Below are 63,460 nucleotides of genomic sequence, written 5' to 3'. Positions count from 1 at the left end.
TAGATGAATGACTTGTATGGTGTTAATAATTATCAAAACCACTCGGGGATTAGTTGCACTTTCACATATGACATTGCATAAAAACCCATGGAAGGACATAGTTTCATTGATATTCCGGCACAAATAGCATTTCTTGGAATACAAGAGCAATTTCTATTAATTTTAATCAAGAAAAACATCAGATAAAACACAGCGAACATACTAGACTTGATAATTGGACCATAAGTAGTGTGTACAAACTAGGCATGCAAATTGGATAAGGAAAATATAGCACGTCCATCTCTATTGCCATCAGTAAGACACTAAAAGCAACCCCTAGCAGTAGGTATACAAATACATATGAAACATATGATGCCGAAGTGTCATTGCACAACCACATGAACACCCCACACAAGACGTTACCGTCTCTCTCCCATGGATGCTCTCAAGGGAGACGATTCCGGAGGTCTGCTCTTTCTCATTGTGCATGTCGAGAAGCGGGATGTGAATGATCTAGAGGCAGTGCAAGCTCTAGAATGTAACAGGCAATTATGTGTGGTGTGTATTTGTCTAGGACCCTAACAATCTTAATATAGACTTTAGACGATGATCACTAAGTTTCCTCCATTCCAACTTTTATCATGCTAAAAAGGATAAACGTCCATAGGTCCTAGCATGGCTCGACTCGTTCACGAAACATGACACACATGTTTGCATGAGGCAAGCCAAACGTCAGAGGTGGAGCGTGTGTATGTGCCCCCTTCTCAAGTTTCTAGTGATGTATAGAAGATGAAACCTTATATATTGGTCTAACCCACCCTCCACTAAGGGTGTGGGACTAAAGTTTCACACCTCATGTCACCCATGAATGGGCCAATTGGGTCTCTATGATTTTTTTAGAGATTATATGATTTATTTAATGGGCCTAGCCCATATACCCAGGATTCGTTGTTAATGCAATTTATGTTTAGCTTTTGAAAATGGACATGGTAACAATGGTAAGGTTTTATTTCCGAAGAAAAAGGAATGCGATTAATTTGATTTTGTTTTTAGCAAGAAACAGAAACCGCTTGAGCTATCAATGGATCGATAAAGAGCACAGCTGGCCGTGCACTGTTTACATGCTATACTTGGAACCAAGTTATTGTCGAGTCATATGGTACCAGAAACATCGTCGGTGTATTGTAGTCTACATACAACTGTGTCTGCACGGGGTCGGTATTGGTACCAGCTACTAATTTGGTTTTTTTTTTGTTTTTTTATGAAACACACAAACAAACTCATGTGTATTTCATGGATACAATAAACGAGAAGCATTTTGTGCTTTTAGGGGAGAAAATGAAAATAGAAACCACTTAACTGAGTGATTTCCTAGAGTGTCTGAAGTAATAGATCTAGAGGGAACACAACTGGCCATATGCCGTTTACATGCTACACTTGTGAAGAAGTTATTTTTCAGTCAAATGGTATCGGAGAACATCGCCGGTATGGTGTACCCTGATGTACATACAACTGTGTATGCATGTGATCGACTAGGACACGGGTAACAACTAATATCTTCATTTTTTACTTACATTTTATCTTCTAAAACACACAAACTCACGCGTATTTCTATCTAGATCCAAGAACCGAGAAATATGATTGCGCTTTTGGGGGAGAAAAATGAAAACCATTGACCGCGTGAATTACTAAATGGCCGAATAGATCTAGACGAATCATAACAACGCGCGTTTACATGCTATACTCGGAACAAAGTTATTTCGGTATAGGTACCAGCCCGTATGTTACTACATGTGTAGTGTTTTATCGTGATCACACGCGCGGTACACGGCACATAGCTGGCACACGAGTCTCGCCACGCTGCCGCGCCTCTGCTCGCCCCACGGGCCCATCCACAGCTTTTGACCGCGTGGCGACAGCGGCACAACCTCTCTCCCCCAGTCCTCCTCACCTTCCCACGGGCCTTTAAATACCCCCAACACCACGCCCGACGGCAAGCGCACACAGACGCAAAACCCAAGCGCAAAGAAAATCCCTACTTCCCTAGCTAGCCATGGAGAGCGTCGAGCACCACGACGAAGCCGCCACCGGCCTCTCCCTTTCCCCTCCCCCTACGTCGGCGCCGCTCTCCCCACTGATATCCCCCAACTCCGCGGCGGTGTCGGCGCTAGCGAACGCGTGTTGGGTGCCTACCAGGGAGCAGATCACGGTGCTGGAGGGGCTGTACCGGCAGGGGATGCGCACCCCCACCGCCGAGGAGATACACCAGGTGACGGCGAGGCTGCAAGAGCACGGCCCCATCGAGGGCAAGAACGTCTTCTACTGGTTCGAGAACCGGCTGCGCCAGAAGCAGAAGCAGCAGCAGCAGAGATCCGACTACTTCGCCAGGCAGCTCCGCCGTCCCCAGCCGCTGCCGACGCTCCGCAGGACCCCCGGCAAACCCTTCTCCCCGGTCCAGCTGCAGGCGCCGCCGGCGCCGAACCCTCCTGCATGCAACAGAGAAGGTACGTCCGCGCATAAACCCTCTCCATCTCTGCGCTCAGCCCGCCATTTAATTAAATCTGCTTTTGGCAATTGGCATGCATGTCTTGATTGATTAGCTCCCGGATGCGCCTGTGCGTTTCTTTGGTTGGCTTTACTTTGGGGTTTTGTTGGAAAGGGTATACATCTACGACTTTCCATTGCAATCCCCACGGCTTTCATGCGTCTGCTGGTCAAAGCTGGTCGTGTCATTGGATGGGATGGCATCCATCTGGGCAAATTACTAGCACGCATGAATGTTGACTCATCTATAGTCGTCATTTCAGAAAGTGACATGATGGTAGTTTGGTTCGTATGCATGCATGCACAAGGTTGCTTTGCTTGCTTGGCTGTATTCTTTTTGGTCACGATGTGCACGCACGGATGCAAGGTAGCATCATCTTTTCGCTTGTAGTAGCACATGCCGTTTATCGTTTTTGCCAGCACTATGTGTCAACCGGCTGATCTTTTGCAAAGATCAGCCGGGTAGCTAGCTGGCCGTAAGAGCTGTACCTCGATAGATGTTGGATCAAGCAGTAGCCATCGCCCCGCAACATCGCTCGTGTTGCGAGCCGTCGTCCTGGCAACATCGTCCGTGCCGGGAGCCGTGGCTGCAAAATGTCGCCGTTGTTGCCAAAGTTGTGGTCGCAACACCGATGATGTTGCAAAACCCGGAGGCTCGCGGCACCCAGCCTTGCTCAGAGCCATAACTTGCAACAGCGCCGTCTGTTGCGGTCGTCACACCCATGACTCTGCCGCTCCTTCACAGCTTCGGGGGTTGCCGCTCGCAACATTGTTGGATGGTCTTCTCTGGCAGCGGTGGTGTAGCGCCCCTGCACAAAAATTGCGGCGATGGTGCATGGCTCCAAGGAGATGCCATGTAACAACGGGAACAACCTTGAAGCATCAGTGCGGCAGCTGCTTGGAGAGGAATTAGACAGGCATGACCTGCCAAAGAAAATTCAATTTGGGCAAAAGGGCATGTGTCGGGAAGAAGACGATGACTCGAGGAGATAAGATTGCGTATGTGGATGATTTGTAGTACGCGTAGCGCTTGGCTAGGCAATCCGCAACACGCCCCGTATTGCGCTCGGCTGCCTGCAACACGATCTGACATTGCAAACACCTCTTCTTGGTCAGAAGGGTGTTGCACGCCGCACGATCAAACGTTGAAGAGTCAGTTGAGGAGAAGCCTTTTCCTTCTCATCTTGCCCACGAAGTGTCGCTGCGTAGAGTGTCAATGGAGCAGGGAAACCCTCGCAGTCATGGTCACACGATTTTACGTTGTAGGGCTAGGCTAGCATCCTGCTGCTGCTACCTTCTGTAGCTCTTTTAATCGTCTCTGCACTGTACATGCATACGCGCATGCCCCAGATTGGATGGAATTAACCGTCCTACACCCACGTGTCCAGACCTAGCGAGAAATTCTGCCCATATTGTAGGAAGACGGAAAATTTCTTGTGGGCCTGACAGTGGAACGAGGCGTGCCAGCCAATCCAGCAGCGAGTAGTTTGTGTTTGTACCATTTTTTATATATCAACTTGATCAAAATGACCATGATCGATTTATATTGCTCCTGTTTCTTTGAGTTTCAACGAAACCAACTTGATCTATTATCAAGAGAAATCTGTTTGGATATTCAGCGTAAGTTTATGAGCTTTCTGCTTCCCGATATTTTGCTGGACGTTGAGCAAAATATGGGAAACACACAAAAGATACTATCAATCCAAACATGCCCTCAAATTTTGGTTATACTGACATATTTTTTGTTGGATCCATATTTCTTTTTCTTGCAGCAATGTACATGCAGCAGCCATGCTACATGTCAGGGCCAGCAGCACAGGCCGCGGCTAATGCAACCTACTACTCACAGATGCAGACGCACATAATGTATCCGACTGCGGAGATGATGGCGCATGGCAATGTACAGGCACAGGCGCAGGCCGCCATGTACTACCAGGCAGCATCTCCGAACAACTCCAACACCCAACAAATGCGCGTACTCCAGTTCCCCCCGGCCGCCGGCAGCTATGGGGCGCATGATGCCTACTCCCACCGCCCCGTGCTTCTGAATCTGTTCCCACAGTACCCCACCTTTGCAAATCGCAAGAAGACCCGTTGCGTCGGGAGCGTTGGCTCCGCGAGGCCATCGACCTCAAGGTCGATCTCTTGGGAAATGGAGAGTCCCAAGATCCCCGACTGACACATTGTTGTCGATCTATGACTTCTTTGGTGAAGGCTACTGAAGGTGATGCATGATTGCTGATATGCTCGACAAGTACTTTGTTGAAATCATATAAGCTATCTCTCAGTCTCATGGACAAGCCATTGAGTAGATGTACCAGTTTTCTTTCATGGGATATTTAGTTGGAATGTTGGTTTACTTAGGTAATTAGGAGGAAAATGTGTATTGCTTCATAAACTTGAAGCATGCATCGGAAACCTTGTTAAATTTCATTGAGTTAGTCCAGTTAATTTTTTTTATTGCAAGGTGCATGTTCTATTTTGGTTTTAGCTTGTTTCATCATATCATTCATCTAACCATGGGCATGAAACAGTCGCCAATGTTCTCAATAGATTTCAGGTATCACCCCCTTTTCATAAGAATATAATTTTCCTTTTACTTTTAAAGGTCTATTTGAAATGATTGTAAGTTTTGAATGTCTACCGACGCTTTGTTCTCGCTTGAGATACAAATACATGTGGGTACACACAAACTATAACCGCTCCAAACATCCCCTTAGAGAAACTCGGAGGTGTATATGATTTTCTTTTCTTGTGAGAAAAAGAGGTATATTGTTCGATTAGTTGTTTAAGTCACGAAGTGTGAAGCACACACAAGTGTATCATGTGTAAACATTGTAGACGAGATAAGTATCATGGTCAAGCTCACACTACAATTTTGCTCGACATACCTAATGTTTTAGGCGTTACTGTCACATACCAAATTTCACAAATTTGACCCTCATTAGCTTTGCATTCTTTCTCTGGATTAATTCCAGAAAATGGTTAGCCCATTTTCCAAAAGGAAATTGAGCTTGAGCTTAACTTGTAAATCTTTTTCTAACTATATATTCTCTTCCAATATAAAAATTACAAGCCCAAGATTGTTGAGTAAGCATTTTTTTTCTTCAAAATAATCCCTTTTTAAACCCCTTTGTGAAGAGGCACCTTTTTAGACACAAATTTTCTGCCAACAAAATTACGGTAGTATCTTATGACCATCTATATTCCAACTATGCTAAAACATGAAATGCTCCAGTACAATTTTTTATTTCCAAAACTCCCAAAGTAAAAAAAATTGGTATCTAACCATTGAGTATTGACCCCAAACTTTTTGTGTAGTCTGTACACCTCATTCAAAAGCTACCCTATTAGTTTCAGCCCCAAGATTTTCCATTTGATACCCAAACTATTTTTTTCTTCAAATCTCAGCAGTAGAAAATTTGCACCATTTTAGTGAAGTGTCATTTCATCTGAAATCTTCGTAGATCCTACAAAACACCTAGGGACTCGGCCATACCAACTTGCAGCCCGAACATCGGGCCCTAGGCTCGAAACCATGTCTATGCTGATGATGGCGGTGGTAACCACACATGCCAGAGCGGCAATAGTGCAGAAACAACTTTCTGTTGCGTACTGCTCACGTTGTGGCACTTCGACCGCGTTGTTTCACGACTGTGCACTCGTGGACGCATCCTGCACCCCTCCCCTCACGACCCCCTCTTTCACTCACTGTCTCGGTCAGGCCATGAGCTCCGCCTCAGGCACGCATCGAGATAAAACTGCCACCACAATCTCCACAGTGGCAAACCACCGGCGCCACCTAAAAATATCTACCAAGCACTCCCATGGACACCATTACCTCTGGGAACACCGGAGATGTCTTCAATGATCCAACCTGAGCAGTCGGTCGCCATGACCACGAGCTTAGCTAGAAATAGAGCCCCTCCCTAGCCACTCAAAGCACCCGCGTCAGCGGGGATGGAGATGGGGTCCCCTCGACACCACCCCGACAAGGCGGCCTCGGTGTCATCGAGTACAAGATCAAGCTAGGTGTGTGAAAGGGTGCTCGAGGGCTCGGTCTCGATCACTTGCCTCCTCGGGTGCACAAGCCACCTGTTGTGGTTGTCCCACCTCTAAGGACAAGAGGAAGAACATGTCAGAAAAATCCCATGCCCCTCGTAGGATGGGCTCTGACATGTCCCATGCTGGAGTGAGTCATGTATGGTCTTGTCGCATCCCAGGTAATGGACGTGAGATGGGATGCTTCAAGGGGAAGCTAATCCCATGATGGCATACGTCAGGAGAGGACGACTCTGAGAACAACTCTTGATGTCCTCTGGGATCCCCGAGGCTCTAATAACCCACAATTGTAGGAGGTCTATTGTTGCCTTTTAGATAATTAAGTGTCAAACCCAATGAGGAGTTTTTTTTTTGAATGCCATTATGGCTTGTTTTATTAATTTAAATCACACTAACATCGTCAATTAACAACGATAAAATAAAGCTAGGGGGTCATCAACCCAAAAACACTTCTCTGAATTACACTCCTGGGCTAGCGTATGTGCGACACGGTTCGCTTCCCTTGGACAATATGTGAACTGAACGTTGCCGAACGAGCTTGCCTGTATACATATGTCCTCGAATATTGGCGCTGCAGTTGTCGCAGAAAACCCCCCATTCTGAAGAATATTAATAACTTCTGAACAATCTGATTGGATTGCCAATTTCTGACACCCAAGTTGGTTTGCAAGATGAATTCCGTCCAAAACTGCTTGTGCTTCAGTAGTTGCCGCATCTATCGCGAAGGGAATGATCTGGGAGCCTGCTGCTAGAAATCTTCCCTTATCATCTCTAATCACCACGCCCGTAGCTCCAGAGCCCAAGTCAATATCAAACTTTGCATCAACATTTACAGAGATAAATCCAGTAGTCGCCCTCTTCCAGATACTCGACTTTGGTTGGGACTCTTTACCTGATGCTTTAACAAAATTTGACACCAAAACTTGAATTGATAGCGCTGCATGTGACAAGGACTGCAAACTTTCTGCATGGATCGTCTGTCTTCTTCTCCACCAAATGTACCAAGCCGATGTCAAAATTGTTTCTTTTATGTACTTCACAGATGCATCAATTGGATTCTTAAACCTCCCTGCTAACAAATAATCCAGAACAGCACTACCAGACTGATCGACCTCGCAAGCTTCTTTGACCACTTCTATCAAACCGAGTTTGACCCAGATTTCCTTTGCTTCCGCACACTGAAATAGAACATGCTTAATATCCTCGCAATATTTTTTGCAGACCGGGCACAGGCAATTATTCATAATATGACGGTTGGCCAATACACCATAACAAGGAAGAATGCCATTTAAACATTTCCAGGCGAAAATTTTCACCTTTGCTGGCACTGCACATTTCCACATGTCTCTCCAAACATTGTTTAAACCTGATGATCCGGCCCCATCCGATCGTTCCATGGATACACCGAATGTCGATTCCCACTCCACATGATATGCGGATCGAACTGAAAAGAGGCCATTCTTGTTAAATTTCCATGCCACAAAATCGCCCATACCATGCTGACTCAATGGAATCGACAATATTTGTTGGACACCAACCTCCCAAAAGATACTACGAATCAGATCAACATCCCATCTCCCTGTGCAAGGATCAATCAGTTCATAGACATATTTTAGTAAGAAATGACCCTTAGGTGTTAATACCCTTCCAGAATTACTACATGGAAGCCATGCATCCTCCCAGATCTCAATCTGCTGCCCATCTCCAACACGCCATATCGCCCCCTTATTAAAAGTGTTGAGACCAGACAATATACTCTGCCACGTGAAGGAAGAACCAGGTTTAAGTTTTGCATTAAGAATCTTACCATCAGGGTAATACTTACTCCTCAGAACTCTTGCACACAAGCTAACTGGTGCCTCCAGTAATCTCCAAATTTGCTTCGCAAGCATCGCCAAATTAAAACAATGAGGGTCTCTAAACCCCATCCCTCCCCTAGATTTTGGGCCACAAAACTTCCACCAGGCAAACCAGTGCATCTTCTTATTACTGATGTCATCACCCCACCAACACTGCGCTATTGCATCCATGATTCCTTTGCATATTTTTTTCGGAACCCTGAATACAGACATTGCATATGTCGGAAGAGCTTGGGCTACAGCTTTAAGTAGAACCTCTTTGCCCCCCATAGATAAAGTTTTTTCTTTCCACCCTTGCACCAATTGACAAATCCTATCCACCAAGTATTGGAAATTATCACTCTTGTCTGCCCCCACCAACAATGGTAGACCCAGGTATTTTTCAGTCAAAGCCTCCACAAGAATATTAAGAGTTGTGCACACCTCAACTCTTTTTTCAATTGTTGTATTCAGACTAAAATATATACTACATTTGGCTTCACTTATCATTTGTCCAGACGCACTACAGTATGATTGCAGAACATCTCTTAAAGAATTTGCATTAACCCCATCCGCTTTCATCAAAATCAAAGAATCATCGGCAAATAGAAGATGTGAAACCGAGGGTGCATCTCGGCAAACCTTCACCCCTTCTAGCATTCCTCTCTCTTCTGCATCCGAAAGTAAGATAGATAAACCCTCTGCCACCAATAGGAATAGATATGGGCTAAGTGGGTCACCCTGTCGTAGGCCTCGAGATGGAATAAATCTTTCTGTTACCAGTGAATTAAACCTCACTGAATAAGTCACAGATTTAACGCATGCCATTATTAGATGTACCCATCTCACATCAAATCCCATCTTCAGCATGATACCTTGAAGAAAACACCATTCCACACGGTCATAAGCCTTGTGCATATCTAGCTTCACCGCGCAAAGACCATGATTCCCTTTTTTCTTCTTTATTCTATGAACACTCTCATAAGCCACCAAAACATTATCAGTTATTAATCGGCCCGGGACAAAAGCACTTTGGGCTTCTCCAATTACCTCTGGTAATGTAGCTTTCAATCTTTTAGCTAGCATTTTACTGACCACCTTGTACACAACGTTACATAAAGAAATTGGCCGAAATTGCGATATTTTCTCTAGATTATCCACCTTAGGAATTAACACTATTACCGTATCATTCCAACCTTCTGGTATAACAGAATTATTCACGGCCTCCAACACCTCCTTAACCCAATGAGGAGTTAAAGGTATTATTTGTATTCTCTAAGGTTCTATCAACCATAGATACAACCCTATGTACACCAAATGTTTGCTTTACCTAGAAATAAGAAGTGAAACTCTTTTGCAGTTATTCAGCCTGTGCAAAACCGAACTGGAACCATAAACCGAACCGAAAAAAACTAACCCGAACTGAAACTTCAGTTTTTTCAGGTTTTGGTGTCAGTTTCAGTTTCCAAATTTGGAAACCATTTGAACTTCGGTTTTTTCGATTTAAACCGAACGGTTTTTGGTTAAACCGATAAAACCAAAAGTAGCTTCGGTGTGCAGAAAATAAACCAACGCTATGAGTGAAGCCCTTCACCCGCCCTTCCCTTTATAGCTCTTCGCCCACCACTTCTTGTCTCCGCTCGCCGATGTGGGACTAAACCACACTTACTTCTCTCCTAGCGACTGCATCAGTGCTTGTTTTAGTGTTTGGGCCTCAAATATTCCAGCCCACGCTGGTGCTTGTTCAATTCTGTTGGGCCTATTGTTTGACCTGGGCACTTGGTGCGGTTGGTCGTTCCTTTGCTCTACTAAACAAAGGCTGTTCGTACTGCTTCTGTACCACCAAACCAACGCTACTTTTGTCTAAAATAAAAAAACCAAACTAACGCTACTTTTTTTGAACTAAAACCAACGCTACTTAGTAGTACTTAGTACTTGCCCTCAAAGAAAAAAAACTACGCAAGTGCACCACCGGCTGTACGTACATACATATGCCATGGACCAAATCATGTCTTCTGCCATCTAAATTCTAATAATCTAATCTACATACACAATTCTTAGTTCTCATACATCACAGAAACATCTAACCTACATACATAGACCGAATCATCTGACCAAAATATCATGTGTCATTCAAAAATTCGCGTAAACTTTGGTTATTTTGGTTATTACCGAAACCGTACCGAAAATAAATGGTTATTACCGAAACCGAACCGTATATATGTATAAAACCATATAAACCAAAGTATAAAACCGTATAAACCAAAAACCGTATAAACCAAACCGAATCAAACCGAAAAAACCGAATGCACACCCTGGACAGTTATAAAAGGGATAGTTGGCAAGAAAGTGACGAACTTGGAAATAATGGTTAGTTGATGTAATGCAAAGGAACAAAAAGTAAAAGATAGCGAGTGTGGAATAGCTGCGATAGGAGGTGAAGAATTGTCCCTAGGCAATTGGCTAGAATAATCATATATTGTAGTTTTATGTGAGAGAGGCCTATGCTAACTTACAACAAAATCCATGATAACATGTACGTATGATTGAAACCCCTATCAAGCGTCCACAAATAGTAAAGATTCATTAGGGTAAAAACCAACCATAGTTATGTCAACATACTACTAAGTACTAACCCTAAAGTGTGATCCACATACACACAAACTTGATCATATTTGGCACACCGTCTGGTCTCTGCATAGTTATCTCAACATACTACTAACCCTAATGTTTGACCCACATACCTGTGTGCTCATATGATGGGCACCAAAGGACAACAACACATCAACATACAACTCAAATCAGTCATAATATATCGCCAATGAATAACATGACAAAACGAATCTACTCGGACATAATAAAGTTGCAATAGGTCATTGGATACTAATTAATAGCATGAACCACCTTGTTTAAGCAGAGGATTACAAAGGTGTATGGGAGAGTGGACAAAACTATAGAGAGGGAGGAAGGCGATGGAGATGGTGTTGAAGTTGATGGAGGTGATGGACGATGACTGTGATTTTGGTTTCCCCAGCATCATTCCAGCGTTGCTGGAAGAGAGGGGGAGAGGGGCCCACCCTCCTTGTTCTTCCTTGGCCTCCTCAATAGGTGGTGATAGGTTTCCTCCTCTAGTACATTCTGTCCATGGCCCCAGAGGGCGAAAGCCCCTCCGGGATTTGATCTCTATTATGATTTTCTCTCCATTTCTACTACTTTCCTAAGTCGTTTCACCATTTCTTAAGCTAGATGAGTTTTTGTGCCAATTGGCGTGGAGACCAACTGTAGCCCAGAAGTTAAGGGAACCACATGGAACATAAAATGGAAGTCAGGTGAACTATTTGAAGATACCAACAGCAGCCATTTGGTGTAAATACCAATTGCAGCCAAGAAGAGAAGCGACCAACTGCTCGAAGTTAAGCGAATTATTTGGAGGTTTTTTCCCTCGGCTGCATGCAAATGATTATGGTTATAATGTGTTTGTATTTTCCTTGATGATGATCATTCCCATAGCTGATACTGTGAGAAGGTTCTACGCGATACTCAGAAGCTTTATTTATCGGTACATAAACCATTTTCTTGAGAAGGTGAATGTACTATGAGCATTTTTTAATACTTCGGCCTTTTCTCATCTCATAATTGCGAGGAAAAAACAAAAACGAAGAAATAAAGTAATTCATTGGCAAGTCAGAGCAAGCCAATGACCGCAATGATAGAAAGGGGAACCGCACCCCCCACAACAAATTACCTAAACCATCTAAATCGTGCACCCCCACCCAAAAGCACATGGGTAGAAGGAAGCCAAGTGAACTGACCAGATGATTCACAGGCCAGGGGAGAGCCCGGTCAAGGAGAACATGCAGCAGCATCGTACTAAGGCCAAGCGGAGATTCCAAAACACGCCATCCAGCCAGGCGCAACGTCCAAACGTCGAGTAGATAACAATGTGCAAAGTCTGGGCAGACAACCAAAACACGCCATCCGGGCAGACCGCAACATGTAATGGTCGGGCAGATAGCCAAAACACACCATTCGGGCAGACCACGACGTGCAAAGGCCAGGAAGACAGCCAAAACACGCCTTCCAAGCAGACCACAATGTGCCAAGGCTGGGCAGACAGATCAATCCAACCGCGGCAAACAAAGCTAGATGATACCTCAAACGAAGTAAAACAATACAAAATCTATAGGCGATCTTGCATGCAAGGCTGGATGTACACCATCTCGTCAGTGCCTTACCTCTGCGCAAGAAGATGGGACCAAATTCATTGATGGTGAGTAGCTAAGCCTTACGGGTGTTTCCAACGCATACGTTTTTTTTCATGATGTGCTCCACCAATCGACCGTCAAAAAGGCATAGGAATGACCAGTCATCCCAGGCTCAGTCGAGCATCACTCCATTGGGTGCCCGACGAGGCAAACCAGCACCCAACGCATGGGAACATCAAGAAATGAAACCAAAATGCCAAATGAACCTTTCAAGGAGTTCTTTTTGGGAATCATCTTCATTATATGATGCAAATTAAAAGCAAAGGGGCCAAACACCGAGACCTGCGGCAAACTTGGGTTCTTTTTCTCCATGAGTCTTGGGACTACCCGAGAGGTACTGATAAGACTATTAAAGAACGCGGCAACCACTAGGAACGCATCCACGAGACAAACACCATAGCTATCATTTAAAGAAGAGACAAATAAAATAAGCATGGGAGCGCTCCACAGGAGCTCCAAAAGCACCATGAATACAATCACACCGCAGGAAAAATGAAAGACATGACAAACCAAAGGCATCGGGTTTATGAACATCTACTTTATGATCATAAAAACAGGATTGGATTCCACCATCATTGAGATAGCGGAAGAACACAAAAGAAATGCATCAAGGCATCGAATGTTATAGTCAGCGGGTCCAAAATGACCTTTGATCCAAGACACCACATACTAAGATTACACAACGAACATTCCGGCAAACACCTCATGAAATGTCTAACATCTCCTCGTACTCGCAACACCTCTCTAAGCATAGCTAGGCAGAACACAAAGCTAAACATGTTTAGCATGATAGAGAATCATGAGGTAAATGAAGAAACATAACACTAGTAGATAACTCACAAGAGATAACTCTACCGAAGGTAAATCTTCTATATCTAAATAGCTAGCCCCCACTAACCTATTTCTCTCAACATGCAGGCATGCCACCTCATCACACAACATGCATGGGGAAAGGCCCGCTCCCACTAATCTATTTCTTTCAACATGCAAGAATGCCGCAATATCATGCAACATGTATGCGAAAAGACTCACCTCAACATGCAAACATACATGAGAATTTTCATTTCATTATGTTATTTATATTTAATAAATAATTTACAACTACACAATAACTAATATGTATTAGCAGTTTTAGCTCTTATACTATTACTCCAAATATGCATGTTTCATGTGGTGAATCTCACTAAAAAATGTTGCAAATTATTCCCGCAACAACGTGCAGGGCATCATCTAGTTACTAAAAGTAATGCGGTAAGAGAGAGAGAGAGAGAGAGAGAGAGAGAACTAGTGGTGCGCGATGGCGATAAGATATTTGGTTGGCGAGTTCAATCTTTGGTAGAAGAGCTACATCTAGTTGGAGGGACTTGTGATTGCACATAGGAGCAAACACCCTCCCTCCTATTCTCCTCAACATGAAGTCCCTTGAACTTTAGTTCATTTTACTCATTGTAGATCCTTCTCAGTAATCTCCAAACCTTCAGCAGACTTTGTCTTCGGTGACCATAATAACTCTTAGTCACTCAGACAGAAGCCTAATCGTGTAGAGAGTTAGTAGCTCTCAATAGAAATAGGCTCAAAGCAATCTCAACTTAGATCTATGTGATGCTCAACCACTCTCTATGTTTTGGGCTCTGGGTATTCTCTCAGTGGAGTCACTCAAATCTTTCAGAGAGGGGTGCTTAGACAAACTTATCCGAAATCAAACAGAACAGCGAAACCAGCAACGGTTGGTGGGGGTGGCTATTTATAGTCGGATCAATCCCGGGGGTGAAATGATCAGTCGGGGCCTAAGGCCCAGCCAATGGACAATCGACATGTTTTCAACAGTCGGATTTCAAATGCACACGATAATTTGCTTCAGGAATAAATAAAGTTGACTCCATTGCTAGAGCATTTATCTCGAAGCCTAGAGGAACTTCGTCTCTGGCCTGCGAGTAATAACCCATTGCACATAGATATTTCTCTTAGCTCATTGGGATATAATTCGGTTAAGCATCAACATAGACAGTCAAAACACTTGAACCCCTCTTAATAGTATTATAGCATGGTGGTCCTATGACTCAAATAAAAAATGAAACTACGAAAAAACTACTTCTTCGCTTCCTCTTCGTTCTTCTTTACCGCAGTCATTTTCTCTCGGACACCACATTTAGCAATTGCTTCAACTCAGCAATGTTTTTAGGGGTCAACGACACGCAATCTCATCGATAGCTTTAGCATTCTTCTTTGTTGTTACGCAGATAATCATCAGACGAGTTTATAGCAAACTCCTCAATACTGCAGGGACCATATCTCTCTGTGCACTAGCAAACACATTAATCTGTCACCATTTTGTCAAATAATATCCAAAACACTAAAGGGGCACTAAATTGCACCAACAATTTTCCTTCTATTTTTGTAGAACATGCAAACCCACACATATTCCATCCAGATCAAACAACGGAGGCTGGGAGAACACGAGACTCCTTTTAGTGAAATTCATAGGTCACTATTCTCGAGCGATCTAACAAACACTCACATTCCAATCGTATCTCCTTGCACCAACATTTTATTTTATAGCATATAACATTGCACAAAAATCTGTGGAAGGACATAGTTTCATCGATTTGCACGCAGAACTAGCATTTCTTGGAATATAAGAGAAATTTTCTATTAATTTTAATCCAGAAAAGCATTAGATAAAACATGGCGAACATACTAGATAGTTGGGCCATAAGTAGTGCTAGACAAACTGGGCATGCAAATCAGTGGATAAGGAAAATATAGCATATCCATCTCTATTGCCATGAGTAAGACACTAAAAGCAACACCTGGAAGTAGGGATACGAATACATATGAAACATATGATGAAGAAGCGCCATTGGACCACCACGTGACCCCCCCCCAAAAGACATTACCGTCTCTCGCCCATGGATGCTCTTGAGGTAGACGATTCCGGAGGTATGCTCTTTCTCATGGTGCATGTCGAGAAGCATGATGGGAATGATCTAGAGGCGGTGCAAACTCTGGAATGTAACGGGCTATTCTGTGTGGGTGTATTCGTCTAGGATAGGGGCGATCTTAATATAAACTTTAGATGACGATAACTTAGTTTCCTCCATTCTAACTTCTATCATGCTAAAAAAAGATAAACACGCATAGGTCCCAGCATGGCTCGACTCATTCACGAAACATGATGCCAATGCTTGCACGAGGCAAGCCGAGCGTCAGAGGTAGAGTGTGTGCATGTGCCCCTTTCTCGACTTCCTAGTGATGTATAGAAGATGAAACCTTTTATATTGGTCTAACTCACTCTCCACTAAGGGTGTGGGACTAAAGTTTCACACCTCGTGCCATGCATGAATGGGACAATTGGGTCTCGATGATTTATGCTAGAAATTATATGATTTTTTAATGGGCCTAGCCCATATAATTGCCAAATTTTCTACATCCTCAAGATGGAGTTCTATACTCCTTTTTTCTAATGTTACAGGGTCCTCATTATCAAAATCTCTCAATCATCCACCCAGGATTCGCTGTTAATGCAATTTATGTTAAGCTTTTGGAAATGGACATGGTAACAATGGTAAGGTTTTATTTCAAAACAAAAAGGAATGTGATTAATTTGATTTTGTTTTTGGCAAGAAACAGAAACCGGTTGAGCTGTCAATGGATCGATAAAGAGCGCAGCTGGTCGTGCACCGTTTACAGGCTATACTTGGAGCCAAGTTATTGTCGAGTCATATGGTACCAGAAACATTGTCGGTGTATTGTAGTCTACATACAACTATATCTGCATGGCGTCAGTATACCTACGAGCTACTAATTTGGGTTTTCTTCATTTTTTTTAATGAAACACACAAACAAACTCATGCGTATTTCATAGATACAAGAAATGAGAAACATTTTTGTGCTTTTAGGGGATAAAATAAAAACAGAAACCGCTTGACCTAGTGTAGACTGCCAGATTAATAGATCTAGAGAGAGCACAACTCGCCATATGACGTTTATGTTGGGGAACGTTGCAGGGAAAACAAAAAAACTTCTATGCAGATGCAAGATCTATCCATGGACATGCATAGCAACGAGAGGGGAGAGAATGTCTACGTACCCTCATGGACCATAAAGCGAAAGGTTTATTAACGCGGTTGATGTAGTTGAACTTCTTTGCGATCCAACCGATCAAGTACCGAACGTACGACACCCCCTCGTTCAGCACACGTTCAACTTGATGACGTCCTCACCTTCTTGATCTAGCAAGACGGGCGAAGTACTAGATGAGTTCCGACAGCACGACGGTATGGTGACGGTGATGGTGAAGTCGTTCCCGCAGGGCTTCGCCGAGCACTGCGAAGAAACTGGACGGAGGACTAAACTGTGCAGAGGGGTGCCGCACACGGCTAAGAGATTGTCGTGGTGTTGTGCGGCGCCCCCTCCCTCATATATATATAATGGGGGAGGAGAGGCAGCCAGGAGGCGCCCCAAGGGTGGCTGGCCGGCCCCCTTGGGCTTCTGCCATCTAGCCCCCCCCCCCCCCCCACCCCTTCCTTGTATGCCTGCGGGGGGGAGGCAGGAGGAGGTGGCACCCCCCACCCCTTCCCTTTCTCCTAGGTGGAGGGAAGGAAGGAGGGGCTAGCCCTCCCCCCTTTCCATCCATAAGGCCGGCGGCCAAGGGAAGGGGCGCGCCAGCCCCTTGTACACTCTTAAACCTTTCTGGTGTCCAAATAGCATCGTCCTATATATATATATATATATATATATATATATATATATATATATATATATATATATCAGTTTTACCTTCGGACCATTCCGGAGCACCTTGTTAGGTCTGTGATCTCATCTGGGACTCTGGACAACATTCAGTCCCCAAATCGCATAACTCATATAATACTATATCGTCAACGAACGTTAAGGGTGCGGACCCTATGGCTTCGAGAATGATGTAGACATGACCGAGACGCCTCTCCGATAAATAACCAATAGCGGAACCTGGATGCCATATTGGTTCCTACATATTCTATGAAGATCTTTATCGGTCAAACCTTATGACAACATATGTAATTCCCATCGTCTATCGGTATGTTACTGTTGGAAATATGCCCTAGAGGCAATAATAAAAGGTTATTATTATATTTCTTTGTTCATGATAATTGTCTATTATTCATGCTATAATTGTATTGTCCGGAAATCGTAATACATGTGTGAATACATAGACCACAACATGTCCCTAGTAAGCCTCTAGTTGACTAGCTCGTTGATCAACAGATAGTCATGGTTTCCTGACTATGGACATTGGATGTCATTGATAACGGGATCACATCATTAGGAGAATGATGTGATGGACAAGACCCAATCCTAAGCATAGCATAAAAGATCGTGTAGTTTCGTTTGCTAGAGCTTTTCCAATGTCAAGTATCTTTTCCTTAGACCATGAGATCGTGCAACTCCCGGATACCGTAGGAGTGCTTTGGGTGTGCCAAACGTCACAACGTAATTGGGTGACTATAAAGGTGCACTATGGGTATCTCCGAAAGTGTCTGTTGGGTTGGCACGGATCGAGACTGGGATTTGTCACTCCGTGTGACGGAGAGGTATCTCTGGGCCCACTCGGTAATGCATCATCATAATGAGCTCTATGTGACTAAGGCGTTAGTCACGGGATCATGCATTGCGGTACGAGTAAAGAGACTTGCCGGTAACGAGATTGAACAAGGTATTGGGATACCGACGATCGAATCTCGGGCAAGTAACATACCGATTGACAAAGGGAATTGTATACGGGATTGATTGAATCCTCGACATCGTGGTTCATCCGATGAGATCATCGTGGAACATGTGGGAGCCAACATGGGTATCCAGATCCCGCTGTTGGTTATTGACCGGAGAGGCGTCTCGGTCATGTCTGCATGTCTCCCGAACCCGTAGGGTCTACACACTTAAGGTTCGGTGACGCTAGGTTGTAGAGATATATGTATGCGGAAACCCGAAAGTTGTTCGGAGTCCCGGATGAGATCCCGGACGTCATGAGAGGTTCTGGAATGGTCCGTAGGTGAAGAATTATATATAGGAAGTCAAGTTTCGGCCACCGGGAAAGTTTCGGGGGTTACCGGTATTGTACCGGGACCACCGGAAGGGTCCCGGGGGTCCACCGGGTGGGGCCACCTATCCCGGAGGGCCCCGTGGGCTGAAAGTGGAAGGGAACCAGCCCTTAGTGGGCTAGGGCGCCCCCCTTGGGCCTCCCCCATGCGCCTAGGGTTGGGAACCCTAGGGGGAGCTTCCCCCTTGCCTTGGGGGGCAAGGCAACCCCTTCCCCCCTTTGGCCGCCGCCCCCCCTTGGAGATCCCATCTCCCTGGGTCGGCGCCCCCCCCAGGGGCCTATATAAAGGGGGGAGGGAGGGCAGCATGCTACAGCCTTGGGCGCCTCCCTCCTCCCCTGCAACACCTCTCTCTCTCTCTCTCTCTCGCAGAAGCTCGGCGAAGCCCTGCCGGAGAACCGCTACATCCACCACCACGCCGTCGTGCTGTTGGATCTCCATCAACCTCTCCTTCCCCCTTGCTGGATCAAGAAGGAGGAGACGTCGCTGCACCGTACGTGTGTTGAACGCGGAGGTGCCGTCCGTTCGGCACTCGGTCATCGGTGATTTGGATCACGGCGAGTACGACTCCGTCATCCACATTCATTGGAACGCTTCCGCTCGCGATCTACAAGGGTATGTAGATGCACTCATTTCCCCTCGTTGCTAGTATACTCCATAGATGCATCTTGGTGAGCGTAGGAAAATTTTAAAATTATGCTACGATTCCCAACAGTGGTATCAGAGCCAGGTCTATGCGTAGTTACTATGCACGAGTAGAACACAAAGCAGTTGTGGGCGTTGAGTTTGCCAATTCTTCTTGCCGCTACTAGTCTTTTCTTGTTTCGGCGGCATTGTAGGATGAAGCGGCCCGGACCGACCTTACACGTACACTTACGTGAGATAGGTTCCACCGACTGACATGCACTAGATGCATAAGGTGGCTAGCGGGTGTCTGTCTCTCCTATTTTAGTCGGAACGGATTCGATGAAAAGGGTCCTTATGAAGGGTAAATGGAAATTGGCAAATCACGTTGTGGTCATACGTAGGTAAGAAACGTTCTTGCTAGAAACCTACAAACCACGTAAAAAACTTGCAACAACAATTAGAGGACGTCTAACTTGTTTTTGCAGCAAGTGCTATGTGATGTGATATGGCCAGAAGATGTGATGAATGATATATGTGATGTATGAGATTGATCATATTCTTGTAATAAGAATCACGACTTGCATGTCGATGAGTATGACAACCGGCAGGAGCCATAGGAGTTGTCTTTATTATTTTGTATGACCTGCGTGTCATTGAATAACGCCATGTAAATTACTTTACTTTGTTGCTAAACGCGTTAGCCATAGAAGTAGAAGTAATCGTTGGCGTGACGACTTCATGAAGACACAATGATGGAGATCATGATGATGGAGATCATGGTGTCATGCCGGTGACGAAGATGATCATGGTGCCCCGAAGATGGAGATCAAAGGAGCATGATGATATTGGCCATATCATGTCACTATTTGATTGCATGTGATGTTTATCATGTTTTTGCATCTTATTTGCTTAGAACGACGGTAGCAAGTAGGATGATCCCTTATAATAATTTCAAGAAAGTGTTCACCCTAACTGTGCACCGTTGCGAAGGTTCGTTGTTTCGAAGCACCACGTGATGATCGGGTGTGATAGATTCTAACGTTCGAATACAACGGGTGTTGACGAGCCTAGCATGTACAGACATGGCCTCGGAACACACGCAATACACTTAGGTTGACTTGACGAGCCTAGCATGTGCAGACATGGCCTCAGAACACGGAGGACCGAAAGGTCGAGCATGAGTCGTATAGAAGATACGATCAACATGGAGATGTTCACCGATTTTGACTAGTCCGTCTCACGTGATGATCGGACACGGCCTAGTTAAACTCGGATCATGTTTCACTTAGATGACGAGAGGGATGTCTATCTGAGTGGGAGTTCATTAAATAATTTGATTAGATGAACTTAATTATCATGAACTTAGTCTTAAATCTTTACACTATGTCTTGTAGATCAAATGGCCAACGTTGTCCTCAATTTCAACGCGTTCCTAGAGAAAACCAATCTGAAAGATGATGGCAGCAACTATACGGACTGGGTCCGGAACCTGAGGCTCATCCTCATAGTAGCCAAGAAAGATTATGTCTTAGAAGCACCGCTAGGTGATGCACCAATCCCACAGAACCAAGACGTTATGAACGCTTGGCAGCAGCGTGCTGATGATTACTCCCTCGTTCAGTGCGGCATGCTTTACAGCCTAGAACCGGGTCTTCAAAAGCGTTTTGAGAAACATGGAGCATATGAGATGTTCGAGGAGCTAAAATTAGTTTTCCAAGCTCATGCCCGGGTCGAGAGATATGATGTCTCCGACAAGTTCTTCAGCTGTAAAATGGAGGAGAACAGTTCTGTTAGTGAGCACATACTCAGAATGTCTGGGTTGCACAACCGCTTGTCTCAGCTGGGAGTTAATCTCCCGGATGACGCGGTTATTGACAGAATCCTCCAGTCGCTTCCACCAAGCTACAAGAGCTTTGTGATGAACTACAATATGCAGGGGATGGAAAAGACCATTCCTGAGGTATATTCAATGCTGAAATCAGCGGAAGGGGAGATCAGAAAAGAACATCAAGTGTTGATGGTGAGTAAAACCACTAAGTTCAAGAAGGGCAAGGGTAAGAAGAACTTCAAGAAGGACGGCAAGGGAGTTGCCGCGCCCGGTAAACCAGTTACCGGGAAGAAGTCAAAGAATGGACCCAAGCCCGAGACTGAGTGCTTTTATTGCAAGGGAAGTGGTCACTGGAAGCGGAACTGCCCCAAATACTTAGCGGACAAGAAGAAGGCCGGCAACACCAAAGGTATATGTGATATACAAGTTATTGATGTGTACCTTACCAGTACTCGTAGTAGCTCCTGGGTATTTGATACCGGTGCGGTTGCTCATATTTGTAACTCAAAACAGGAACTACGGAATAAACGGAGACTGGCGAAGGACGAGGTGACGATGCGCGTCGGGAATGGTTCCAAGGTCGATGTGATCGCCGTCGGCACGCTACCTCTGCATCTGCCCACGGGATTAGTTTTAAACCTCAATAATTGTTATTTAGTGCCAGCTTTGAGCATGAACATTGTATCTGGATCTCGTTTAATTCGAGATGGCTACTCATTTAAATCCGAGAATAATGGTTGTTCTATTTATTTGAGAGATATGTTTTATGGTCATGCCCCGCTGGTCAATGGTTTATTTTTGATGAATCTCGAATGTGATGTTACACATGTTCATAGTGTGAATACCAAAAGATGTAAAGTTGATAACGATAGTCCCACATACTTGTGGCACTGCCGCCTTGGTCACATTGGTGTCAAGCGCATGAAGAAGCTCCATGCAGATGGACTTTTGGAGTCTCTTGATTACGAATCATTTGACACGTGCGAACCATGCCTCATGGGTAAGATGACCAAGACTCCGTTCTCCGGAACAATGGAGCGAGCAACCAACTTATTGGAAATCATACATACCGATGTGTGCGGTCCAATGAGTGTTGAGGCTCGCGGAGGATATCGTTATGTTCTCACTCTCACTGATGACTTAAGTAGATATGGGTATGTCTACCTAATGAAACACAAGTCTGAAACCTTTGAAAAGCTCAAGGAATTTCAGAGTGAAGTTGAGAATCAACGTGACAGGAAAATAAAATTCTTACGATCAGATCGTGGTGGAGAATATTTAAGTCACGAATTTGGTACACACTTAAGGAAATGTGGAATAGTTTCAAAACTCACGCCGCCTGGAACACCTCAGAGAAATGGTGTGTCTGAACGTCGTAATCGCACTCTATTGGATATGGTGCGATCTATGATGTCTCTTACCGATTTACCGCTCTCATTTTGGGGCTATGCTTTAGAGACTGCCGCATTCACTTTAAATAGGGCTCCGTCGAAATCCGTTGAGACGACACCGTATGGATTATGGTTTGGGAAGAAACCTAAGCTGTCGTTTCTAAAAGTTTGGGGATGCGATGCTTATGTCAAGAAACTTCAACCTAAAAAGCTCGAACCCAAATCGGAAAAATGCGTCTTCATAGGATACCCTAAGTAAACTATTGGGTATACCTTCTACCTCAGATCCGAAGGCAAGATCTTCGTTGCCAAGAACGGGTCCTTTCTAGAGAAGGAGTTTCTCTCGAAAGAATTGAGTGGGAGGAAAGTGGAACTTGATGAGGTGATAGTCACCCCTTCCGAACCGGAAAGTAGCGCAGCGCGGGAAAATGTTCCTGTGGTGCCTACACCGACTGGGGAGGAAGTTAATGATGATGATCATGAAGCTTCGGATCAAGTTACTGAACTTCGTAGGTCCACAAGGACACGTTCCGCACCAGAGTGGTACGGCAACCCTGTCCTGGAAATCATGTTGTTAGACAACGATGAACCTTCGAACTATGAAGAAGCGATGGCGGGCCCGGATTCCGACAAATGGCTAGAAGCCATGAAATCCGAGATAGAATCCATGTATGAAAACAAAGTATGGACTTTGACTGACTTGCCCGATGAGCGGCGAGCCATAGAAAACAAATGGATCTTTAAGAAGAAGATGGACGCAGATGGTAATGTGACCATCTACAAAGCTTGACTTGTCGCTAAGGGTTATCGACAAGTTCAAGGGGTTGACTACGATGAGACTTTCTCACCCGTAGCGAAGCTGAAGTCCGTCCGAATCATGTTAGCAATTGCCGCATACTATGATTATGAGATATGGCAGATGGACGTCAAAACGGCATTCCTTAACGGCTTCCTTAAGGAAGAGTTGTATATGATGCAGCCGGAAGGTTTTGTCGATCCTAAGAATGCTAACAAAGTATGCAAGCTCCAGCGCTCAATCTATGGGCTGGTGCAAGCATCTCGGAGTTGGAACATTCGCTTTGATGAGATGATCAAAGCGTTTGGGTTTACACAGACTTATGGAGAAGCCTGTGTTTACAAGAAAGTGAGTGGGAGCTCTGTAGCATTTCTCATATTATATGTGGATGACATACTATTGATGGGAAATGATATAGAATTCTTGGAAAGTATAAAGGCCTATTTGAATAAGTGTTTTTCAATGAAGGACCTTGGAGAAGCTGCTTATATATTAGGCATCAAGATCTATAGAGATAGATCAAGACGCCTCATTGGTCTTTCACAGAGTACATACCTTGACAAGATATTGAAGAAGTTCAGTATGGATCAGTCCAAGAAGGGGTTCTTGCCTGTATTGCAAGGTGTGCAATTGAGCAAGGCTCAATGCCCGACCACGACAGAAGATATAGAAAAGATGAGTGTCATCCCCTATGCCTCGGCCATAGGGTCTATTATGTATGCCATGCTGTGTACCAGACCTGATGTAAACCTTGCCGTAAGTTTGGTAGGAAGGTACCAAAGTAATCCCGGCATGGAACACTGGACAGCGGTCAAGAATATCCTGAAGTACCTGAAGAGGACTAAGGATATGTTTCTCGTTTATGGAGGTGACGAAGAGCTCGTCGTAAAGGGTTACGTCGACGCTAGCTTCGACACAGATCTGGATGACTCGAAGTCACAGACCGGATACGTGTATATTTTGAATGGAGGAGCAGTAAGCTGGTGTAGTTGCAAGCAAAGCGTCGTGGCGGGATCTACATGTGAAGCGAAGTACATGGCAGCCTCGGAGGCAGCACAGGAAGCAGTCTGGATGAAGGAGTTCATTACCGACCTAGGGGTGATTCCCAATGCATCGGGCCCGATGACTCTCTTCTGTGACAACACTGGAGCTATTGCCCTTGCGAAGGAGCCCAGGTTTCACAGGAAGACCAGGCATATCAAGCGTCGCTTCAACTCCATTCGTGAAAGTGTTCAAAATGGAGACATAGATATTTGTAAAGTACATACGGACCTGAATGTAGCAGATCCGTTGACTAAACCTCTCCCTAGGGCAAAACATGATCAACACCAGGACGCAATGGGTGTTCGATTCATCACAATGTAACTAGATTATTGACTCTAGTGCAAGTGGGAGACTGTTGGAAATATGCCCTAGAGGCAATAATAAAAGGTTATTATTATATTTCTTTGTTCATGATAATTGTCTATTATTCATGCTATAATTGTATTGTCCGGAAATCATAATACATGTGTGAATACATAGACCACAACGTGTCCCTAGTAAGCCTCTAGTTGACTAGCTCGTTGATCAACAGATAGTCATGGTTTCCTGACTATGGACATTGGATGTCGTTGATAATGGGATCACATCATTAGGAGAATGATGTGATGGACAAGACCCAATCCTAAGCATAGCATAAAAGATCGTGTAGTTTCGTTTGCTAGAGCTTTTCCAATGTCAAGTATCTTTTCCTTAGACCATGAGATCGTGTAACTCCCGGATACCGTAGGAGTGCTTTGGGTGTGCCAAACGTCACAACGTAACTGGGTGACTATAAAGGTGCACTACGGGTATCTCCGAAAGTGTCTGTTGGGTTGGCACGGATCGAGACTGGGATTTGTCACTCCGTGTGACGGAGAGGTATCTCTGGGCCCACTCGGTAATGCATCATCATAATGAGCTCTATGTGGCTAAGGCGTTAGTCACGGGATCATGCATTGCGGTACGAGTAAAGAGACTTGTCGGTAACGAGATTGAACAAGGTATTGGGATACCGACGATCGAATCTCGGGCAAGTAACATACCGATTGACAAAGGGAATTGTATACGGGATTGATTGAATCCTCGACATCGTGGTTCATCCGATGAGATCATCATGGAACATGTGGGAGCCAACATGGGTATCCAGATCCCGCTGTTGGTTATTGACCGGAGAGGCGTCTCGGTCATGTCTGCATGTCTCCCGAACCCGTAGGGTCTACACACTTAAGGTTCGGTGACGCTAGGGTTGTAGAGATATATGTATGCGGAAACCCGAAAGTTGTTCGGAGTCCCGGATGAGATCCCGGACGTCACGAGAGGTTCTGGAATGGTCCGGAGGTGAAGAATTATATATAGGAAGTCAAGTTTCGGCCACCGGGAAAGTTTCGGGGGTTACCGGTATTGTACCGGGACCACCGGAAGGGTCCCGGGGGTCCACCGGGTGGGGCCACCTATCCCGGAGGTCCCCGTGGGCTGAAAGTGGAAGGGAACCAGCCCTTAGTGGGCTGGGGCACCCCCCTTGGGCCTCCCCCCATGCGCCTAGGGTTGGGAACCCTAGGGGGGAGCTTCCCCCTTGCCTTGGGGGGGCAAGGCAACCCCTTCCCCCCTTTGGCCGCCGCCCCCCCTTGGAGATCCCATCTCCCTGGGCCGGCGCCCCCCCCCCCCCAGGGGCCTATATAAAAGGGGGGAGGGAGGGCAGCATGCTACAGCCTTGGGCGCCTCCCTCCTCCCCTGCAACACCTCTCTCTCTCTCGCAGAAGCTCGGCGAAGCCCTGCCGGAGAACCGCTACATCCACCACCACGCCGTCGTGCTGTTGGATCTCCATCAACCTCTCCTTCCCCCTTGCTGGATCAAGAAGGAGGAGACGTCGCTGCACCGTACGTGTGTTGAACGCGGAGGTGCCGTCCGTTCGGCACTCGGTCATCGGTGATTTGGATCACGGCGAGTACGACTCCGTCATCCACGTTCATTGGAACGCTTCCGCTCGCGATCTACAAGGGTATGTAGATGCACTCCTTTCCCCTCGTTGCTAGTATACTCCATAGATGCATCTTGGTGAGCGTAGGAAAATTTTAAAATTATGCTACGATTCCCAACAGTTACTTGCCTGAGATTCGGTCTTCGGTATCTTGATACCTAGTTCAATCTCATTACCGGCAAGTCTCTTTACTCGTTCCGTAATACATCATCTCGTAACTAACTCCTTAGTCACTTTGCTTGCAAGCTTCTTGTGATGTGTATTACCGAGAGGGCCCAGAGATACCTCTCCGATACACGGAGTGACAAATCCAAATCTCGATTCATGCTAACTAAACAGACACCTTCGGAGATACCTGTAGAGCATCTTGATGATCACCCAGTTACGTTGTGACATTTGATATAACACAAGGTATTCCTCCGATATCCGGGAGTTGCATGATCTCATGGTCGAAGGAACATGTATTTGACATTAAGAAAGTAGTAGCAATAAACTGAACGATCATATGCTAAACTAATGGATGGGTCTTGTCCATCACATCATTCTCCTAATGATGCGATCCTGTTATCGAATGACAACTCATGTCTATGGTTAGGAAATCTTAACTATCTTTGATCAATGAGCTGGTCTAGTAGAGGCTCACTAGGGACACGGTATTTGTTTATGTATCCATACATGTATTTAAGTTTTTGGTCAATACAATTCTAGCATGAATAATAAACCTTGTTCATTATTAAGGAAATATAATAGTAACCATTTTATTATTGCCACTAGGGCATATTTCCATCAGTCTCCCACTTGCACTAGAGTCAATAATCTAGTTCACATTGTTATGTGATTAACACCCATAGTTCACATCGCCATGTGACTGACACCCAAAGAGTTTACTAGAGTCAATAATCTAGTTCACATCGCCATGTGATTAACACCCAAAGATTTTACTAGAGTGTGATCATGTTTTACGTGTGAGAGAGGTTTTAGTCAATGGGTCCGCAACATTCAGATCTGTGTGTACTTTGCAAATGTCTATCTCTACAATGCTCTGCATAGAGCTACTCTAGCTAATTGTTCCCGCGTTCAATACGAATCCAGATTGAGACTCGGAGTCATCCGGATCAGTGTTAAAGTTTGCATCTACGTAACCTTTTATGACGAACCCTTTATCACCTCCATAACCGAGAAACATTTCCTTAGTCCTCCATAACCAAGAACGCTGCCGGTATGGTGTATCCTGGTGTACATACAACTGTGTATGCACGTGATCGACCAAGACACGGGTAACAACTAATATGTTCATTTTTCATTTACATTTGTTCTCCTGAAACACAAAACTCATGTGTATTTCTATCTAGATCCAACAACTGAGAAATATGATTGCGAGTTTGGGGGAGAAAAAATGAAAACCGTTGACCGCGTGAATTACTAAATGGCCGAATAGATCCAGAGGAAGCATAACTCGCCATGCGCGTTACATGCTATACTTGGTACAAAGTTATTTCCGGTATAGGTACCAGCCTGTATGTTACTACATGTCTAGTGTCTTATCATGATCACATGCGCGGACAATTTATTTTGTTCTTGACCAACAAGAATCTCGACCAGAATTATCGGAATGTGTCGTCGGCTTGTTGTTTTACATACATTAGGTCCCAGACATCGGGAGGCCCTGAATTACTTGGGCAATACTCGACGTGGGGGTGGGTGGGATAAAAAAATCAACCCGGTCAAGGGAGAATCTGAGGTTCCCCCATGTTTGCAAAAGCAGGTGTCCGAGCTCGGCTTAACATCCGATGCTCCCTCCTCTTCTAGTTGATTGATTTCACGCTCGTCCCTCAGACGGGAGCCTAGATCCGAGGCTTCCTCAAATCGGATTTCGTGGGCCGAACTCGTCAAAGGAGTGTGAAGCTCCAGATAGAGTTCCCGATCGAACCCCAACACCTCGAGGGGGAGTGCGGTTTGAGATCTATCAAGCCCTCAGGCGACCCGTCAGAGGGGATTGTCGACGCGCAGGTGGCTCCGAGGGGCCGAGCTCATCAAAGGAGTGTGAAGCCATCGTTACAAAGTGATCGAACATCGATCTCTCAATGAAAGCACCAGTGTCGGTGTCAAAACTGGCAGATCTCGGGTAGGGGGGCCGAGCTATGAGATCAGATCGATGGGTAACAGGCAACAGAAGACACAACGTTTACCCGGGTTCGGGCCCTTTTGAGAAGGTAAAACCCTACGTCTTGCTGTTGCTTATATTGTGGGTGTATCAAAGTTCAGAGTTGATATACCTAGAGACTATAAGTTGTGGACTAAACCCTAAGGCTAATGATGATGATGAATGCATGCCCTCCTACGCGCTAAACCCTCCAGTTTATATAGGCACCGAGGGTATCTACGGTTACACATGGTCGGTTGCTTCCTAAGGGTACATATCGGTAGCCGAAGTAATACTTGGAGTACACAACAAGTCTTCGGCAAAGTCCCCCTTGATTACACCAGAGTGCCAAGCTACCGGAGTCCTTCCTTTATGAGAACGGTGGGTCATAAGCTTGGCCCATGGACTATGGGTCAACTAAGTTGATACCCCTAGTCCAGGACACCATCACAAGGCTCTAAGGATCCTCTTGATGATGAAGTTGTTGGTCATATCTTGACTTCCTAAGCCGGCAATCTCATTTGTGATGAGAGCAAGCATAGAGTACATTTTGGCGACTCCTTCACCATCCTTCATATTGAACTTGTCAAGTTAACTTTGAAATACATCCAACTTGGTTCCTTAACGGACTCGATACCCTCGTGTATATCAACAAAAGTATCCCAAATTTCCTTTGCATTCTCGAGGTGGCTAATCTTGTTGAACTCCTTAGGGCACAAACCATTGAAGAGAATGTCACATCCTTGAGCGTTGTATTGTAACATCTTCAATTCTTTTGCGGTTGCTTCACGATCTGGTTCTTTATCATCCTCAAAGAATTCACCTTGCAAGCCAACACGAACAACAACCCAAACAGCGGGTTTATGACTAAGAATATGCATTTTTCATCTTATGTTTTCAACTAGCAAAGTTTGTACCATCGAAATATGGACCTTACAGTGATAGTTACCCTTACTAGACGACATACTCTCATAGATTGTGAAACCAATGCAATGGAGACCAAAGCTCTGATACCACTTGTAGGATCGAAGTTTGTCTAGAGTTGGGGTGATTAGACTACTTGACCAAATAAAAACTGATCCTTTTCCCAATTTTAGTTGTAAGCAAGTTTTAGCAATTCTACCAATTCAAGTACACCATACACATGCAAGTCTAAGAGTTGAGCAGCGGAAAGGGAAGACTTTGCATATGAACGTAAAGGAGGGATCGGAGAAATAAAACTCAATGAAGATACGATGATTCTTGATGTGGTTCAGATAGGTGGTGCTATCGTACATCCATGTTGATGGAGACTTCAACCCACGGGGGGTAATAGTTGCGCGAGTCCACGGAGGGCTCCACCCATGAAGTGTCCACAAAGAAGCAACCTTGTCTATCCCATAATGTCTTACGCCCACGAAGGACTAGCCTCACTAGGGTAGATCTTCATGAAGTAGGCGATCTCCTTGCCCTCACAAACTCCTTGGTTCAACTCCATAATCTCTTGGAGGCTCCCAAGTGACACCTAACCAATCTAGGAGACACCACTCTCCAAAAGGTAATAGATGGTGTTATTGATGGTGAACTCCTTGCTCTTGTGCTTCAAATGATGGTCTCCCCAACACTCAATCACTCTCAAACAGATTTGGCTTTGGTAGGAGAGGTGATTGAATGGAAAGCAACTTGAGAAAGGCTAGAAATCAAGGTTCAAATAGTAGGATTGGAATATCTTGATCTCAACACATGAGTAGGTGGTTCTCTCTCAGAAAATGAGTAGTGGAAGTAGTATTTCGTTCTGATGGCTCTCTTAGAGAGTAAATGGGGGTTGAAGGGTATATATAGCCTTCACCCAAAAATCCAACTATTACAAGCCTTTGTCCCAACTCAATGACACCAGACCAAAATCTCAATGAGACCAACTAGTGCAAAACATTCGAATGTTGGAAGTCTCGGTGAGACCGAAGCAGAATATCTCGAAGCGACCGAAGTGCAATGGCTAGGGCAAGACCTCGTTTCGGTAGTTCCGATCGTTTCATTTCGGTAATTCCGAAATGAAGCAACTTCATCACAGAAACTTGGTCACGCCATCTCGGTGAGACCGAGATCCGTATCGGTAGAACCGAAATGCTAGGTTTTGGCTTAGGCAGTGTGGGTGATCGATGAGTCCGGGATAGGAAATTTTGGTGGGACCGAGATGAGACTTTAGGGTTTTGGACAGATATGATGTGGAGAAGTGTTTAAGGATTTTTGGAGCAATCACTAAGCACTTGAGCAATTGAGTCATGATCAAAACCTCACCCCCTTTTAATAGTATTGGCTTTCCTATGGACTCAACATGATCTTGGATCACTTAACCAAAAATGAAGAGTTTTGGAGCTTTTCCGATTCTTGTCCTTAGCATTTTGAGGGATTCACAATTACTAGTCCTTGCCATGACAATCATTGATCTTCTCTGAAATCTATTATCAATGAGCATTAGATGAATGACTTATATGGTGTTATTAATTATCAAAACCACCCGGGGATTAGTTGCACTTTCACATATGACATTGCATAAAAACCCGTGGAAGGACATAGTTTCATTGATATTCCGGCACAAATAGCATTTCTTGGAATATAAGAGCAATTTCTATTAATTTTAATCAAGAAAAGCATCAGATAAAACACAGCGAACATACTAGACTTGATAATTGGACCGTTAGTAGTGTGTACAAACTGGGCATGCAAATTGGATAAGGAAAATATAGCACGTCCATCTATATTGCCATCAGTAAGACACTAGAAGCAACCCCTAGCAGTAGGGATACGAATACATATGAAACATATGATGAAGAAGTGTCATTGCACAACCACATGAACACCCCCCACAAGACGTTACCGTCTCTCTCCCATGGATGCTCTCGAGGGAGACGGTTCCGGAGGTCTGCTCTTTCTCATTGTGCATGTCGAGAAGCGGGATGTGAATGATCTAGAGGCAATGCAAGCTCTAGAATGTAACAGGCAATTATGTGTGGTGTGTATTTGTCTAGGACCCTGACAATCTTAATATAGACTTTAGACGATGATCACTAAGTTTCGTCCATTCCAACTTTTATCATGTTAAAAAGGATAAACGTCCATAGGTCCTGGCATGGCTAGACTCGTTCACGAAACATGACACACATGTTTGCATGAGGCAAGCCAAACGTCAGAGGTGGAGCGTGTGTATGTGCCCCCTTCTCAAGTTTCTAGTGATGTATAGAAGATGAAACCTTATATATTGGTCTAACCCACCCTCCACTAAGGGTGTGGGACTAAACACACCTCATGTCACCCATGAATGGGCCAATTGGGTCTCTATGATTTCATTTAGAGGTTATATGATTTATTTAATGGGCCTAGCCCATATACCCAGGATTCGTTGTTAATGCAGTTTATGTTTAGCTTTTGAAAATGGACATGGTAACAATGGTAAGGTTTTATTTCTGAAGAAAAAGGAATGCGATTAATTTGATTTTGTTTTTAGCAAGAAACAGAAACCGCTTGAGCTGTCAATGGATCGATAAAGAGCACAGCTGGCCGTGCACTGTTTAGATGCTATACTTGGAACCAAGTTATTGTCGAGTCATACGGTACCAGAAACATCGTCGGTGTATTGTAGTCTACATACAACTGTGTCTGCACGGGGTCGGTATAGGTACCAGCTACTAATTTGGGTTTTTTTTATTTATTTTTGTGAAACACACAAACAAACTCATGTGTATTTCACATATACAATAAACGAGAAGCATCATGTGTTTTTTGGGGAGAAAATGAAAACAGAAACTGCTTAACCGAGTGATTTCCTAGAGTGTCTGAACTAATAGATCTAGAGGGAACACAACTGGCCATACGACGTTTACATGCTACACTTGTGACGAAGTTATTTTTCAGTCAAATGGCATCGGAGAACACCGCCGGTATGGTGTACCCTGATGTACATACAACTGTGTATGCATGTGATCGACCAGAACATGGGTAACAACTAATATCTTTATTTTTTACTTACATTTTTTCTTCTGAAACACACAAACTCATGCGTATTTCTATCTAGATCCGAGAACCGAGAAATATGATTGCACTTTTGGGGAAGAAAAATGAAAACCATTGACCGCGTGAATTACTAAATGGCCGAATAGATCCAGAGGAAGCATAACAATGCGCGTTTATATGCTATACTTGGAATAAAGTTATTTCGGTATAGGTACCAGCCCGTATGTTAGTACATGCGTAGTGTTTTATCGTGATCACACGCGCGGTACACGGCAAATAGCTGGCACACGAGTCTCGCCACGCTGCCGCGCCTATGCTCGCCCCATGGGCCCAGCCACAGCTTTTGACCGTGTGGCGACAGCGGCACAACCTCTCCCCCTAGTCCTCCTCACCCTCCCACGGGCCTTTAAATACCCCCAACACCCCGCCCGACGGCAAGCGCACACAGACGCAAAACCCAAGCGCAAAGAAAACCCCTACTCCCTAGCTAGCCATGGAGAGCGTCGAGCACCACGATGAAGCCGCCACCGGCCTCTCCCTTTCCCCTCCCCCTACGTCGGCGCCGCTCTCCCCGCCGATATCCCCCAACTCGGCGGCGCTGGCGAACGCGCGCTGGGTCCCTACCAGGGAGCAGATCGCGGTGCTGGAGGGGCTGTACCGGCAGGGGATGCGCACCCCCACCGCCGAGGAGATACACCAGGTGACGGCGAGGCTGCAGGAGCACGGCCCCATCGAGGGCAAGAACGTCTTCTACTGGTTCCAGAACCGGCTGCGCCAGAAGCAGAAGCAGCAGCAGCAGCAGAGATCCGACTACTTCGCCAGGCAGCTCCGCCGTCCCCAGCCGCTGCCGATGCTCCGCAGGACCCCCGGCCACCCCTTCTCCCCGGTCCAGCTGCAGGCGCCGCCGGCGCCGAACACTCCTGCATGCAACAGAGAAGGTACGTCCGCGCATAAACCCTCTCCATTTCTGCGCCCAGCACGCCATTTAATTAAATCTGCTTTTGGCAATTGGCATGCACGTCTTGATTGATTAGCTTCCGAATGCGCCTGTGCGTTTCTTGGCTGGCTTTACGTTTGGGGTTTTGCCTTGTTGGAAAGGGTATGCATCTACGACTTTCCGTTTGCAGCCCCCGCGGCTTTCATGCGTCCGGTGGTCAAAGCTTTCTATAGCCGTCGTATCAGCGAGCGGCATGGCACGGTAGTTGTACCATATGTGGTCTGTTTTGCGCTGTTCCTCTTGCTCACGATGTGCGCGCATGCACATGTAAGAAAGAAAAAAAGAAACATCTGAAAAGAAAAAAATGTACACGTATCTTAATACAAGATCTCACGAATATAGCATCGACTGAGACTTGGATTTAGCAAGACTGTTTCCTTAACTCTTGATGATATCAGAGCAGTTGGCCGCCAGTAGCGAGCCAGAGAGTTGAGGAGTTTCCGGCCACTGAACACGCCTTAACTGTCTTGTTCCTAACTACTCCGAAGCGGTCAGACCTCTGAGAAATGCCTCGGGCTGCCATCCCATAATGTAGGAAAACGAAAGCAATTTTGTGGGCCCCAAAATGGCATGACACGTATCAGCCGATCCAGCAGCGAGTGGTGTGTGTTTACCATTTTTTAACTTGATTAAAATGAATTGAATTAATCTATATTGCTTCTGATTCGCCCGTTTCATTGTGTTTCATCGATGTCAACTTTGTTCGTTATCAACAGAAATCGAGGAGGTGTTGGATATGGCTATGTTTGCATTGAGCGTAATTCTATGTGATTCTGCTTCTGTTATTTTGGCTAACCTTGAGCAAACTACCGGAAAGCACACAAAGGATACCCTTAATCCAAAATATGCCCTAAAGTTATGGTTGTACTAATATGTTTTCCATTGGATCCATGTTTCTTTTTCTTGCAGGGATGTACATGCAGCAGCCATGTTACATGACAGGGCCAGCGGCACAAGCCTCGGTGAATGCAGCCTACTACTCGCAGATGCAGCCGTCGCTAATGCACCCAAATTTAGAGACGATGGCGCATGGCAACATCCAGGCACAGGCACAGGCACAAGCCGCCATGTACTTCCAGACAGCAGCTTCAAAGAACTCCAACACTCAACAACCGCGTCCATTCCAGTTCCCTTCGACCGACGGCAGCTACGAGGCTCCTGACGCCTACTCCCGTCGTCCCGTGCTTCTGAATCTGTTCCCGCAATACCCCACCTTTGCAAATCGCGAGAGGACCCTCCACACTGAGAGCGCCGGCTCCCCAAGGCCATCCACATCAAGGTCGTTCTCTTTGGAGGCTGAGAGCTCCGAGATCCCCAGCGGAGATGGCTCGAGATCGTTCTATGACTTCTTTGGTGAAGGCCACTGAACAAGCCACATGAATGTTGATATGCTCGACAACAACCTTGTCCAAATCATCTAGGGTATCTCTCGATCTCATGACCATGCGATTGAGTGGATGTACCAATTGCCCTTTTGGGGATATTTATTAGCATTGTTGGTTTAATTCGTCAACTAGGCAGAAAATGTATTTCTTCACAAACTTGAGGCGGGCATCAGAAACATGTTGTTAAATTTTATTGAATTAATCCAGTTGATTTTTTTATTGCAAGGTGCATGTTCCATTTTAGTTTTAACCTAGACATGGGCGTGAAACGGTTACAAGGTTCCCAAAAGATTATGGGTATCACCCCTTTTATTGGAATATCTGGTTCTTTGTTTTCTTTAATTGTCTTATTTGAAATGGATGTAATGTTTGTGTGGCTATCGATACTGTGTTCGCACTTGAGCTAAAAATACCCATGGGTACACACAAATTATAACCGACCCAAACAAACACTTAGAGTAACATAGGGTAGTATATCATTTTCTTTTCTTTTGAGAAAAAGAGGAGTATTGCCTTTTTTAGCTGAAAAGAGGAGTATCATCGAATTAGTTGTTTAAGTTCACGAAGTGTGGAACACGCAAATATATCTTATGTAAACTTTGTAGACTAAACAAGTATTGAGCTCTCGCGCTCCGGTTGTGCCTAATATACCAAAGGTTTTAGATTGTTAGTAATATAAGACCAGTGACAGTTCCTTATGGAGATGAAAACAGAGCAAAAACTTACCGTCCTTTAAAAAAATGTGGAAATGTAGATAAGTTATGGAAACAGAACAAAATTTTATGGAATGGAAGGGGAAAATTTATCATGGAAACGAAAATAGAAACGAAAAAACATTTTCTGGTGGAATGCTAGCAGCAACGAAATTTCCATATTTGTACATGAAGATTTTTTTTGTTTGTATAGCTCACTCCACCCCCAATCTATAAAAACTTTTGGCTCAACTCAATCATGTCACCAAGTAAGATAATCCTTCTCCTACTCGCATAATCTTTATGGTAAATATACCTTACGTTGCAAAATTTGGAAACTTATGCACAATACTATACCTTAATATACAAAATGATAATATCTCTAGTCAAATTAGCAATTGAATTTCATGGATTTGTTGTATTTTTCTTGATAGTTCAGGAAGTTTTCGAGTTCCTGTTAACTTTCACTTTGTCTTTGAGTTTGTCCTATATTGGTATTGTATTCTTTTTTCAAGTATCTACTTCCTTACTCGTTTCTGATATTTCTGATCCACTTTTATTTCTACTAAAAAATACGTAAAAGATATGGAATACTCATTTTCAACCGTTTTTGTTCCATTTTCACCCCTACTTTCAAAGGGCTCTTACCACCGAGACTCCTAGTGTTGTAGATGAAGCATATAACAACATAGGCCTCTTGAAGAGGAGTCTTCCATGCGAGTATGTAATGATGAAATACGCCTACGGTGTGGTAACAATGGTTTCAGCAGACTACAATGACAACATCAGGGACCGCTTACCGTTTGTGCATAAATCGGTAACTGCAAACATTTTTCATGCTCTATATAGCTTGGCATCTCTCTTAGCGTATTTTTGCAAAAACTTATGTTTAACCTTTATAGTGCTCTAACTTTTAGATGTACAATCTGATTGTCCTTGGATTGAGTATAATTTTTGCATGCTTCTCGGTAGGTATGCTCACCTTGAGCTAAACCATGGGGAAGCACAAACAAAATACCCCCAACCAAACATAGCCTAAAGGTTTTTAACACTAACATGTTTTACATTGGATCCATGTTCCTTGTTCTTGGAGTGATTTAGAGGCACCAGCCATGCTACATGCATAGGTCGCGGCGAACCAATGGTGATGTATCACCACAACCACCAGCTACCACATACTTGACTACACCTCTGTTCAACGTAAGCACTCAACAACCATGCCCTCTCCATTCCCCTCCTGCCATCGTTAGATACGGGGTGCCTAATGCTTGCTCCTGCTGCCCCTTGACCCTAAATATGTCCCCACAACACCCTACCTTGGCGCAACGCAAGAATACGCGCCACGTCAAGAGCGCTAGTTCAACGTTGTCGTCCACCTAGTGGTTGTTCCCTTTGGAGTAGGAGATCAAGCTCAGTTAATCATAATGGCTATGCATCACTACTATTTTGTACTTCTTCCTCGAAGCCAACAGAAGATTATGTATGATTGCTGATTTGCTCAACTTGTCAAACTTTACCGAATCATTTAGGATATCACCCAATCTCATGACCATGGCATAATGAGTGGATGTATCTATTGCATTATTGGAATATTTTTAGTTTGATGGTCATTTACCCATTTAATTGGAAGGTGGAACGTACCTCTTTTATCAACTTGTACCATGTATCACAAACTAGTTGTTAAATTTCATTTGAGTAATTGAGTTATAAAAAATAATTGCAAGGAGCATGGCCTATCTAAGATTTTGCTTGTTTCATCCTTTGATTCATTGACCTAGATTGTTCGGCTTGCGTAAACATATGCGTGGAACACTGGCCAAGGTTTGCATATCACCATTTTTTAGAGGAATGTATATTTTCTCTTTTTGAAACGGTTGTAATTTTTCTGTGTCCTTTAGTATTTAGCTCTCACTTGAGAAATTTTTCGATGGCCACAAAAGATTTAGAACCAATCCAAGCAACTCAATTGTGAAATTAAGAGTATTGCCTTTGATTTTCTTTTGAGAAATGGAGGACTATTTCTGGACAGTGGTTTAAGTCCACAAAGTGTGAAACACACAAATGTATCATGTGTAAACATTGTAGAGTAGACATGTAGTGAGCTAAAGATCGCACTTCGATTGGGCCTGAAAATCTAACGGTTTTAGATCGTTGATAACATAAGAACACTAACACTTCCAGGGTGCTCTTAGCATTGCTACATGAACCACAAGGACACAGAACCGCCAAGGCTATTGATTTCTGACCCCTACCTCTGACATCGACGTCCTATCTAAGCTCACATCCACCTTTGCATCGGTGTCTCATGAGGTCACATCTGCTATGTTTTCCATAGGCACATGTCTTGAACACTTTACCAAGTGCCAAAATACCTCATTGGCGGTTCACGCTTCACATGGCATGTGCATGACTACTCACCCTTCGGCCTGGCTCTAAACGTGCATGTGCATCTCGGCCCTCAATGGTGCATGCTACCATGCTTCCGATGACCCAGAAGTATAGGGGATCACAACAGTCTTCGAGAGTAGTATTTCACCCAAATATATTGATTCGATACAAGGGAAACCGAAGAATATTTATAAGACTTACCAGTTGACTTATCGATTCAACCACACCCGAGAATCACTTCCTTGCACCATTTTTGTTTTCAACCGGGCCTTTTCCCTTTTCCATTAATTTCTTAACGGAAATACAAAGTCTATTACCATAACCTAAAGCAGCGACTACACCATGATTAGGAGAATAAGCTAGAGGGGAGAAAGTGAGCTGGGGCACTAGCAGGAAACCTGCCACTTGGAGCTCGCATTCGAAACTCCGATTCCAGGGCTAAAACCAACTAACACCAATACTACAAAATTGTACAGCCAAACCTACTTCACAGGAGACAATTCCTCAAGCGACAAAGAGAAAAACAAGCCAACTACTTGGCTGATATGAAAATTTATTAGTAGCACAGTAACATCATAACATTGATAGCAATAGTAGCAGAGTAACAACAGTAGTAACATTAGTAGCAACAGCAGCAGTAGCAACTCAAGCATATGCAATAGTATCAAAGAGTAGGAATGCTTTGCTAGAATCATAGTTTAAAAAACCGAACCGGACATCGAACCGGAAAGGTTGTCGGTTCAGGTTTTTACCGATCGGACCGCCGGTTCACCGGTTCGATTGTCGGTGTTTTTAAGCAATAAAATAATATATGTTGAGTAATATATGCGCTAATATAGTGTGAAACAATGGTCAAATATATTTATTTCCATGTAGTGGACAACAAAGTAGGACATCCGAGTTGGTTATTGGGCCGTGGGCAGGTCCCGCGTACTGCTCACACGACATGGGATTGAATCCCACTTTCCCAATTTCTATTGAAACATATTCCTGATTTTTCATGGTTCAATGGCCCGGTTTTTCTACCGGTTTTCCAGAAAACCAGCCGGTTCGACCAGTTTTCTCCGGTCTGATTGCAGAACGGTCTTATTAGCTTAGACAACCGCTGAGGCCGCCAGTTCCCTTTTTTCCGGTTCGACCGCCGGTTCGGTCCGGTTTTTTAAACTATGGCTAGAATACAAATAGTGAAGAATATCGTTGTGGCAAATGTATGGCTGATCTGCAATAATGGGCCGTATATTTCTACCCAAAAGGAGAAAAACACCCTTGAGTTTGTTTTTTTTTTGGCAAGAAAAACACCCTTGAGTGAAAAATGAGACATGTACGAGACCCAGCCCACCAAGAAAGCCCAGCAGCCGGAACATAGCCGTTCGCTGTAGAACCTACGAGACAGGGTCAAAGGCTGGTCTCACCGGTCCGCGTCTTCCTCCTCTCCAACGCCAACCGTCATACCGCACCACTCGAGCGGCTTCGAGAACAGAGCGCGCCCCTCCCCGAACATTCTCGAAAAATCCCAGCATCCCAAATAAAACCCGCGCCCCGTGTTCGTCCCTAGGATCCATCAGTTCCATCGCGATTCCCAACGCGTTCTAGCAATCAAGCGATTTCCCTCAGATCTCGAGTTCTTAGCTCCGATTTCATCTTGGAGTTCCCGTTTCCCCGTTCGAGTTTAGAGAGGAGATGGCGAAGGGAGGAGAGGGGCCGGCGATCGGCATCGACCTGGGCACCACCTACTCGTGCGTCGGCGTGTGGCAGCACGACCGGGTGGAGATCATCGCGAATGACCAGGGCAACCGCACCACGCCCTCCTACGTCGGCTTCACCGACACCGAGCGCCTCATCGGCGACGCCGCCAAGAACCAGGTCGCCATGAACCCCACCAACACCGTCTTCGGTACGTCCTCCTGCACCGCTCCTCTTCTACTAGCTTAGATAGATGGATCATCTCGTGTTCGTGCTTGGCTTGCCACTGATTCTGTTTGGACCCAATTCCTCGTAGGACGCTAGTATCGCAGTGCAAATCAATTTGTTTACTGGGCTTAACAAGTAGCAGAGGAATGTAAAACCAACTGGACATGTGTCTAATCGCTGGCATTGTCCTATTCTGCATCGTCGTGTATTCGACAAACTGACGGAAATATATGCAATTAATCTGGTCTAAGCTTAAAATCCCCTTAGTTCCAGTAGTATTCTGTCAAAAGCTTTGCTGATTAAGATTTCTATGTTGAAAACTGTTCACGGGTCAACAATGGATAGGATGACAACTCCTTGGGTTGGCTGTTTCTGTTGAAACAATTGTTTGGGGACAGGAGAACATCGTGGGTAAATTTCAGTTTCCTGTTTGGAACTGTAATGCTGTTGCTCTGAATTTTGTTTGTCTAAATTTGTTTGCTGGGCTTAACGAGTACTCCTAGCAGAGATACGAGAAAACAATGGGTCAACAATGGAAAGGAAGATAACTTGTTGGGTTGGCTGTTTCTGTTGAAACTATTTGTTTGGGGGCAGGACAACATTGTGGGTAAATTTCAGTTTACTGTTTGGAACTGGAATGCTATTGAACACCCAAATAAGTCTGATTAATTTGAGCGCAAATAAGTGTGATTAATTTGAGCGCTAATTATCCCAATCGAACAGTTTGACTGACATTCTTGTTATATATCTGTCGCAGATGCCAAGCGGTTGATCGGCAGGCGGTTCTCCGACCCGTCCGTGCAGAGCGACATGAAGCTGTGGCCGTTCAAGGTCATCCCGGGCCCTGCTGACAAGCCGATGATCGTCGTCCAGTACAAGGGCGAGGAGAAGCAGTTCGCGGCCGAGGAGATCTCCTCCATGGTGCTCATCAAGATGAAGGAGATTGGCGAGGCCTACCTCGGCACCACCATCAAGAACGCCGTCGTCACGGTGCCGGCCTACTTCAACGACTCGCAGCGACAGGCCACCAAAGACGCCGGGGTCATCGCCGGCCTCAATGTGATGCGCATCATCAACGAGCCCACTGCCGCCGCCATTGCCTATGGCCTGGACAAGAAGGCCAGCAGCTCCGGCGAGAAGAACGTGCTCATCTTCGACCTTGGTGGCGGCACCTTCGATGTGTCGCTGCTCACCATCGAGGAGGGCATCTTCGAGGTGAAGGCCACCGCCGGCGACACCCACCTCGGCGGCGAGGACTTCGACAACCGCATGGTGAACCACTTCGTCCAGGAGTTCAAGCGCAAGCACAAGAAGGACATCAGCGGCAACCCTCGCGCGCTGCGCCGGCTGCGCACGGCCTGTGAGCGCGCCAAGCGCACCCTGTCGTCCACCGCCCAGACCACCATCGAGATCGACTCGCTGTACGAGGGCGTCGACTTCTACTCGACCATCACCAGGGCCCGGTTCGAGGAGCTCAACATGGACCTCTTCCGCAAGTGCATGGAGCCCGTGGAGAAGTGCCTGCGCGACGCCAAGATGGACAAGAGCACCGTGCACGACGTCGTGCTCGTCGGCGGCTCCACCCGCATCCCCAAGGTGCAGCAGCTGCTCCAGGACTTCTTCAACGGCAAGGAGCTGTGTAAGAGCATCAACCCCGACGAGGCCGTGGCCTACGGCGCCGCCGTGCAGGCCGCCATCCTCAGCGGCGAGGGCAATGAGAAGGTGCAGGACCTGCTCCTGCTGGACGTCACCCCGCTGTCCCTCGGCCTGGAGACCGCCGGCGGCGTGATGACCACGCTCATCCCGCGGAACACCACCATCCCGACCAAGAAGGAGCAGATCTTCTCCACCTACTCGGACAACCAGCCGGGCGTGCTGATCCAGGTGTTCGAGGGCGAGCGCGCGCGGACCAAGGACAACAACCTGCTGGGCAAGTTCGAGCTGTCCGGCATCCCCCCGGCGCCCCGCGGCGTGCCCCAGATCACCGTCTGCTTCGACATCGACGCCAACGGCATCCTCAACGTGTCGGCCGAGGACAAGACCGCCGGCGTGAAGAACAAGATCACCATCACCAACGACAAGGGGCGGCTGAGCAAGGAGGACATCGAGAAGATGGTGCAGGAGGCGGAGCGGTACAAGGCGGAGGACGAGGAGCTGAAGAAGAAGGTGGAGGCCAAGAACGCGCTGGAGAACTACGCCTACAACATGAGGAACACCATCAAGGACGACAAGATCGCGTCCAAGCTCCCGGCCGCCGACAAGAAGAAGATCGAGGACGCCATCGACGGCGCCATCAGCTGGCTCGACACCAACCAGCTCGCGGAGGTGGACGAGTTGGAGGACAAGATGAAGGAGCTGGAGGGCGTCTGCAACCCCATCATCGCCAAGATGTACCAGGGCGCTGGCGCGGACATGGGAGGCATGGGTGGCGAGGATGCGCCGGCCGGTGGAAGCGGTGCTGGGCCCAAGATCGAGGAGGTCGATTAAGCTGGGAGAGGTGGTGATTCTGGCAGCGGGAGTCTGAGGTCTCTGAACTCTGAAGTGTGATGGATTGTAGTGTTTGGCTGTTCCCAAGGCAGGTTTTTAGGTGTGGCTGAGTCGAGAGGGAGATCTTTTGGATGGATGTCAGTGTTGTTGATGTAATCCTGAACTTTCGATCGATTTAAGTAGCCGGCGTTGTACCGGTGTTTGCTTGGATCAAGTTATCTTTCCTGTTCCGTTATTCTATATCTGTGCAAAACGTGCCACCGAACGCACGATCAACTGACTTACCATGGGTTTAGGCTTCAGAGTGCAAAATCTGACGTTCACTACAGAAATGATAACGAATATTTCCTTCGTTTCTAGATATAAGTCTTTTTTGAGATTTCAATATAAACTACAGAAGAATTTATATAGACGTATTTTAAAGTGTAGATGCATTTATTTTGCTTCGTATATATGTATTCCCTCTGTTCGGTGAAAAATGTATGTATAGAAAATTTAGACAAATTATGGAGTGGAGAAAAATTCCACTCTTTACTTACCCAATTGCAATGACCTAAGTGCGCATGCAAAAATTAAGAAAACTATGTGTTGAATGTTATTGGTCTTGATTACCGCGTGATGAGAGATTTTTTTCTACTTTAAAGTAAGATAGAAGTACCCCTTTTTGTGGGTAAATTTTAAAGCCAAAATGAAATCTCTAAAAGGCCTGTATTAAAAAACGGGAGGAGCACTTTTTTCTTGTGTTCCTCTTTCAGACAGGGTTGCTGTGCCCACGGCCAAGATCTCCGGTAAACTTCCCTGAAGGAGTACAAGCACTGTACTGAATTTTGTTTGAATACAAGTTTATTAACAACGAGGACATTCACCGCAGAGCAGGGGTAGCAGCCGGTTCAGGCCAGAAGGTTGAGACTGAATGAAGGAGACGTCAGCAGAATGTAAGTTTGCTCGTGGATTGCAAAGCAGATTCTAGCAAATTCCTGGGATCATTGTTGCTCCAGTGTCTTTGGTACCATATCAAGTTATGAGTTATCTGCACCTAAAGCGAAACATGCGAGTACCAGCAGGAGTGGTTAGGTGTGTGAGATAGAGTTGACGTTCATATCTTTTGCCTTGAATGGCAACCGATTTCTTGTTTTCCAGTGGATTTGGTACGAGATCAGCACAAGATAGATTCAGTCCCCCTCCTCCACGATTTCCATTCAAAAGAGACCATATGATTCAGAATCACTAATAATTTTTTAAATCACTAAGCTCCCTAGAAGAAAAACTTCAGGAATCAACTGAAGCTCAATTTTGACTTGGTCGTCCAAACGTGAGCTGGTAAGTTTCTGGGACCAGTGATACCATCGACAGGATGAGAGCACGAATACGAATGCCTTTCGCTCAAAAGAAAAAAAAAAAGGAACGAATGCGTTCCATGCCGCCATCTAGGGTTGTGCTGCTGGCCATGGAGGCCGGGCCATTCGACGGTTCCCTCACTAGAGCTGGCGGTTGCGGGTTTGCGGCCATGATCAAAGAGTACGCAATGCTTGTGTTGGCAACGAAGACTCAGGGCTGGAGCGACAACGATCACCTCATCGGTAGAGAGGCACCACAAGCCATGATGCCCATTACAAGCTTTTAAATCTAGGCCGACACGACCGATATATAGGCTGGTATATCACTTTTGGGGCTCTACCGATATGAAATAACATATCGTTTTGTAAATATTGTTTTATTTACAAACATATCATCTGATATGGACCGAAATATCGACCGATATGGCCGATATCTAGACCGATACGTCCACCGATATAGAACAATACGTAGATTACAACAATTATTTATTAGAATGCAGTGAAATAAGTTTATGCATATTATCAAAGTCATGCACAATGTTTCGCACAAATGCATATATATCGTATTGTTTTTAATCATAGAGTAAGGATTTTGTGAATCTTTCCTTAATCGTTTCTTAATCAACAAGTTAATAAACTAGGAATCTAAAAGTGCCGTGTTAAAGCATTGACATCGTACAATTTGTTTTACTAAAAATAAATGTTTTGAACAAGAATAATAATAAAAACTAGACATGTTTTCTCCGATATATCTACATATCGTTCGATATATCACCCGATATCCGACATCCGATATGTCGAAGCCAAATCAATACGAACCCGATAGATGATATTTTGAAGCTTGGCCTACTACAGCTTTTATGGATGTTCTCTTCCAGTTCAAGTGTTTTTTCTTTTTTTGCGTACCAACCTGTTCGTTGGATTGTTAGGTGTACAGTGGTAAGCATGTTAATTACCCATTCTTCACCAAACTTGCAGTTGCCTCCTTTCCTATTACTCAATCCGTCCCATAATATAAAAACGTTTTTCACACTACACTAATATAAGAGCGTTTTTCACACTAGTTTAGTGTGAAAAACGCTCTTATATTATGGGACGGAGGGAGTGTTATATTACCTCCATCCCAAAAAGCTTGTCTTGGATTAGCTTTTTGGGACTGATGGAGTAGTAAATAAACATTTGAGCGCGATATTAAAGTGGGATCGCGTAAAATATGTCCTACACATAAGTCGGTTGACACAACATTGGACACTCTGAGGACAAACAGTTACCCAAATTATTAAGGTAGCAAAGCAGAGTACTAACACCAGGGGCAAGTATCAAGGCAGTAGTGACATTATACAATATAAACTGTTACTCCCTCCGTTCTTAGATACTAGATCAAACCCCGCACATTGTTGCAGGAATATGTTGCAATATATTCTAATGAGATTTGGTTGTATGGAACACGAAGATTTGGAATAATATGACAACTAAAACTGAAAATACAAATGATTTGTTGTGTAAAATTATTGTACGGAACATGAATATTTGGTATATAGACCTATTTCAAAGTGTAGATTCACTCATTTTACTCCGTATGTAGTTGATATTGAAATCTCTAAAAAGGCCTATATTTAGGAACCGAGGGAGTAGACAGGTTGAAATATATATTTGCGTGTGGATTTGATATCCTACACTTAACTTTTTACATACAGAAATACAAGTGATACATGGAAAATAAAAAACAGTTGCATAATTCAAAGAAGTTATAGCAGCGGTAATCAGCATTTACATGATTATGAGCACAAATTGTTGAACAAAACGGTACATCACAACATAACATTATTCAAACATACGAAAAGATTCCGAAGAGAAAAGTAGACTGACGACTACAGTAAATCCTGAATCCCAAATCCCCAGGACGTCCATGAAAACATCTCCCGGAAAAAGTTATTTGTTTGATGCATCTTCAAGTCATGAGTACTGGTAGTTGTATCTGCTCCATTTCTAAAACTAGTTGCTTGTATATGTGGCCCAAACAAAAATGAATATTATGGGCCAAAATTCCATCAACAGGCTGAAAAGGATTCTCGTTGTCACAATTACCAGTGTACGAGTTAGCCCAATTCGAGTACATAATGGTTGTGCCAGAAGAGCCCACTTTAACCAAAGGTCCATTTGTTTGCATATAACAGCAAGAGGGCTAATGACGCAGATAGCAATGGCCGACTTGTGAGCAACTCGTGCTAGCACCATGTACAAACCTAGTGCAAAAGTTGTTAAGAAGCATGTGCCCGATGTTGACCCAAGATACAAGGCCGCGATTAAGTAAATTCTACGAGTCTGTGGGTTTAAAATAGAGTATCCAGAATACATGAGACCTACCATAGCCATCACAGACAAGACGAAGGAGAATGTGCTGGCTATTATGAATGCATCAAATGCATACCTCCCGGCAAGTGTTGGTGTGCCTCCATTAATATGTTCATCAGCTTTGTAACCTCCAGGAAGGGCAAAAGTAACAGTAAACGTCGCAGTTGCAACTAGAGCCACACCAATACATAGTGTTTGTGTTGGTTCTTTCGCCTTTTCTAATTGTTCCGTTTCATCATATTTTAACTGACGAGTGTAGTTTTCTTCAAAGTGATCACGACGACTGCCACCACTCCTAGCATTAACAACTGTCAGTGCAAAGTGTATCTTCGCTTCACTGATCTGAAAAAACGAAAAAAAAAGAAGGTGAAGCCAAACCACACAAATCTCCATTATTTGCTTTCACATCAAACACGGTGCTTAAAAGTACAATTTAGTACATTACCTGATCATCAAAAATTCCTGGGGGAATCCCATATAGTGATATATCTAGAGGAGTTTGCCCAATATTATTTGACAAATTCAAATGTGTGTGTCGATTCCCTAACAAAGCACAAAACATTCGAAGACTCCGTGCCTGGATAGCTAGGTGTAGTGCAGTGTTCCCATCATTGTCTTGGATATTTAGAATCCATAAGAGTGATCGGTTTCTGCAAGCAGAACTGACTATTCGAACTTTCCTTTTCTCAGCAGCTACATGAAGGAATGTCCTTCCCATACTGTCCTGCAAACCGGCACTGCTTGGAGACTTGTTAAGAAACATAGTTATAGTCCCACTTTCACCAACAGAGGCAGCAACGTGTATTGGAAATAATCCGTTGCAATCTGACTGATACAATGCAGCTGAGTTAGCTTCCAATACTTGCCAACATATACTTCCTCGCTGACTTTGCTGTGCCAGAGCTGCAGCAAAATGGAGAGGCGTACTCCCGTTTTCATCCCTTTGTGTAGTGAGATCACTATTCCATTCCAAGAGCTTTTTTGTAAGCTCTGCAAATAGGTATTTCTGTTAAGTTCATCAAGGCGAGAAGAACAACTACTATGGAAATGACACACTCAATTATAATCAGCAAGCAAAATAAAAATATCAAAATAGTCTCAATAGTCTTTCAGAAGGCAATTTCATTGTGTGTATATCGTATCTTGTTCGCGATTCATGGACACTTAAATTATAGTAGTTTATACTACTATCACTACTCAGCTACTCGACTAATTACATGTGTCCGCACTTACTGTAAATCTACTCATAAATTCATATACCCATAAACTCATAAACCCGTACTATCACTACTCAACTAGTTACATGTGTCCGTACTTCCTGTAAATCGACTCATAAACTCATATACTAATTACATGTGTCTGTAAAACTTACAGGTGTCCGTATTTCTGTTTAGTAGTTTATACTATATCCTAATTTATTTGTGGGAATGAAACAATACTACTATCACTACTCAACTACTCAACTAATTACATGTGTCCGCACTTCCTGTAAATCTCCTTCTGCTAACCGCACTAGCCAAAGTACTAAGTTATAGTTTCACCTTTTTCGCAAACTGGTGCTGATTTATCTGAGGAGTTAAATATGAGTCATGAGAAATGAATTGTATTATTTGAAAGGGAGAGTTATAGAATACATTGGGAGCGGAACTATATTTGCAGCACAGGCTGCCTAGCGGAGGAACTTAAACTGCAATACTGTCGCTTGGTACATACCTTTCCCAACACTTGGGTAACTACATACTGCATTGTTCAGTAATTCTTACAAGGCCAGACTAATATATAGTACTCCCTCCATCCCATAATGTAAGACGCTTTTTGACACTAGTGTAGTGTCAAAAAAGTCTTACATTATGGGACAGAGGGAGTACTTCCCAACTAGCACAGCATACAAGAACATCGAGTAATAAGCCATTTACTCTTATCTACTATGAAGTTTGAGGCCCCTGTCATGGTTCGTTAATTTTATTCATTAATTCAGAATTACTTGCTGTTTCTCATGAAGAGATTATGTGTTGTACTCTTTCAGAGAAAATGTTATAAAAAAAATTATGGCTAGGTGGAATGCACTAGTGAAAGTTTTCAAGTCATATAGTGGTATACTCCCTCCGCTCCATATTAGTTGTCGCTCAAACGGATGGAACGGAGGGAGTAGAATACTTAAAGACCATTTCGAGCAGCATTTGTTATCTCAGGGGAATGTAGATCAAACTTTCCCGTACACACTGGAACAAAACTGGTTAGCTGAAAGTAAAAGGCATATGCTAGATGTTGTTCAATGCTTGATGCTTCAGATGAATTTCAAGCAATTTTACTGGGAAAAACTACACATATACAAATCCAACTAGGAGATATAAGAGGCAAAACCATGCTGAAGAACATGGAAAACATGTGCAGAAAATTGCAGCTTAATCTTGATTTATTACATGGAATGGAAAGATGTATGGTACCTGTGCCTCGGAGAACCGCAGCATGCAACGCATTCTGTCCATTTTGCCCAGAGTAGGAAAGTTTCATGTGACTCGCATTATAAAGTGTCTCGACAATGATGTCCTCTTCCAGCAAGATGGCCAGGTAGAGAGGTGAAGTGCCGTCTTTCGGAAAGCTGGCCAACTCCGAGTTTTCCTCCATTAGCAGCTTGACTATATCATTATTTACGATACGGACTGCTTGATGCAATGCTGTCTCCTTAAGGCTGTTTTCAACTTCTAGGAGTTCCTTCACTCTGTTAACACCTGTATTCTCGTCTCTGGCCAGAGTGATGAGATGACGGACCATTCGGGACATCCCGGCCCGTGCAGCGCAGTGAAGGGGCGTGTCACCGTTCTTGTTATGCGCAAACAGGAGGTGGTTTGCCTTGCTATGGATGATGTCAGCACTCCTCAAGAATCCATCACTCTCACCATATGTGGCCACCACATGGAGTGCAGTGCCCCCTTCAATGGTGACCCCGTCCAGAAGTGACACGGTAGAACCTGAAGGCAGGTTCAGAAGTGCTTCAACATCATCAGAAGCTTTCTGCATCGACGCGCCTTTGTCGCTGCAGCTGTGGGAGCCGTATGCCGTGAGCAAGTCATGAATATTTGTACTAGAATTCATGGAAGGATGCGGCTGACCATGTCCCCTGTTGAGAAGATACTCCAAGTCTTGCCAGGCGCCAGAGCAAGCCGATGACAGCAGGGGTTCATGACCTCTGGGAGAGGCTTCACCGTGGAAGCCTGGATGCTTGGGGCCATCACAACCAGCATTGTCTTTGAATCCTCCGTGCTCAGCAGATCCTTCAACTGCTGACAGTTGCCACGGCCTGCGGCCACCGTCAGTTTGGCATCCACCGACACTTGCACGGCATTTTCCTCCATGAGCAAGCTAGAAGGTTCGTCGCCGCTGCTCCTCGACGCCATCAGCACCACTACGTGCAAGCTCTCTTCTCCACTTACTGCTCACAAGTTGGATGCGAGGTGTATGATGGCTGCCCTGCCCAGGTCGACATGGGGATACTCTTGAGTAGTTATACAGCTATGTACAGAGTCGTATCCCCCCAATGAGAAAAGTCATCTTCTCCATTCCTAGCTTGTTTATCTTTAATCAGCCTGGTCCAAATCAATTAGTTAATTCTCCAGCTAGATGGACTAATTAATTTAGTATCATCACATCACACAGTTGCTGCTATAATATGCTATATGCTCCAAACGAAATATTCAGCCTTGTCGTTTCTTGGTGATTATATGGTGGATCTTTCGTTGCAACCATACGCACTAAAAAAAGGAAAGACAGCGAGATTTCAGATGCTAACCAGTCAAAACAATTGAACAAAGTTGGGATTAGATGGACTTCGAATCTGTAGAGAGCAAACAAAAGTTGAGAGGGACTTATCAGATGCGCTGCCAAGCGTACGAGTTCCCGGCAGGCGGCGCGACAATGCCGGAGGCCGGCGACTTGCGACCGGCGGGGGAGCCGACGCCCGAGCCTGACGAGATCCGCGCAGATGCGGCCCCATCTCCGCGTGAGGCGTGAGGAGCAACAGGGGGGCGGGAACCGGGAGGCGAGGCGAAGACAGCGGCGGCAACCGGCTGAGACTGGCCAACATGGACCACCACCCAGTTTACATCATGAGCACCAGGAGATGTAAACCGCCGCGCGTGAACGCCAACCGCCAGCATGAAAGTTCCATTGCCCGATCCCCTTTCCGCCACCGCCGAAGCCGCCTACCGATTCCGGCCAGATCCAGCGCCGCTCCGCCGCCCTGGCCAGCTCCGGCGCCTTCCCTACCCATTCCAGTACGCTGCCGGCCATCCCCGCCGCCCGAACCTGCAGCTGCTCGAGGGCGCGCCGGCGAGGGTCGTCGCTGCTCGATCCACCATGGCAGCCGCATAAGGAAACCGCACAGGGAACTGGCCGCCTTCATCGCCATGGCCGGCTAGGACGAGCGCGGCGGCGGGGCAGAGGGCCGCTCGATCCAGCCGGTTCCTTGCGCGCGCCTCAGCGGCGACCGCCCCGTGCTCTGGCCTTTTGAATTTTTGGCTCGCAGTACAGGATACGCTGTGCATTTTGGATTTTTGGCTGCAGTACAGGACTTTGGGTGCTGCTGCTGCATACAGTCGTTGATTATGTGTGTGTGATGAATTTGCAAAATTAAAATTACATCTATAGTTGGAGTTTTGTTCAATACATATGCAATTGTGAAGAACAAATTTGTACTAGTTGAAGTTTGTAGTTTTACATCTCCAATTTACATCTTCTACTGGAGTTGCTCTTTTATATCTCCGTTTTTGCATCATCTGCTGGAGTTGACCCTTTTTTTTAGATGAAAACACACCTTTTGAAGATGTAAATTTTTAAGTAAAATTGAAGATGGTCAGGTGGGCCTAGGCTTCCGGCCTTGCTCAACTCATACTAAAATTCAAGTGAGTTGGACTAGGCTCAGCTCAACTCATACTAAAATTCGAGCGAGCTCAAATTAAGCGAAGCTCAAGGTCGAGCTGTAGAAAGTGGCTTGTGCTCAGCTTGTAACGATCTCGAGTCGATCTCGAGCTAGTTTCGAGCTAAATAAGATGATTTTTTTCTGAATAATTGAGGCAAATTTTCACATAAGATATGCCACAACATAAGAAGTCACTGTAAATTTGGACGTATTCTTTATTGGAGATAAGATATCATGGACGAACTAGCAAGAGAAGAAAACAAAGGTGCATCTGCTCTCAAATTTTGGCAAAAATAACAAGATAGTCAACATACTGCTAATTTCACACCATATTGAGGCTAAATTTTCTTCGCTCTTAATTAAGCTTCCATTTTGTTAGTAAGTAAAATGGAGAAAAATTCGCACATAATATATATGGTAATAAACTAACCTTTTTTGTAATAAGCATGAAAATTATTTAATAAACTTATATGTTATCGAGCTATCGAGCTAAAATCGAGCGAGCCAATACTGGCTCAAGATCAGCTCGTTTCTCTACCGAGCTACATAAAGTGCTCATACTCAGCTCATTTCCTTTCAAGTCGATCTCGAGTCGAGCCAAAATACGAGTCGATCTCGAGCAGCTCACGAGCCTCGAGCTTTTCTTGCAGCCCTAGCTGCACGGGCTCCCTCTCCCAATCCTTTTTCTACTTTCTATCTCTAAATGGAAACTTTGAGAAAATAAATAGAGAGGAAATCTCACAAGGAAAAACATATTTTCTGGACTTAGGAGAAATATTTAGTTTTTTATGGAATCGGTTTGAGGATTTTTGGAAGATGAAAATTTGGACAAGTTTGAATAAAATTCAAACACGTTCGAATTTAGAAAACCATTTAGATGGAATCTAAACAGAAACTTTGAGAAAATAAATAGAGGAAATCTCACAAGGGAAACATATTTTCTGGACTTAGAAAAAACAATTAGTTTTTTATGGAATTGGTTTGAGGATTTTTTGGAAGATGGAAATTTGAACAAGTTTGAATAAAATTCAAACACATTTGAATTTAGAAAACCCTTTAGATGGAATCCAAATGGGTTGTAATTTTTGAAAAGTTTGAATAAAATTCAAAATAAAGTTGAATTTAGAAAACCCTTTAGATGGAATCCAAATGGACTGGAAGATCAACATAAAACCACAGAAGTTGCAAACCAAATAATGCATACATTTCTTATTCATTTTGTAAAGATGGTCTGGCTTAAAGTATAATTATTTTCATGTTGTGAATAATTGATGCGGGTCACAGATCAAATCATCAGACTGGTGTTTTAGGCCATTCTTATTCGGTAGGGGTATCTTTGGTTTTTTGTCCATCCGTTGTTTTTCTTCCGTAAGTCGAGTTATAAAAGGTCGACGATTATTAAACGTGGACACTGCGCTACCATTAAATGGGGAAGTCCCAAGAAAAGAGACCTGTCAGGTTGAAGGAGCAGAATAATTCGACCTTAGCTTCAAACAGACCGGACAATGAAGCACATTTGTACTTCATTTTCATTAAATCCGAGTGTTCCTTAATTTTGACTCCCGTTGCAACGCACGAGCATATGTACTAGTGGTCTAAAAACTACCTAGCCAGAATTTTCCAGACTTAGTTTTTTTAACTGGAACTATTTTTCTTCTACAGGTATCACGGAAGTTGGGAAGTCCGACTCTGTCATGACATGTAGTATGGCGTGATCTGGTAATCAACAACAGAGAAGCAAATACTGGACTCGGACTAGGACTAGTGGTGGAGATGAATCTGGTGAAACTCGGGCTAGTGGCAGATATATGTAGGTGTGGTAGAACACGGACTGGTGGCGAATTTGTGATGGAGGTGGACTCGGTTTGGCCTGATGGCGGCGGATATGTATGGGAGACGGACTCGGATTGGCGTGATGGCGGCGGATATGTATGGGAGGTGGACTCAGATTGGTGGTGGTATATGGCAGCGGTGGTTCAGATGGTGCGGTGGTGGTATATGGCAGTGGCGATGACGATGGTGCGGCGGCAGCGTGACAACTTGTGAACAGAACTCGAAAGTCTAAAGGACTAGACACTAAGACCAGCAATGTGACACGACGATGCAACCGCAAATTCAACAAAGCAAACATAGAAAAGATTATGCAATGGCTCGGATTGGTTTGGATATGATGAACTAACCCTAATTTTGTTTCGGCTTTTTTCATGGACTGTGGGTATGAAGAACAGATGCGATCTAAACTACGAAAAACAAGAAAATATCACCAAGCAACCTGAAAATCTGATACCATTTGATAGAGGCAAAGGGGTCCCGTCTTTCGATGAGATGGTGGCTATCGTTTTTGGTGGAGTAGACTTTGACGATCCGACTACGAACGTGCGAGCACATCGCGCCTTAGCAGTCGCTAAACTAACTCCGAAAGGTTATTGACCACGCTAGAGCACGATCAACCTGACCACGAGGGTCTGTTTCCTGCACGCAAACGAAGAACAAGCAAGAAACTGAAATTGCAATATGGATATTGTGAATATAAGAGGAAAGCTTTATGTCGTAGAACACAAATAAAGTATGTGAAGTTGCAGTTGTGGCGAACTTTTAATCTAAACAAAACCCAAAGTCTAAACAACGCCCTAAGGGCTGTATATATGTAGGAAGATGGGGGATTTCGTGTCCCCTTGGAGGAGTGGTCCGAAACCAACCCTAACTCTGTTCCCCACACATACGGACTCTAAAAACAGCCTATACTGAAGTATTTCTAAATTACATGGGTCTGGCCCAATAATAAGGTGACGCAACACCTATAATAGCTTCTGGGCAAGATTTATGAAGTAGCATCTTGATATTTCGTCCAAGCCTTCATACACTCATTATGGTGGCTTCAAAGCCCTGAAATCATCACTTGAAACTCCATTCTCCTAAGGGCGCATGCTATCATCTACATGTTTGATCTTGCTCCAATGTTCATCCTTCCTGTTCAAGCTAGGCCCTTCACTTGTAAGCGAAACAAATGTATCAGATTTAGGCAGCATCATATTTTCATATTTTCATGAACATTAGATTCATAATAAAGAAACGAAAGTACCTGATAATTTAATTGGCGTGCGCGAGCTCTAATAATTAGTCCAGTATATATGTAGCTGCAGGGATCGTGAGTGTAACTGTAGTATTGATGTCCTCGTCACTTGGGGTGTAAGACAAATTGCTTGTTTACGCAAGTTATATACGGTTCATGATCTTATAAATAAATAAAGATGGTAATGAACAAAAAATATGAAAGTATATATACCTCTCGAGACAGGCTTTCGCCCCGCTTTATAGATAAAGCAACAACCTTCTTGTGCATGGCATAACTTTTATGGTTAATAATCCCAACATAATTTAGGCAATCAAAGCATTATTGATGTTCTATTTCCTAATGCTCCACGCTTCCACAACAAAAAGAAGTAATTATTAACTGCTTTGCGAAAGGGAATGAACAATTATGATCAAAATTGTAAAACCTAATGTATTGTTAGCCCAGATCAATCTTAGAGAAACAGGTGATCTATGCATATAGCATAGAGTTCGCAAAAGCTATAAACCAGGAATACATATAAGATGATTCATCATTTCATCCAAGACATAGAGTTTCCAAAAGATCTCCGATAACCAGAGGATAAGGAGAGTTGGTTTCAGGTGGCTACATACTACCAAGTCATATGTAAGATAACTACATCCAGATAACCCAACATGAGCTTACAAAATCTTGCGAGACTTCGTTGCCCTCTCAAAGATATCAACTATGACAGAAGGACAAGATCTTTTAAGGTGTGTGTATCCTTTGCTTGCCAGCACAGCGTCCATTCTATTCGCCGTGAGCATAAATTGAACACAAGCATCTTTGAGGTTGCTGCAATGATGCTGGTCAGCCAGAGCTAATGTCGTCGCCACAGAATCAACGTCGAGACTCCCGCAAAGAATTCCTTCGCAGATTAGCTTCAGTCTTTCCATAGCGTACTTATCTGCAGCCACAAGCAAATGCTTGAACATTTCTTTCCGGTCAGTGTCCTCTGAGATGTTGCATGGAAGGCAACGAATCAATGTAGATAAAGTGAAGCAACGCCCTGAAGACAGCAGGCTGCATATCGTTGACGATTATCCTCCTTGTTCTTTTGTCACTCAGCGGTCCATAAAGCTCAACACCGGCGACCGCATTGCAAGCACAATCTTGTGGGCAGAAAACAACTCCTCTTCAACCTTGAATGTTACTCCCTCCGTCCGAAAATACTTGTCATCAAAATAAATAAAAAGAGATGTATCTAGGTCTATACTACAACGACCGGAGTACCAACCACTGTTCAAGGCAGTGTGTACGCGATTGGAGCACAGCTACGGAGGTTTTTTCACGACATGGATGGCAGCATAACCTACGGATTGGTCCACCACCTTCTTCGACATAGGCATAGTGTCGGTCTATAGGACTCTATTGTTGCCGATTTGTCGGTTTGTATTTCATGATTTTTTTGTCAGACTTTTGGTTTTGGCTGTGTGCATCTTAGTTATGCAGAGGCCGGGTGTTACTCATAATGCTTTGTATCCACTTGATGCTACATTTTGAGATAATAAAATCGCCCTTTATCGAAAAAAATCTAAAATTAAAAAACATCTAAATACATCTCCTTTTATCCATTTTGATGACAAATATTTTCGGATGGAGGGAGTACATCTGCTTCCTCCCCTGATTCCAACAGCTTCCCAAGATTATCGAACAGATCGGAGGGCGGCACCTGGAACCCGAAGTCCGGCGCGGTCTCCTCCAGCTGTGGTCCCCGGAGGACGGTGACATCGCACTTGATCACCAGGCGGTCGTCCTGCAGGTACGGTGATGATTCCAAGACTTCCTTCTTCATGAACTTGGAAGCCCCCAGTCGGGTTGTGTGTCGCTGAAATCCATGGGAGCCGCCGCCCGTTGGATCAACTTGGTGGTGGCCGGGTCCGACGGGACGGCCAAGCTCATGTCGAAGCCCGCCCTCACCTGGGCGTTCAACGTCAGTAGCTCAAGGAAGACCGACACGTAGTCTTTGTCCTCATCCAAATCTCCGTCGGGGTAGAAGATGACGCACCACTCGTATTCGTCAACGGTGAAGGTGGCGGAGCGGACGGATTTGCCTCTGCCAAGGCCCTTATGCTGGCTGTACCCAGATATCTCGAACACGTGCGTGGCCCTTGCCGTCCCAAGGCTGGACCTCGATGCCGTCGTGGTGGCCATTGCCGGTGTTTGCGTGGTGCAATTTAGGACGGCGGCGGGGAGAGGGGTTTCGATCCAAGACGAGGTAGGGCTCGACCCTCTTAAAAAGTTGAAATCCTAACACGGCACCCTCTTTCCTAGTCCGGGGAGAGCTTCTTCTTCTTTTTTTAGAAAGTCCCGGGAGAGCTTTTTGTTTAGGTAAACCTTTATAACCGGTCGACCGGCCGAGCGTTCGGCCGGTCCCCTCGCTCGCGTCGCTAGGCAGCCCAGGCCCACCACCCATAGAGCTTATCTCTATCCTCATCACTTTCATCTTATCCCCTCGCTCTTTCTGGAGACCACACGAGGCATCCTCGCCTTGCTCGCTCTTCAGTCCCCAAGTTCTCAATCTCTCCTCCTTCTTCGTGTGTTCTCTCCGAAATCCACACCTAATCCCCATGAAATTGAGCTCGTTTTTGTTGCCTTCTCTGCTTCCCGCAACATTTTTCCTCCATAGATCCATGAGAGGGGTGAGCTCGTCCGTGCTTTTTTGCTTTTTTTTTTCTCTCATGCCTTGTGCAGTCCGTCATGGATCCCACGAGGTTGGGCTCAGGCACATGCAGCACATGGTTTGCACAGATGTTGCAAACCAGCAACTACGACGGTGCTGCAACCACTGCTCGTCGCCATGGCTGGGCTGCAATCGACCACGGCGATGATGGATTTCTTTTTTTTGCTACAACCATGTGTTGTTTTTGCTGGAACTGGCCCATGTTTTTGCTACCACCCACCCGCCCAATTTTTGCTACCAGGTGATTTTTGCTGCAACCGATGAACCATTTTGCTACTACCGTTTCGATTTTTTGTTACTACCGGTGTTTGTCGATTTTTGCTACATCCATCTTCTGTTTTTCCTGTCTTTTTTGCTACAACCATGTTTTGTTTTTGCTGGAACTGAAGACATTTTTTGCTACATCCACCCACGGCGATGTTGCCCAATGGCGGCGATGGCTTTTTTTTTGCTACAACCGTCTCGGATTTTTGCTACTACCGGAGATGCCATTTGCTACCACTGGAGTTTTTGCTACTGCCAAAGTCTTCCTGGAAGCATCAGGGAGTTTTTGCTACCACCCCTTGTTTTTGTTTTGTTTTTGCTGGAACCATTCTAAAAATTGCTACCACCGTCTTTTGATTTTGCTGGAACTGGCATTTTTTGCTTCGGTGTCAACGGTAAAGGCGGGTGATGTTTTGGTTCGCTGGTGGCGGCGAGGTTGCGAGCGCCGGCGACGAGCAGGGGCAGCGGTGGTCCAAGCAAGAGCAGTGCGGGCCAGCGTGTGGGATCCCGCGCGCGAGCGGCGGCGGCGCTTGCTTTTTTTCTCCTCTTTTTTCCCGTGGGGGAGGATGACAATAGGAGATGCGGGGCAGATCTGACGGTTATGCGCATCCAGATCGAGCGGCTCTGGTTTGACCGGCCGAAACGTTCCGCCGGTGCGCTGACGCAGAGTATTGCCCTTTTGTTTAGAAGAGTCCGGGGAGAGCTCCTATTCCGCTCAGTGCGCCTGAGGACTCCCCGGCCCGCCCTTTTCGGCTGGCCCATCTGCGGGGCGAGACGCCCCCTGTTTTTACGTTTCTTTTGTTTTAACTTTTTGTCTTTTATTTTCTGGTTTTGTTTTTTTCTATTAAAATAATTAGGGATTTCAAAACAGTTTCTAATTTACAATATGCGAGTTTAAAAAAACAGTTCAAGAAATCATAAAATTTTTGTGAAGTCAAAAAATATGCATGATTTTGAAAAATGTTCGCGGTTCAACAAAATCGCATATTAAAATAATGTTCATGATTCGTAAAAAAAGCAGCGGAACATAAAGCCTTTGCGGATTTAAAAAATGTTCATAATTTTGAAAACAATGTTTTTTTAGGGGTTGAAAACAATGTTTAGGAAATCAACAAATATTCATGATTTTGAAAATTGTTCATCAATTTGAAAAAATGCTCGCAAATTCAAAAAAATCACAAAATTCAAAATTTGTTCCCAAATTTTAGAAAACATCATCGATTCAAAAAATACTCATGCATTTTTTATAAACACTTTTGGTCGCTATTTGGATGTCATTTTGACCACATGCATTTTTTTCTCTCCCTCCAGGGGCCACGTGTAAGCGTTTGGTCGCTATTTGGCGAATCCTTCCTCACCAGGACTATGTCTCGCACGTACCGATTCCATTAGGAATCGCCTACAGGAGATGACAAGCGGGACATCCTATTAGCTCAGCTGCGTTTGATGGTTGTTTGTTCCCTCCAGGGGCTTCGTTGGTTTGCTCTACTGCTTTTTTCGGTTTTTTCTTTTTCTTTTTCTTTTTTGGGTTTTTGGTAGTTTTCTTTCTGGTCACTGTCGCGGAGGTCATGCATGGAAGGCAATGAATCAGTGTAGATAAAGTGAAGCAACGCCTTGAAGATATCAGGTTGCATATCCTTGACGGTTTCCTTGTTCTTTTGTCGCTCATCGGCCCATAAAGCTCAGCCTTGAACACCGGCGACCGCATTGCAAGCACAATCTTGTGGGTAGAAAAGGACTCCCTTTTAACCTTGAAAATTACATCTGCTACCTCCCTTGATTCTAAGAGTTTCAAAGATCGTTGTATAGATCATAGGGCAGCACCTGGACCTCAAAGTCCGGCGAGGTCTCCTCCACCTGTGGTTCCCTGAAGACAGTGACCTCACACTTGATCATGAGGCGGTCATCCTCCAGGTACAATGATTCCAAGACTGCCCTCTTCATGAACATTGGAAGCCCCCAGTTGGGGGGTTGTGTGTCATCAAAAACCATCGGAGCCACCCGTTGGATCAACTTGGTGGTGGTCGGGTTCGACGGGACGACCAGACTCATGTCGAAGCCAGCCCTCACCTTGGCCCCCAAAGTCAGTAGCTGAAGCAAGACCGAGATGTAGTCTTTGTGTTCATCTAGCTCTCCGTCAAGGCACAAGCTGATGCACCACTCGTAGTCGTCGACGGTGAAGGTGGTGGAGCGGAGGTATTGGCCTATGCCAAGGCCCTTATGCTGGTTGTACCCAGTTATCTCTTACGCGTGCGTAGCCCTCGCGGTCCTTAGGCTGGACCTCGATGCCGTCGTGGTGATTGACATCTGCGATGATGCCATTGCCAGTGTTTTCGTGGTGGAATTTAGGGCAGCAGCGGCGAAGAGGGGTTTCCGATTGAAAACGAGGTAGGGCTCGACCCTCTTAGAAAAATTGAAATTCTTACGCGGCACCATCTTTAACCCATGGGGTGCGGCCTAGGCTATTTGTTGCCTGTACCGATTCCTAATAGAAAACGCGTACGGGCGACGACTACAGGGCCGGCCCATTAGCGTGGTTGCTCGCTACGGAAAGAAGTATAGTTTTCACCCCCAAATCCCTCTCAATGTCTCCACGGTTTCACCCCCAAATATCCCTCTCAATGTCTCCAGGGTCTCACCCCCAACCCCCCCCCCCCCCCCCCCCGCCCCGCCTCAATTTTGGTCTGATTTACACCCTAAAATTGACAAAACCAGTTTAACCAAGCCCTGGGTGGTTTCATGTCACATCTGAAGCTCCTGAAAAGAAAATAATAAAAGTGCAGGTGATAATTACATGCTCAATTAACCAGACTACCAAAATCGTCATCACATAGTGTCAACTTGAATCGTAATATTTGCTTTATCAACAAATCTGACAACACTAAAACTATGTGAAACCACCTATGACCATCACATACAAGCTTTCTACCATGACTGACATAACAAGAGCAAGTGATGCAAATACAACATCCGGCAACTTACATTTGCTTTGTATAAAGTACATTTGTTGTATGTACAACTAAGATAAGCATCTAGGTGGTTGTTGGTAGCATTATTCTCTGTAGTTATATGCATATAGAATAGCAGGAAACAAGTCCCAGTTAAGTATCTACTTGGTAAGCATGTCACCATAAACATACAAAAACAAGGGGGGGGGGGGGGGGGGGGTGTCAGACATTAGACAATTAGATTTCGTAAGGAAATAAGAAGCTACAATTGAAATAAACCTAATAACTAATTCTATAATCTTGCTAAGCACAACCAGATGTCTAATTTCAACATATGCATATATTGAACATTTATTTGAAATTAATGTGTTCTAACATGCACACTTGCACCCAGTTGAGTGTCGAATTGTATGAACTTTATTCTCAACCAAGTTATTTTTTGTAAATCGTGTGAACTTTATTCTCAACCAAGTTATTTTTCTTATGGTTCTTTTGTGGCTCACGAATTCGTGAACACATCAGCTTCTTAAAAGTAACATTTCTATTTTTCTAGAACTACCAAGTAACAGTTCCAGACATTTGAAGGAATCAATGAAGATAATCCAAGGATAACAACATAATTGGCATTAGTCTAAACCTTAACAGCCAAACTTCTGATTCACTATAGGTAAAAAAACACTATCTTTGACAATTGTTCCTACTGGATAGAAAAAGGTCAGTGTGATCGCTATACTGTTTTAATCATATAAGAGCCTTCGAAGACTCCAAATACAGGTTGTACATTATTTAATGGCAATAAATATATTTCTTAAACTACGCAATCGTCTATTTTACGTTGTATAAAAAACCACAAATATTTTTTGGAAACAAGTGATCATCTTTTTAAATGCCATGTACATTTCTAGATGGAAATAAACTTCTTTAAGCTACACGAATATTTATTTTTAGATTGTATATAACAATCTTTTAAATGTCATGACCATTTTTTTAATGCGGGAATACTTCCATAAAATGCCACGTACAATTTTTTAGTGGTGCAAAAGAGTTTTTGATGGAAATATGCCCTAGAGGCAATAATGAAATGGTTATTATTATATTTCCTTAATCATGATAAATGTTTATTATTCATGCTAGAATTGTATTGACCGGAAACTTAAATACATGTGGGGATACATAAACAAATACCGTGTCCCTAATGAGCCTCTACTAGACTAGCTCGTTCATCGAAGATGGTTAAGGTTTCCGAATCATAGACATGAGTTGTCATTTGATAATGGGATCACAACCTGCTCTCTCATCCGTTAGCTTAGCATATGATCGTTCAGTTTATTGCTACTGCTTTCTTAATGTCAAATACATATTCCTTCGACCATGAGATTATGCAACTCCCGGATACCGGAGGAATACCTTGTGTAATATCAAACGTCACAACGTAATTGGGTAATCATAAATGCGCTCTACAGGTATCTCCGAAGGTGTCTGTTGAGTTGGCATGAATCGAGATTGGCATTTGTCACTCCGTGTATCGGAGAGGTATCTCTGGGCCCTCTCGGTAATACAGCATCACGAGAAGCTTGCAAGAAAAGTGACTAAGGAGTTAGTTAGGAGATGATGTATTACGAAACGAGTAAAGAGACTTACCAGTAATGAGATTGAACTACGTATGGAGATACCAACGATCGGATCTCGGGCAAGTAACATACTGACATACAAAGGGAATTACGTATGTTGTCATAAAGGTTCGACCGATAAAGATCTTTGTAGAATATGTACGAACCAATATGGGCATCCAGGTCCCGCTATTGATTATTGACCGGAGAAGCGTCTCGGTCATGTCTACATCATTCTCGAACCCGTAGGGTCCGCACGCTTAACATTCGTTGACGATACAGTATTATATGAGTTATGTGAATTGGTGACCGATTGTTGTTCGGAGTCCCGGATGAGATCACGGACATGACAAGGAGCTCTGGAATGGTCTGGAGGTAAATATTGATATATAGGATGATTGTATTTGGTCTCCGGAAAGGTTTCGGAATGCACCGGGTATTTATCAGATCACCGGAAGGGGTTCCGGGAGGCCACAGGAGCATATTGGGTCAATGGGGCCAACGAGGGAGAGCACACCAGCCCACATAGGGCTGGCCCGCCCCTCCTCATGGCAGGCGGCCCTAGGGAAGGAAGGGAGAGGGCTAGCCCCCTCTTTCCTTCTCTTCCACATGCTGGGAAAGGAAGGGGGGCGCCTTCCCTCCTGCCTTCCTCCCCAAGCGCCAGGAAGGAAAGGGGGGGCGTGGCCAGGGTAGCCGCCGGCCCCCTTGGGGCACCCTAGGGCTGCCTCCTCCTCCCCCACCTATATATATGAGAGGAGGGAGAGGGGCAACACACACCACGATCCCCAAGCCGTGTGCGGCGCTCCGTCTCCCTCTAGTTCTAGTTCCTCCTCCGTCCACGTCCGTTGTGCTTGGCGAAGCCCTGCGTGTCGTGGTTTTATCACGGCAGATGTCCTTGTGAAAGGAATTAAGTGTGGAGCCATTGCAACGTAGGTTAGCTTAAAGGGGTTGAACAGGACGAGAGACACGAGTTTACCCAGGTTCGGCCCCTCACAACGAGGTAAAAAGCCTACGTCCTGCTTTGAGTTGTATTGCTTGAGTATCGATTACCGGGGAGCGAAATCGCTTGACTTAGCTCTCGATCAATTGTTTCTTGAGTTAACCCGCCGCAGGGTCTCGCCTTTATATATACAGGTCCTACCTGGAGAAATCGCCTGACTTAGCTCTTGATCAATTGTTCTTGAGTTAAGTATCTACTTTCTTTGTTTCAAACATCGAGTACTCACCAGCAACAACAAATATGCTAAGCAAGGAAGAGGCATGCCCTACCTGGCAGCGTCCACCTTCCACCCAAGGGATATAGCACTATCATTTAGCACAGACTGTTCCACGAGAAACAGTAATCATGAATAGAGACAGTAACCAGCAGTAAGTACTCATTATGTTGATCTGTGACTGAGTTTTCCTATCACCACTCTTACAATACTTGGCTTGCTGCCGGCTGTTGGGGATATTACTACTGGGCGTAAACCGGCCAGGAGAGGCCGGGTTATCCCTATAAGGAATTATTATACTTGAAGCCCATGAAGATAGAGATGATGGCGCTTTATGAAGGCCCAGGGCCCAAAGGCGGATTAAGGCCTGTAGTCATAAACCGACCTTGATATGTAAGCTTGTATTACAAGGCAGAAATAAGTAGAGTTCGGGCCGGACACGTTTATGAGCCGGCCTCGGAACCCTGTAAACCGACGGGCGTCAACCCATGTATATAAGGGGACGACCCGGCTGTGGTTTAGGGACAACAGACAACAACTCGAGACTCAGGCAAAGCGTATTCGCTCCCTGGTCATCGAAACCCAAGCAATCCCACAACAACTGGATCATAGGCTTTTACCTTCACCACAAGGGG

At 44.8% G+C, this 63,460-nt stretch overlaps 4 protein-coding genes and 1 pseudogene across 4 annotated transcripts; 3 read left to right on the top strand and 2 right to left on the bottom strand.

Annotated features, from left to right (window-relative positions):
• The first annotated feature begins 1,963 nt into the window (after positions 1-1,963).
• On the top strand, positions 1,964-4,983 carry LOC109760643 (WUSCHEL-related homeobox 5-like). Its single transcript, XM_020319453.4, has 2 exons — positions 1,964-2,483; positions 4,296-4,983. The coding sequence occupies exons 1-2, from the start codon at positions 2,033-2,035 to the stop codon at positions 4,700-4,702; spliced, it is 858 nt and encodes a 285-aa protein (XP_020175042.1). The 5' UTR covers positions 1,964-2,032; the 3' UTR covers positions 4,703-4,983.
• A 28,020-nt stretch (positions 4,984-33,003) lies between these two features.
• LOC109751485 (WUSCHEL-related homeobox 5-like) lies at positions 33,004-35,029 on the top strand. Its single transcript, XM_020310366.4, has 2 exons — positions 33,004-33,480; positions 34,449-35,029. The coding sequence occupies exons 1-2, from the start codon at positions 33,036-33,038 to the stop codon at positions 34,904-34,906; spliced, it is 903 nt and encodes a 300-aa protein (XP_020165955.1). The 5' UTR covers positions 33,004-33,035; the 3' UTR covers positions 34,907-35,029.
• A 4,434-nt stretch (positions 35,030-39,463) lies between these two features.
• On the top strand, positions 39,464-42,616 carry LOC109751487 (heat shock cognate 70 kDa protein). The gene is made up of 2 exons (XM_020310368.4): positions 39,464-39,898; positions 40,673-42,616. The coding sequence occupies exons 1-2, from the start codon at positions 39,685-39,687 to the stop codon at positions 42,400-42,402; spliced, it is 1,944 nt and encodes a 647-aa protein (XP_020165957.1). The 5' UTR covers positions 39,464-39,684; the 3' UTR covers positions 42,403-42,616.
• A 2,838-nt stretch (positions 42,617-45,454) lies between these two features.
• LOC109751493 (uncharacterized) lies at positions 45,455-50,575 on the bottom strand. Its single transcript, XM_073510866.1, has 3 exons — positions 48,542-50,575; positions 46,540-47,084; positions 45,455-46,436 (listed from the first exon to the last, which is right to left on the bottom strand). The coding sequence occupies exons 1-3, from the start codon at positions 49,188-49,190 to the stop codon at positions 45,735-45,737; spliced, it is 1,896 nt and encodes a 631-aa protein (XP_073366967.1). The 5' UTR covers positions 49,191-50,575; the 3' UTR covers positions 45,455-45,734.
• Positions 50,576-54,747: 4,172 nt separating this feature from the next.
• LOC109751489 (BTB/POZ and MATH domain-containing protein 2-like) lies at positions 54,748-56,260 on the bottom strand (annotated as a pseudogene).
• Between the last annotated feature and the right edge of the window lie 7,200 nt (positions 56,261-63,460).

This window comes from Aegilops tauschii, chromosome 3 (genome assembly GCF_002575655.3).
Source record: "Aegilops tauschii subsp. strangulata cultivar AL8/78 chromosome 3, Aet v6.0, whole genome shotgun sequence".
Lineage (NCBI taxonomy): Eukaryota > Viridiplantae > Streptophyta > Magnoliopsida > Poales > Poaceae > Aegilops > Aegilops tauschii.
This window is presented reverse-complemented; position numbering and strand designations above follow the sequence as displayed.

Coding starts and splice junctions, on each gene's coding strand:
- LOC109760643 (XM_020319453.4), top strand. CDS start 2,033: ATGGAGAGCGTCGAGCACCACGACGAAGCCGCCACCGGCCTCTCCCTT. Junction 2,484..4,295: donor TCCTGCATGCAACAGAGAAG/GTACGTCCGCGC, acceptor TTTTTCTTGCAG/CAATGTACATGCAGCAGCCA.
- LOC109751485 (XM_020310366.4), top strand. CDS start 33,036: ATGGAGAGCGTCGAGCACCACGATGAAGCCGCCACCGGCCTCTCCCTT. Junction 33,481..34,448: donor TCCTGCATGCAACAGAGAAG/GTACGTCCGCGC, acceptor TTTTTCTTGCAG/GGATGTACATGCAGCAGCCA.
- LOC109751487 (XM_020310368.4), top strand. CDS start 39,685: ATGGCGAAGGGAGGAGAGGGGCCGGCGATCGGCATCGACCTGGGCACC. Junction 39,899..40,672: donor CCCCACCAACACCGTCTTCG/GTACGTCCTCCT, acceptor TATCTGTCGCAG/ATGCCAAGCGGTTGATCGGC.
- LOC109751493 (XM_073510866.1), bottom strand. CDS start 49,190: ATGAATTCTAGTACAAATATTCATGACTTGCTCACGGCATACGGCTCC. Junction 47,085..48,541: donor TGCGGTTCTCCGAGGCACAG/GTACCATACATC, acceptor ACCTATTTGCAG/AGCTTACAAAAAAGCTCTTG. Junction 46,437..46,539: donor CAGGAATTTTTGATGATCAG/GTAATGTACTAA, acceptor TCGTTTTTTCAG/ATCAGTGAAGCGAAGATACA.